Below are 69,835 nucleotides of genomic sequence, written 5' to 3'. Positions count from 1 at the left end.
GGCTGGGCCCTACCTCCCAGGTCTCCTCCTCCCCCTCCACCAGGGTGGTGGTTTGACGCCTGCGGCCTCTCAAACCTCAACGGCATCTACTACCCGGCCCAGCACCATGCGCGCAAGCTCAACGGCATCCGCTGGCACTACTTCCAGGGCCCCAGCTACTCACTGCGTGCCACCCGCATGCTGGTGCGGCCCGTGGGCGTCTGAGCAGCGGCTGCGGAGGCCGGGCCTGCAGGGGAGCCGAGACAGCCTGGACCTGCACGCTGGACACGGTGCAGGGCTCCCGGCCAGCCCTCCCAGCCCAGGAGCCCAGGAGAGTTGGCTGCTCCCCTAGTCCCCTCAAGTAGTGACGTAGAGGGTATCTGGGGGTTCCTGCCTCTGCGGGGTTCCTCTTCTGTCCAGTCTCCTGCAGGGAGTGCCTGCCAGCTTGAGGGCTGCAATATCCTGAGTGCGCTGAGAACAGACTTGTCTTGGCTCCTCGGAGGGATTCGTGACCGGCAGTAGAGTAGCTAGCAGGTGGCAAGGTATTTCCAAGCTGGCAACTGTTCAGATACTGACCCAGATTCTGGAACGGGGTGAGAGAGAGGGTTGTCTCCTGCTCCAAGTTTTCTCAACCTTGGTGTTCTTGAACATCCTGTTCAAGTCTGAAGAGGCTGCATCCACCCCACCAAGGGAATGATTATTTCCATTGCATACTGCCCACCCCTGTAGGAGTGCCATGTCTGGACCTCAGACCTGGAAGCTTGCAGGGTTCCAGATACCTGAAAGGATTCCTTCACCCCCAGCAGGCCCCAGGACTCCCCTTGAAAAGTACCTCTGGCCAAGTGAGAGAGGGGAAGAGCAGGTTAAATCCATAAGAGCAGGCACCTGGCTGCGGGACTTGTGCTCAGCTGCCTGGCGGCTGCCCATGAAGGGGCTGCAGCGGTGCAGTCTCCAAATGTACTTATTTGAAAATGGGTCTTGTTGGCCCCAGAGCATCTGTGGGGGCTGTGGATGCCCACGGAAAATGCTGGTGCACATATCTCATGAGGAGGTACCCCCAAGGCCCACCACCCCCCTGCCAGCTGCGCTCACATTTTTTGACTACAAGGGACCCAGTTATAGTCTCGACCTCTACAAACGACTGGAAGGAAACTTAGGTTGAAGCAGACACACATGCCTGAAGAAGGGCCTAGGACTCAGTTTCCCCTCTGTGTGAGTGGCTGTGTCCTCCAAGGTTCCTTTGGTCCTACGAAGCCAAGTCTCTGCCTGGGGCTGCCCTGGGTGACCCCAGCTCACCCAACCTCAAGTTCAGGGGCTTTTGGGGACTGTGTGCTCTGCCTTGGGCAGGACATCCATCCTGGTGTGGGTCCTCTCTGCCTCCTGCCGAGAGGAAACCCAATGGTGCCCTCGGCATCATCTAACAATGGTGCTGCAGCAGGGGGCGCAGTCAGTGGGGCCGCGGAGGCAACTGGCCTGTCTGGCTCCAGAGGGCAGAGGCTTCTCGTGAGCCTCTTGCCGAGGACGGGTCAGTGGTGGACCTCGGCCACTGTCACCCGCCTCAGTCCTGAGACCACCGCAGCCGGGTCATCATCAGCCAGCTCGCAAGCCTGGACCCACCTGCCCTGCCGCACAGATGAGCCCCGTCTTCAGGTCCGGCCCATCTGAGGCCGGAATGGTGGAAATGGACCTCTCCCTCCCACTTGACTTTGCCACAGCCCCTGACCCCCAGCCAAGGCCCTGACAGAAGCGGGGATTACTGCTGTCTCCAGGGAAGCAGAGGTGGTGGCTAATGGTGGCCTCCCAGCAGGGGGCGTCACGTGGGCAGGTCGGGTCTGGAGGGCTCCCAGCACCCTGCACCGCACTGCTCAGGCCTTTCTAGCAGCAACCGTGCACCCTGTGGTGCCGGGGCAGGGTCGGGGTGGGGCAGACACGCTCCATCTCGCACGCGAGGCCTCCGTTGTCCCGTCTGTGAAATGGAGTGATGACACCGCTCCTGGCTGCACGGAAGAGGGAATGCGAGTGTGTAGGTAAACAGCACAGCCCGGCAGCAAGCAGGGGCCTCGCCCAGAGAGGTGAGTGCGTGGGGAAATGCCCCAGGCTGCCACCCTTCCTCCTCCTGGGGAGGGAAGCGTCTTCCGTGGGCATCCACCGCTTTGATTTTGGCACCGCCCTGGTCCTCGCGGGATCTACTGGGGACCCAGGACACAGGAACTAGCTTCTGGAATATCTGCACCTGCGGGTCCCCCATGCAGAATCTCTGTCCTCTTCCTGCCTCAGATCAGCATTCTCCCCATTTCAGTGACAAAGAAATTAGAACTCAGAGAAGTAGGGGCTTCACCCAAGGCAGCGTTGCCAAACGCCACCTCCACTGCGCGTGCATTTATGGGCCTCCCAGGCCCAGAGCTCTCGGTAGCAAGCGTGTGCTGAGGACCGACCTGCCTGGGCCGGGGGGTGGGGCAGAAACAAGACAGACCCCAGAGCCCTGTGCTCAAAGAGTCCAGCAGGCCACAGGGAGAGGCTGGCCAAAGCAAGTTTTTAAAACAAATGTTGAGAAACTGAATTGGCATGTCAGTATATTACACAAGCGAAAACTTTGTATTACAGGAAGTAGAGATAAAGATAACGGAGGGCCGGAGCTGGGCACATAGAAAGCTCTCTGTGATGTGAGCTCCCACGATCTCGCTACTGGCGTCACAAAGAACATCCCCCAGAATGTCTGTGCAAGGCCCCGCAACAACCTGTGGAATGGGGACTGTTGTCCTCTCCTGTCCACTTCCTAAAACAGAAGTGAAGCCACTTGGCAGAAGGGACTGGGGCGGGGGTATGAAGGTGCATTTGGAGTTGAATCACCTGCTCCAGCCCATGTGTACCTGGATCTTCTATTTCCTGTCACCAAGGTTAAAGGGAAATAAATACATAGGTTGGCCCCGAGTTCCAGCTGGCCAGTGCTCGAGTCAGCCATGGAGATAAAGGCCCCCTGTCCCCGCAGGACCCTCCGGGGCAGGGCCGGAGCCTTCCTTCCTGTGTCTGACTTCCTGTCTCCCCTGCCCCGTGCAGAAGACTCAGTCACAGACCTGCCACCTCTGTTGTTTTGGAGAAGGACTGAGTTTCTGCCTAGTCAACTTCCTTGAGCTCCCCGCTGTGCCCCGGGGAGGGGAGGAGCTGGAACAGGCCACACTTTTTGGTTCCAGTCTGGGGAGAGAAGGGAAGGTTATGGGAGCTCAGAAGTCCCCTGCTGGCTAAGACCCCTTCCCTCACCTTCGCCTGCCGTGCAAAGGGGCCACTAACTGGGTTGACACTGCCCGAGCCCCCACGTCAGAGCAGCTCCCACACACAGGGACACAACCTCACCCCATGCTTCCGCCTCCTGACACTGGTCCCAGCTGCAGCTGGCCCATTCATCCCAGGACCCGCCCCCCGCCCCCCCGTAAGCCCATCTCCTGGCCATCGGCTGACTCAGGAGCAAACTGCAGCCAGCCAGCCAGCTCGTGACCCTGCCTGGCCGCAGCTATGGGGCTGGCCACTGGCTGATTAGCTCACTCATGCTAGGGTAAACTAAGCGCTTGGGCATACGGAAGGGTTTTCTCCTCAGCTAACAGAGGGTGGCCAAAACCACCAGGCAGCCACCCTTGGGACCACCCTGCCCAGTGGTGGACAGCCCAGAGGAGCCTGGGGCTGGAACGACACCCCTGAAGTGCCCAGTCGCCCCTCCCTGATTATCTGTAGTCAACAAGCCACTGGAGTCGGGGTTCTGGTGTGTGCCGCGTTGTGGGAGGCAATGCCCGCTTCCCTGTTACCTCCTCGAACTCCACCTTGCCCGGGGAGGTCACACAAGCAGTTAGGGAGGGGGACAGGACTCGAAGGAAACACAGCTCCAGCCTCCTTCATCTGAACATGATCCGCAAGAGCTGCTTGTCCGGACTTTTGCCCTTGAACGACCTCCGTCACATGTGCATCCCGTTCCACGACCCCAGCTCGACACAGGCCTCCCCACACGTGTGTATGTACGTCATGTGTGCGTGCCAGGCCCACGCAGGGACCCCGTGGGACACGCGTGCCCACGGAGGCTGTTTTCCACCCCTCTCCTTGCTTGCCTGCTGCTTCTGCTGTATGAACGGTGTGGGGTGTTTAATATGAAATTCTGTATTTCCTTCCTTTTGCCTAACATTCTGTGCCCCCAAAGAAGATCAGAGCAATATTTCCTGTCAAGTTGGCTCAAACAGACTCTAAACAGGTGAGCGGGGCCGACTTAAACAGGGATGCACTTGCCGTTCCAGCTTGAATAAAATCTGGAGGTCTGGCCTGGACTCATCTTGCCAGACTTTGGGCTTCGTTTTAAACACGCGTTTCATTTCAGGACAGTTTTACAGAATTACTGCAAAGATATGACATCCTGCACCCAGTTCTTCCCAGCTAAGCTCGAGGCTTAGCACAGGCATTTCTCACGGTCAGTGAGCTGGTATCGCCACATCACTGTGAGCCGGCGTGTCCACCCGCTCTCAGGCTTCTTCAGGTTTTCCCCAAATGTCCCTCTTCTCCTCTAGGACCCCACCCAGGGTCCCCACCCCATGTGATCTCCTTAGGGTCCTCTTGGCTGGACAGTTGCTCAGGTCATCTTGGCTCTGCACCACTGACAGCTTTAAGAGCATTTTGTAAAGTGCTCCTCATGGGGCTTGTCGGAGGATTTTCTTATGATTAGCCGCAGGTAACGTGTGGGGGAAGACCACCCAGACAACATCTGATCACAGGCAGGCAGAGCAACGTGGCTTACCAACGCGGCTGGGCCAGGACCGCAGGCAGCTCTTCCCCACTCAAGTTCCCCTCTTCTGCCTGTTCCACGCCGCACTCCTGGGGTAAAGCTCCAGCACAGCCACCCCCGCAGGCCACCCCCGCAGGCCACCCCCGCGCAGCGACAGTTGGCTTCCTGAAGCACGTGATAGCTACGTATGCTACTGGGAATTTTCCTGCCCAGATTTCTCCCTTCTTGCTATTTGTTTACTTAACCAGTTATTTTTATCAGTATGGATTCATGGATGTTTATTTTACTCTTTGGATCATCGTGCAGGACAACTTTATCTTGTTGCTCAATTGCTCCACCTTTGGCCACAGGGAGCTCTTTCAGTTGACTCCCCAGAACTCTTGACACAGAGAAAAACAAGCTGAGGTAGATTTTGCAACAACAGTCTCCAGTTTCTCCCTTTCCTGTTGGCTCAGCTCTTTGGATGCAACTTTGCAGCTCCTCTCATCAGATTCAGCCTCTTTCGTCATTCCTGGAGGCATGTGACTTGCTTTGGCCAATGGGAAAAGGCCCCAGGCTTGACAAGGGCTTCATGGGGCTCACCCCCAGGCCCCTGAGACCACCCAGTGAGCGCACACACACCCCCCCCAGCCTGCCTGGGGAGGAGAGGCCTGTGGCCCGGTGACCTCCCACCGCTGCTGCGCCCTGGGAGTGGGGTCACCAGCCAGGTGACCTCACACTTTTCCTGTAACCTGTAAAGTGTGCATTATGTCTAAAATATTTACATACTTTAATTAAATTCCTTATTGATAAAAACACTAGCCATCATGTGTGGGATCCTTTGGAAGAATGATGCCTGCAGGTCCACAGAGAGCAGGCGCCACAGTCTTCCGTGTGTACACAGAGTGCAGGACTGTGGAGCTCCATGAAGCAGGCTGCCTATGTCCCCGGAGCAGGGGCCACTAGGTCATCTCTGTGACTTGGAGATGCATGCTTGGTGCCAGGGGTCTTGGGCTGGTCTTGGCTCGTCACTCACGGAGCGCCTTGTCTGACAGCAGAGCATGTGTGCGGCAGGGTATCAGTTGCCTCCTGTGTCAGGCCAGTTCTGGCAACACCAGACCCAGCAGGTGACTCACCAGACCAGCCCCTGGATGGAGGGGCTGCTTTCCTCTTTGTCTGTTTAAGGCAACTGGGGGAGGCTGGGTAGAGCCCAGCGTGTCATCACTGTTTAAGGGTCCCTTCTCCCTTCATGTTGCGTCACCCTTACTGCACGGCTTCATAGCCAAGGTCACCTTTTTTCCCCCATTTTTGCACAGAAGAACTGGGGTATAGACCAGAGGTGCAATCCTGGCAGGTGGTGGAGGATTCACCAGAGACAGAGTGGGGAGCACAACAGGCAGATCGATAAAGTACACTGTTGAGGGGAGCAGCAAGCGAGACAGGTGAGGTCTGCCGCACCATGTAGGTCAGGTCCCTGGCCAGGGATCAAACTCAGGCCATAGTGGTGATGATAGCACTAAGACTTAACCCCTAGGCCGCGAGGAAGGCCCCAAGGTCATCTTGATCCAAGATGGCTACTGGGCCTCCAGCCATAATGTCTCGTCCCAAGTAGGAAGGAGAAGGAAGCGCAAGTTGGCTGACCTCCCACCTGCATCAGCACCCGCCAAGGATATGTCCCAGCATCCTCACCTACCAGCTTCTACTTGGCCGCCAGCAGCTGCAAGAGACAGAGTATGTCTTGTACCTGGGAACATTACCACAGGAGTACAATGAGGAATTAGTCGACAAAGTCAAAGGAGAGGAGGAAATCCTGCCCAGTGCTGATAGTCTTTCAGGCACTATCATAATTTCACTTTAGAGATAAGAAACTGATAAGAAACTGAGACTCGGAGAAGTCGAGTGACCTGCCAAGTCTAGGCCAAGGATTAGGGCTCAGGATTAGGCTCAGGAATCACGACCCCAGAGACCACGCCTACCCCCAGTGATGCTGCCATGGCATCCTATAACACCATTAAAGAAATTACGTGGGTGGAATTGCTGTGCTTAACCTGACCTGCCCCTGAAAGCGAGGATGCAGGACACCCGGCCACGCTCCTCCTGTGCCTCGCTGAGCTTCCGCTGGGCGCACCACATGCTCCACCCAATTCCATGGACGACTTGACTGTACGTCACCCATGGCGAAACTTCCCTCCTGCCCTCTCTTCCACGTCACATGGTGTTCCCGGAATTCAGTTTTACACATCAAGGTCATTCCTGCCCTTTTCTCATCACCCAGAGCTGGTTACAGTAGCGCGGAGGATCAGAAGGTCTGGCGTCAGCCTGAGTTCGAACCTTGGCTACATCTCTTCGCTGTTGATCTAGCTGCAAGTTCCTTTACCTCTCTGAGCTGCAACCCCCTGATCTGAGACATGGGGGTGGCATTAATACCTGTCACATGGGGTTGTTGTGAGAGTTACATGAGCAATACATGGCAAGTAGAAAGCACAGTGTCTGGCCACTAAATGTTACTCTTTGGCGCCAGTGTGATCCCAAGTCCAGATGTCACCTCACGTAAGATTCACCTGTGGTCACGCAAATGATTCATATGTTTGAATTACTTTCTTAAGTTTATCACCAAAATGAAAGCAAATAATTTCAAAGCACTTAGGGAGAACTTAATAACCACAAACATATCCCCAGATAACAACTTGAGAAACACTGACTTGGAGGAAACAGGCGTAGGCTTTTCAGACTCCATTTCTGCCGTGAGCTCGTGTGACCTAAGACATATATGTCCCGTCCCTCTAAGTCCAGCTGCTCAGTCCCCAAAGGGGTTGTTGATACTGTTGCTGGGGTCAAGTGTGACAAGTGGCTGGAAGGGATGTGTGATCTGTGAAGTGCTTGGGGACCGTGGTTCAACTGGGGTTATGACAAATGAGACAAGCTCCTGCTCCAGGGTCTGCTCCACAGGGCTGGGCAGCCCTCCAGGGTCCATCCTAACCCACCATGTGACTTTAAGGAAAGCTCCTCCTCTCTCTGGCCCTGGTCTCCCCATCTGCTCATTGAGGTCCAGCCCACTGGACCACACACAGAGAGGCAGAATGACTTGCCTGAGGTCACACAGCCAGGAAGTCATAAAGAGCCAGACTCTGGGTCCAGAGATCTTTCAGTGCAGAAGCACCCAGAGTAGCCTGCGGTCAGAGGGGGCCGCTCCTTCTCGGCCCACCTCTACCCGCAACAATGCTGTCCCTTCAATCACCACATTGACGAAGGGAATTCTGGTGGCTGACAGACACCAGAAAGTGACTAACCAAGTGTCCCTGTGGGGGACTTAGGGGAATTCTCAGGCTGAGGGAGAGCCAGCCCAGCATGAATACTCCTTGGGGGTCTCAGGGAGCTCGTGGCAAAGCCTCTGTCCTCTCAGGTGCTACTGGGGATGATGCTTCTACTCCCCTGTGTGTGCTCACCATTCAAGATTCAAATTCCCAAGGGAGGCTCTTTCCCACCCAGCCTGCAGTCAGGGGTCTGGGACCACTGGTCAGATGACAGCATGCATCACTGTGACATGGCCAGTGGGCATGGCAGTGACGGTCGCCCAGTCTGTGTCTGACACACATGACCGCCTCCAGACATCTGCACCAGCCATGCCAGCCCTTTAGAGAAAATCAGGACATGCCTTTAGAATTGGCAACAGAAACAAATGCATGCTTTATTTCCCAAAACCTCATGTGTGCTTTATAGGTACAGTCATTCTCAGGCCTGATTTTAGAGGGTTATGGGGTCTCAGGTGGGGGGTGGGGGGTGTGGGTGGAGAACTAGCTTTGCTATCCCAGAATGTATGCAGGCCCAGCCCAGCCCACAAACATTGGTCTCCAAGGAAACCAAACTTCCTTCCTCCTGTCCCAGGGAGGCGCTGCCCTATCACCCCTTCCAGCATGCATGACCCAGCTTTTACCCTCTGAATGATGACAGTGAGGAAGGCAATAAAAGGAGCTGACACTTTTGGAGACATGTGACAAGGGGTAAGGTATCTGACCTGCGTCTCTCACGTAATGGTAGGTATTGTTAACAGCTCCATTTTAGAGGTCAGAAAACTGGACTCAGAGCTTATGTGACCTATCCATGGTCACACAGCTAGTAAGCAGAGCCGGATTTTGAACCCTAAAATAATTGAGTGTTAGAGCTACAGGAACCCCAAAACACAACTAAGGCACATGATTATTTAGCAGGTGAGAAACTGCAGCTGATAAGAGGTTGGGGGCATGAATCTCTGCGCGTGTAGGGCTCCCTCATGAGCTTCGTGTACCCCAGTTCATTGACATCTGAGGGAAAATGGCCCTGGTCCTGTTCTGTAAATGTGGACACTCAACACCCAGCTGCCCAGGGTGGGGGCTGGGGGAGGCTGGTGAGTGGCAGAGCTGGGGCTCCAGCCAGGGTCCTACTGACCTAGCCTTGTACTTCATCTCTTTCCTGGGGTGGGGAAGGAGAGGGGGTGGCTCTCAGATTGGGCCTGGTCCCTGCGCCCTTAGGTCATGGAGGGCTCTCTGGTCACCTGGCTTGGCTCAGAGAGAAGCCTGCCTGAGCTTGCTGCCCTGAAGCTGAGGTGTTCAGTGGGTGGCCAGCACTCTGGGGGGTCATCGCCTTGAGGGTTTGGCAGAGGGGCTGCACTGCAGGCTCCCAGTGGGTGAGAGGCTGGACGGGCAGGGCGTCCAGAGCCAGGCCAGCTTCCGCCTGTGTGCCCAGAACCCGCATCCCCATGTGCACTGGGGGAGGCCCCCAGCGGTGCTGAGGACCCTTTTAGCTCTGATACTGCAGGATTCTGGGGTGTGTCCATTAGTCATCTATGTGCGCACCACAAACTTGGTGAGTAGAAAGAACAATCTAACAGTTTCTATAGGCCAGAGTCCCGGCGGAGCGGCTGGCCTCAGACAGACACCAAGCTGGCGGCCCGGCTGTGAGCCTCTGCGGACCCCAGGGGTCTCCAGCACACTCAGGTGCGCTGCTGAGTTCAGCTTGGTGGCTGCCAGACTGATAAAAATTTCCTTGCTGTCTATTACAGGCTAGAGACCACCTCAGGGTGATACACTGTTCAGGCCCCTGCACCCTTGGCCACCAGTAGCCATACTTGCCATCCACTCACCTTCAGAGAGACTCAGGAGCCTCACACCTCCCTCTCTCCCCCTCCAGGCCCACTGCAGCTGCCTCCTCACCGACTTGCTGCCACCTCTGCACTGCCCTGTAGCCCGTTTGCCACTCGGCAGCCTGGGGGGACCCCATCACCCTGGCCCACCTCTGCTCAGAACTCCCAGGAGTCCTTAAGAAAACTGCGTCCTTGCATGACGACAGGGCCCCACATCACCCAGCCCGCTGTACCCTCAAGCCCCCTCCCCTGCAGCACTCCAACCCCAGCGCACACGCCTCCAAGCTGTTCCTCAAACACACCAGGAACACCACCACCTTCCCGCTCCCTCCCACACCAACACTCTTCTCCGCAGACATCCACAAGCTCCCCCACCTCCTTCCAGCCTGCCCTGACCACGCAATCCCCCTGTTAACAGAGCTAAACACCCCTAGGCCCGTGATTCAGCCCTGAGGTATTTACCCAAGAGAATTGAAAATGTGTGTACGTGAAGGCTGTCCAGGCAGCCTTGTTTGCACAGGCCACAAGCAGGAACAACTCGGTGTCCATCAACAGGCCGGCTGGATGGACAGTCGCGGCGTGCCGCATGCAGCGCCTGGCAGCAGAAAGCTTGGCCAGACAGCTACGTGGGGGAATGGCAAAGTGTGGTGCTGACGAGACGCCGGTTCCATGTATATGAAGACAAACCCAGCCTAGGGCGAAAGAAAATGACCTGTACTTTCTCAGATGAGAATTGGGGGTGGGGTGGGCAAGGGCACTGGGTTGGCTGCAGAGAGGCATGTGGGAATCTTGGAGTGACGGAAATCTTCTGTGACTTGTCTGTAGTCACGGATACACAGATATATACGGATGTCTAAAGTCACCAAACTGTATGTAGTAAAACGGGGGACTGTACACCTTCCTTGTGTATCAATTGCACCTCACTAAAGAGACAAAAACTAGGTCCCCTGGGCCCCTTGCCTACTTCTTTATTCCTGCACTGTGGTACACTGGTGGGTGTGAGTCTCCAGTCTGAAATTTGGTTTCATTCTTTGCTGCAACTTTAGTGCCTAGAAGAGTTACTTGGCACTCAGAAGGTGCCAAACATTGGGTGAACGCATGGCTGCATGAAGGAGTGGGCAGATAATGGAAGGGTGCAAGGCCGGATGGCTGCACAGGTTAGTAGATAATGGATGGATGGGTGGGTGGGTGGCGGATAGGGAGATGAATTCAGTCCCAGAAGGCTCAGTGCTAGTTGGTGAGGATGGTTGTTTTGAAGTGTCTGAACACCCACCTGGAGAACGCAAGACAAACAGCAGGTCAGCAGGGCCTGTGAGGCTGTGGGAAGCGTCATTCCATCCGGGCACTGTGTCATCACTCAGGCATTTGGACGACGCCATTCCTGGGGCTGTGTCATGCCTACCACCAACTTGGCAGGTAGCCTGGTCTGGAACCTGATCCCCACTGGCTGGAGTTTCCCGTGGGCGTTGTGCATGTGGAAACCAAAATATCACCGCAGAAGGTGGGTGGAACCACAGAACCAGCCGGGCAGAGCCTGTGGCTCATGTCGCCGCCGGCGTAGGGAGCTCTGGGTCTGTCCCTTTGTCTGTCTATTTCAGGTTTGTTTGTTGTCTGTTATTTCACTTTATTTTAAATTTTTTCCTGCATAGATTCACATATAATAAACAAAATCAGGCCCTCTGTATGCGGGACTTTTACATCTAAGTAGTGACTTGCCCATACTTCCACAGTGAGAACATACTAAAGTTTGCTTGAGATCCTGAGTCTCGGGAAACCTTGGAAGCTTTGCCCCACCATGGCCACATTCCTGAGGGCATGATGTGGGCTGGGCTAGGACCCCCCTACACCTTGAGCTGGGCGGGTCCCCTCCATTCAGCACTGCTACACCCCATTTTGCACAGAGGAACATTACATGGAGACCCAGACAGGGAGCGGCAGAGCTGCCAGAATCACGGCCCCTGGGTCTCAAGGAACCCAGAGGGGTGAGTGCTGGGGCCCAGAAGTGGGCAGATGGGCGCTTAGGGCAGCTCACTGTGACCTGGGTCATGAGCTGCCCTTTCCGAGGCTCCACCCGAGGAGATGCTACTGCTCCAAGCTGCACCCTGGCCCCCGCTCCCAGGACCCAGTGCCCCGGGCACACTCTGCTCCATGCAGGGCACAGCCGCCAGTGCTTGGGCCTCATTGATGCCCATGAGTTGGTCGGCATGTGGGGTTCTCCCAAAGGTTTAAATGCTTAACTATTGGCAACTAAGCAAATTTGCTTTAACTTGGTCAATACATATAATGGGAGTGCTGATGGTGTCCAGTTTTAAGGGAGCTGGGAGTTGTTCCATTGGCAGACACTGAGATGGGGGTGAGGGGGGCAAGGGACAGTCCACCCGGTAAGGCGGGAGGGGCTTGAGCCCAGGCAGCCTGGTCCCAGGGACTGTAACCGTCCTTATCATCAGAGACCCAAGGGGCCAGGAGCGAAGGGAAGGCCAGCTCGTCATGTGACCCTACCTATGCACTCTCCTCACACGCACACGTCTGCACAAGCACCCACCTGTGGGCATGCACCCACTGGCAGGGCAGGGCGGGCCAGACCTCAGTTCCAACAGCAACTGTACTATGACTTAGCTGTGCAACCTCTAATGAGGGGACTGCCCTCTCCGAGCCTCAGTGTCCCCACCGGTAGCTATCAGGCAGAGTGAACTCAGATGGACCAGAAAGATCTTTGCGAGCTGCAAAAGCTGCAGGCATGTAGAGGATTAAGGGATTATCCTGCCAGCAGACAATGAGGGAGGAGGGATAGGTAGGGAGGGAGGTCAGGGATATCCAACAGACCGGTTTGCCCTTGCAAAGCTCCTGGGGCTGCCTGGCCCAGCTGTCGGGCGGCCTCCAGCCCAGCCCAGCCTAGCGCCAGCGGCAAGCTCCAGACAGAGTCCCCTGGCTCCAGCCAGATGCCACAGTGAGGGTAGGGGCCCAGCAAAGGGCCTGGCTGGGTTATTTTCATCCCTGGGAACATCCCTGCTCCCTTCTTCCCCAAAGCCCTGTCCCCGCCGCCGCCTGGAATCTTCCTTGCCAAACCCAGTAACTACCTAGAGACTATAAATGCTTCACAGCACAACCAGGGAAGCCAAGGCATATAGAAAGTGCACCAAACTGGGACTTGAACCCAGACCTCCTCATTTCCAGGAGTGATTTCTTTCCAGCACATCATTCAATCATTCATTTTCACTTATTCCTTCACCTGATAAACGTTTGTGAAATATCTACCGTTCCCAGGATGGGGCACAGCCCAGAGCAAGGCAAAGTTGCTGCTTCCTGGAACAGCATTCAAGTGAGAGGCAAGAAATAGATAATGTGGCTGCTGCTTGCTGTGGGTGAGGGGATGAGGTGGGTTTTTTCTGGCAAGGCAAATAAAATAGGGTGAGGAAATAGAGATCATTGGATGACAGCTGTTTAGCTGCAGAGAGCAGTGATAGGGTGGATCCGAAAGGCTTCTCTGAGAAGGTGACATGTGGACAAAGAGCTAAATGAAGGGAGAGAATGGGCCTCTGAGGCAAAATAGAGATCAGCAATGGAAACAGCAAATGCAAAGGCCCTGAGGTAGGAATACATCGGGACTACTCCAGGGAAAAAAGCAAGGTGGCAGCAACAGTAAGTAGAGAGGAGGTAAGAGGAGAAACATGAGGATCCAGGTCATGAGGCTTTCTAAACCCAACTAGACCTCTGGGTCTTGTTTTAGGCTGCCTGGCAAGATAATCCCTCACCTTGGTCAAAGGTTCCCATAACGCCACATGGTCTGGCCCTTGTGCAAAGGTCTAGCACTACCCACCTTCTCTCTGTATTCCTAGAATTTACTCCTCTCACCCAAGGGCCTTTGCACATGCCACTTCTCAACCCTTTTCCACTCACATTCCCTCTTCTTCCAGTTATTTCCTACCTGTCCCTCATATCTCAGTTCCAGGATCTCCAGATTCCAAGATACCTGGAGAGCTCCTTCCTCCCAAGGCCCCAGTGGTCACTTAGGTGCCAGAATGCCCACCTCTTCCCCTGACACACAGCAAACAGCAGCCTCATTATCTGTTTCTTGTCTCTCTCGCTCGCAATCTTAGTGGTCAGAAAATTATTAGAAAGGATCAGTGAATATCTGTGCAGCCTAGACCGGACTTTCCAAGGGTGACCGTTTTTCTTCATTTTGTTCAGCGCGATCAGTCTCAGGGTGTGCCCAGTGCTTCACACATGGCAACCCTACTGAATACGTTTTGCCTTAATGAACAAATGGACAGCATCCAGTACTTCATAAGGATCCTCTCATCTCATTCATTTTTATCCAGTTTCTGAAGCTCAGAGAGGTGAGGCAACTTGACTAAGGTCAGACAGCAAGTTCAGTCACTCGCTGTTTGATGGTATTTTAGCCAGCGATGGGCCACAGGGGTCCCCACGGGCTATGCTAATGCCCAGGTGTGGAGCGACAGGACCATCTAAGGCTTGTGAAGTGCCTCTGAGAAGTTCACAACCATGAAATCGCCTCCTGACACACTGCTCAGAACATATCCCATCATTAAGGGACAAGTGAGTGTCCGTGGTAGCACTGAGAAATCAGGTTTCGCTGATTCCAAAGCTGGGAACTTTCCCCAATACTTTATCTGGCACACAAGCCTACGGTAAATTAAAAACCAGTTGCAATAATTCCTCCATGCCAGTACTCATGCCAATGTAATTAAGAGATGGAGTCTAATTCCCCACCCCTTGAATCTGACTTGGCTGTGTCACTTCGTCTGGCTCATGGGACATTAGTCATCATGACACAAGCAGAGGCTTTAAAGAAGTACTTGTTCTTTGGAGCTGATGCCCTCTTACTGAACATGAGCCCTGAGGTTTCCATTGGAATGAACCTAAGCTGGACTCAGAGGTGAACTGAGGCACCCTGCGAACGCCTGCCAACTTCCAGACACGTGAGGGGGGACCTCCAGGACCACCCAGCTCCAGCTGACTGCACTATGAGAATGAGTCTGGATAAGACCAGAACTGTCCACTGAGCCCAAACAGATGACCAATTCATAGGTTCATAGGCCAATAAATTATTGTCTTAGGCCACTGGGTTTAGGGTGGTTTATTACCTCGCCAAGGCTGATAAGAATACCTGGTGAATATGCATGATGCACATAACACCTGCACACACAGGTATAATAAAGGTACTAAAATGGCCAGAGAAAATCTGTCTGCACCCACACGGCCTCCCGTGGCCCGTCCAGGGCACACTGGCACATACCTAGCCATCGTCACTCATCCCACACACATTTTCACGCAGGCCATTGCTGCTGCCCACGAGTCAGTGTAAAGAAAGCCCTCCTGGGAGGAGTGGACTGGCATGGCCCATGCTATTCATTCTGGCACTGTCCAGAGCAGTGTGGGCATGGAGAAGGACCCTGCAGGCTTTGTTTGGTAAGTGGATGAATAGGCAGAGCGCACGTGATGAGTTAGAGTTTGGCACCCGTGGCAGACGGTGCTGAAGGGCTCCAGTGGGCAAATGGAAAGGCCTGGCCGCAGGCACAGCCTGCATTTTCCTACATCTGAGAGACCATGTGGACAAAAGCATAGAATATCTCCTGATCTTAGAGTTTCCTCACGTGTCCCTGAGATTCGAGTTTTAGAATTGGCCCACTTGTTTCTAAGGGGTGAGGGGGACTGTCCAAAAGCACTTGAAGGGTTTCAAGAAGGAAACTGGAAACACTAAATTATCTTCTATGTGTAACTATGAAGAAATTGAAGCTATCAGAGAATGAAGGGTAGATTAAGAGGAAACGAAAGGAACTTAAAGCAAAGAAGTAGTTACTCCAGGAATAGGGAAGAGTTGCACAAGAAAGGAAGTACAACTGTAATATGAGATTTGGTTTGGCAGGAAATGATATTTATATAGCCACAAAATATTATTCATTTAATGGAAATTATGAGAAAATTTATGAGAAAAGTTCAGTGTCCTTTGATAATAATTATAAAAAGAAAGTCCTCACCTTCCTATATAACATGCATTATTCTAGGCACCCTCTACATTAAATTCTCATTAGCTAACACTTCAAGATTATTACTATTATTACTATCACCGTACAAACGAGAGGACTGAGGCAGAAGGAGCTCAAGGTCCATAAACCCAAGATCACATGGCCAGAAAGGGGGAAAGATGGGACTCACAGTCATACTGTGAAGACAGCAGGCCAGAAGGCTGCTCAGCATTTGCCCAAGACTCACCAAGAACACAGAAGGAAAAACATGTCACATAGAATGCGGAGGAAGGAACCAGAAGGCACAGTCAGGACGGTTGAATGTGGCTGCTTTGGGGAGGCAGGACTGGGAGTGTGACTGAAATGCTCTTCGTTAGTCATATTTAATGCGCATAGACTCACAGGTAGAGCCATGAGATGGGAACGATCTGGGGTGATGGCTTTGCTCTGTATCCTGACTAGAGTCTGGGTTCAGCAAGTACTTGTCTACACTCAGCAAATGGTGCAGTGTATTTTGCTGTATATAAATTTTACCTTACTTAACCCCTAAGAAGGAAGAACTATAAACAAATACTGAACTCCAGCTATGCCCCTGCTAGGCACCTTATCTATATTATATGTACATCTCACATGCTCTGTACACACTATTACACACACCATACAGTATGCACTGTGTGGGGTGCTGTAGGTGCTAAATGAGAAGTCAGCTTACTCTGAAAGCTTCCTAGACGGGTATATACCTGATGAAGCAAATCTAGCAAAATACTGAGAATAGCATATCTGATAGGGATAAAAGTGTTTACTATATAACTTTTCAAGTTTGAAATCTTTAATAAAGTATTGGGGGAAATATATGACTGTATTGTCTGAAAAGTAGTAGAATTTTAAAGCCTGAATGGAGTGCTCTGTCTTGGGCCTACAGGGCTCCCACAGCCCTATGCCCTCCAGTGTACGGCCCACCTGGGGTGCAGCTAACACCTTGCTCTCGCCTATGCACCCCCAACCCTACCCTGGAGTCCTGGAGTCAGGGACCTAATTCCTCAGCCAACCCCCACTCTCCCCAGACAGCGAATGTTAGCAGGTCCCTTGAATGCCTCCAGAGCAGAAAAACAGTGCACCAGGGACAGAAATCAGCCCTCTAGCTACTTCTACCTGCTTCCAAAAGGGTAAACTGAGTCCCACAGAGGGACGGGGACTTTTCCCAGGGCTCCGGCACAACTTCAAGGACAGCAGTGAGCAGCCAGGTTGCCTGGCTCCCAAGCCCACGTGTGTATATAATTAGCTGGTGGGAAATGGATCGGGGAGCAGATCTCAACTCACCTAATTAGAGCCTAGGCAGCTGGGGCCAGGCAGCCTCAGGGCTTGGGGCAGCAGCTGCAGACCCCGGAGGGGCACAGGGGCCCCTGCACTCCCAGTGGAGGCAGAACAATAGAGAGGGGCTGTTTCTGATTATCTGCAAGGCTGGGAGGCTGGGGTAAGGATAGAGGGGTTAGAGAGACTCCTAGCTGCTACCCACAGCCCCACGGATGCTCCCGTGGGAGGCTGGAGGCCCAGAATCCTAGCGAACCAGGCAGTTCCTGCTGGAAAAGTCAAATAAGCCTGGCACCTTCCCTACTACCAGGAATCCCTCCCTGGTCTCTTCCTAACGCACGTCTCAGCTTCTGACACAGCTTCTGGGACAGCACAGGTCTCGGGACAGAGCTTGCGGATCAGGCCTGCTCCACATTATGTAACTAACTATTGATGTGCTTGTCGCTTAGCCGCCCATTCCCTCCCCAGAGACTGGGGCAGGGCCAACATCTGTCTTGCCAGCTGCTGAATACCCAGTATTCAGTGACCAGGAGCAAAGGCTGCCAGGATGGAGAAAAGCGAGAAACATGTTAGGAGAAGCAGGGCGCCAGGCTGCTGATTGGGAGCCCAGCAGACCAGGGTGTGGCCCGAGGCTGTAGTGCACACCCGCCCGCCACTGCCCTCCCTGCATGCAGACAGAAAGCGACCCGTGAGAGGTCACCTCAAAGGTTCATTGAGAGGATGCATGCATGTCCGGGCCCAGCAGGTGAACCTCCTCTGGGGATCCTGGGTCTCGCACCCTCTCAGCCACCAGCCCTATGATCCGAATCTCAGTTTCTTCACATGTGAAAGGCACAAAGCCCACTCTGGGTTTCTGGAGAGCTGGCAGGCCCCACAAGGGCAGTGCTGGGCACAGAATCCTGGCCAGTCACACCCTGCAGGGCCTGCCAGACTGTCCCGGTGCCATCACTCCTGTAACAGGGGACCGTGACCAGCTCCTGCACTGTCAAACCTGTGGCAGGTCATCACCCCCCTTGGTACCTTATCTGGGTCATGGGGTGGGGAGGGTAGACTCCACTCCCAGAAGCTGAAAACCATCGTCTTCCATAACCCAATTTCCCCAACAACCCAGGCCCAGCCCAGTGCCCTGGAAACTGGTTGTGGACTATCACACAGCTGGACTGACCTGGAAGTTTGTCAACAGCCCAGTGGAAATTTTCTCTTTATGCTCAAAATAAAACCTCCATCAAACCTGTCACCAGAGCCTCCACGAGAGCTTCCTGTTTCAGAGAGCAGTAGCTAAGACAGCCTTTGGGAGAGGAAGCAGCTCCCAGCCCCTCCCACCCCTAGGGCAGGCAGAGGCCACCCAGGTTTTCAGCCTTTGTGGGCCCAGCCCAGCCCTAGCCGCAGGTACGCTACCAACCAAGGTGGGGGATCCCTAGCAGGTAACTAACCTGAGAGAAATTGGAAGGCGCGGGGCCCTCCCAGTGCCAGCCGCCTTTCCTCCCAACCCAGGCATTGGTGTCATCCAACTTTCCCGCTGAGGCTGAGGGCAGTGGAGACTGGCCTGTCGGGGGCTGCCCCACCTGGTGATGAGGCCGCGCGTTTTGGCCTGGCTACCCAGTATGTCCCTCTTCCTCCAATCTCCCACTTCCTCTGAACTTGAGGGTTCCAAGTTGGCCCGGAGCTTCCTTAGGAACTGGACAGACGCCCCCCGCCCCCACCAAGGCTGGGGAGGGCCCATGCACTTGTCAACTTTCCTCTACAGAGCTCCTTCCTGTTGTCAGGAAAAGACCCCCAGTCCTCCGCCCAGTTCTATTCTCACTCTGTGGCTGGACCCAGTTTCCTCCTCTTCGAAAGAGGGGCAGCTGCCTCCCTGAGGGGTGTCTCAAGCCACTCCGGCCACTCTGACCCCATGCCAGAACAGGTCCTCGGGTGGACAACTACTGGGTTTAAAAGGCGCTACCCCAAATTCCTCCCTCCCTATCCTCCTTAGGAACACAAAACAGTCTGATGGGCCAGTCCTTGAAAAACAAGCATGGGTGTTTATTAACCAAGAGGAGGGCAGTCAGCAGTGCAGGCTGCCAGCCAGTCCCTCCTACAGTCCCCGCTCCTTGGCCACGTTGCCAAAAACCAAGAAGTGGGGTGGGCAGGCCACCCCTCCTTCCCTCAACCCCAGGGTGAGTTCCAGGTAACCAGGGCCCACTGAGCAAGAAAAAAGAAGTCAGCAACTGACAGAGGCCCAGGAAGGAAGAAGGAAGCAGAGCCACAGGGTAGAGGCCCGGGGAGACGACTTGGTCCCTCAACCTCAGTGATAAGGGCTAAGTGCCCAAAATCCCAACCCAAGCAGGGGTACACTCATGTCAAAGCCCCTACGGATGAGGGGGAAGGCAGAGGGCGTCCGAGATCGAGGCAACTTCTCCAGGGTCAGTCTTTGCCAGATGGATGCTGGTCCGGCCTCTGAGCCTTTTCTTCCACACCAAGTTCATACAAGGCAGCAGGCACCCACCCGCCTCAAGCCAGGGGAAAGGCACAGGAGGGCCCAGGAACAGCCTCTCCAAGGTCTGTCTGGGGGTGAAGACCGAATCCAGAGTCGAGCTAGCCCTCAGCTGCTGGGGTCTCCCTTGCCTGCCGCAACCCATACAGCCATTTGATGACACGGGCATTGCGTTCTACCACCGACACACCGTAGGGGACCCGCTCCTGTGCCCGCTCCTCAACAGTGGCAGAGCTACGGTGCGAGCAACCCCCTTCAGAGCTGCCCGGCCCAGCACTGGGTCCAGCCAGGGACACGATGTCTGAGCTGGCCCTCGCCAGGTGGGTCACCCCCAGCCCCTGTGCCTCCTCTGGATCCAGGCCACAAAAGTTAAAAAATCGCTCAAGGTCAGCTGCTGCCCTTGAGAAGCGCTCACTCAGGTCCGACTTGGAGCGTTGCAAACCCGGGGTCCTGGCTGGGCTGGAGGCCGTGGTGGTCCCTGGAGACGGGCAGGGCTGGGCAGGTGAGGCAGGGAGGGGGAGGACATCGACGCGGCGGACTGCAGCAGTACTAGGTGGCGGGCGTGGGGAGGTGGCTGGGGGCGCCTGGTGGGCTCCCTCTGCCCGTCCAGGGGTGTGGCTGACCTCAGCAGGGGACACGGGACTATCACACAGGTTGATGAGGCTGCTAAGGATGTCCAGGTCCAGCTGGGGTCGGCGGCCGGGGCCAGGTAGAGCTCGACGGCTAGGAGTGAGCACCGTGCAGTGAGTCCCAGGGCTGAAGAGTGGCTGCTTGGACAGCAGGGGCTGTACAGGCTCTTGGCGAGTGTTGGCCACATGCAGGCTCTTGACGTACTTGGCTTTGTCAGCCTCCAGGCGCTCCACAGCACTAGGTTTCCGGGCCCCACCATCTGCCGGGCGCCTCAGCAGGTAACCAGGGACCTTAGTTCGCAGGCGAACCGCAGGGGGGTCTCGGGTTCCAGGAGTCAGGGTGTCCACAGGCATGACTGGTACATACCCTGAGGGCTTCGATGTAAGGAGACTGGAGAAAGGAGGAGACTGAGATCAGAAAGAAAGTTGGCAGCTGGACACCAGCAACGGCCGCTGGGAGAAGAAAGGCGAGGGGCAGAGCTTGCTCCCAGACAAAGGCTCCTGCAAAGACTGAAAGAGCCCAAAGGAGCCTCGCTGTTAAGAGGTAAAGGCCACGCCTCTTATTTGCAGGGGCCAGTCAGCAGGCAGAGGCGACCAAAGAAGTGCCTGTGGCTCCACCCACACCCCCACCCTCCTTAGAGGACGGGACCCGAAGAGGCTGAGAAAAAAGGTGCCAAAGACAAGAGCAAAAAAGACAGGACAGACATGCTTTTTAAAGGAAGCAAAGTGGACTCTCAGGCCGTATGCTAGACACCAGGGCTTAGCCTCCATAGTGCTCTCAGCAGCTCCAGTTTGCAGACAGGGAAACAAGCCCAGGAGCAACCACGTTAGGAAGTTAGCCCGCAAGGTGGAGACTGCCCCCGGCCTCCAAGCAGGGAGGTGCTGGTGCAGGGGTCTTGGGGCTAGGCGACCAGAAGCAATACCATGCCTCAACAGGACGGCCCACGGAGAGCCTAGTACCACCTCCACCTCTCATTTGACCTGGCAGGAAGCTGCCCTATGCCAACCACCCGCCCAGACATGCCAGGCCCCAGGCACAGCAGCAGAGCTTGTTGGGGAGGAGTGCAGAAAATCCCCATCCCCGCCCCAGCAGAGTTGAGACACCCGTCAGCTTCCAGTACGGGTCTCCAGCGCCAGGCCCACAGCGAGCCGCAAATGCCTGTCAAGCGGAAACCTCAGCCCTGAGCTATGTTGCCCCAAGTGGAGCTGGAAATGCCCAAGATCACACAGTCCTGCTTGGCAGCATCCAACAGACTTACTGACCTGCCAGCAGCTAGAGGAGGGACACCCACAGGCAGGATGGGTGCACACGTGATCACCTGTGCACCAGGGCCTGGTGTCCCAACATCATGCCACCCCATCGCATTTTCCAAGAAAGGGCTGGGCTCACAAACGCCACCCACCCCAGCCAGCCTGGAAATGGACCAAAAGAGAACCCATAAACCAAGTTCCGAACCTCCTCATCTATAAAACAGGGATAGAGGACTTTATCAAGAGGATCTCCAAAAGGCCTTGTAAATCAGTCCACCTAGATCTGTGTTGCCTTATTATTTTTAAAGATTAGGTTAACTTATTTATGCATACAAGAAACTGGGGTATAGGTCAGAGGTATGGGAAGTGACAGGACCCACCAGAGACAGAGCATAACGGGGGGATTGACTGAAATACACCCCTGAGGGGAGCAGTGGGCGAGACAGGAGAGGGCTGCTGCACCATGTGGGTCACTGGCCTGGCCGGGATTGAACTTGTGCTGCAGTGGCTGCTAAGAGCTTCATAGTGCTGCCTTTAAACCCTTATGCCATGAGGGAGGCCCCCCTCAGTCTTAACTTTAATGAAAATTAAACACTTATTCAGTTCCTGGTTCTCGCTAGCCACATTTCTAGTGCTCAGCAGCCACATGCAGCCAGCAAGGATTACAACATTTCCATGCAGAGTGGAAAAGTTAAATTTTAAGTCTTGCCTAGGCTTCCAGAATTCATGCAGGGAGACCTGGGTTGGGGAAAAAAGATAGCTGGGACATCTATTGTGCCAGACACTTGATACCATCCTCTGCTCTGAATCTCCAAACAGCCCATGAGATGGCTCACTGTCAGCTCATTTTCAGAGATGGAGAAACAAACTCAGAGAGGTGACCGGACTAGGTCCCAGAGCCAATTTACATTGAGACCCCATTTGTTCATCTATTAATTTCATGATAATTTTATTCTTTCCTATTACCACTCCTCTAAAAATACCAGCTCCATGAAAGGCAGGGGATTTTTGTTCACTGCATCTCAATTCAAAATATTGCTCTAGACACATAATCAATTCACTTATTGAATGGTGTACCCATGGGGTGGGGCAGTAAGAAATGGCAAATGGGAATAAACTAGAGAAGGCAGACCCAGGCTACCAAGACGAAATGTGTAGAAGTCCCAGGAGGCTGGAAATTCAAAAGTATGTGCAAAGTCTAGATTCCTACTCTTGGCGTGCCCACTGGTAGTTTTGAAAACATGACAAATGTGGAGCTAACATATCCACCCCCTCCCACACACACACCGGCCCCCAGCCAGGTCGGAGACCTCTATAGAGACCGCACGATGGCACGTTGAGAAGAGAAGCTTGGGCGGTTGGTCCAGAGAGCCAGAGCCACTCCGCGGCCAGGAGATGCAGTAGGTGGGAAAGGAAGGCGTCCTTCGCTCAAGCCGAGCCCCCAGGAGACCTCAGCCCGGAAGGCAGACAGGAAAGGCCGTCTGGCACTGCGCCCCACCCGGCCGCCGCCTCCCAAACCAGTCCGACCCGTCTGGGACCGACCACGGTCCCCTCCCGTCACCCTCCGGGGAGAGAGAGGGAAGGAGGTCAGATGGGCAGGGCCGGGCAGAAGCCCCGCGCTCCCAGCTCAGCCCGGCTGTGGACCCCAGGGCTCCTCCGGCGAGGCAGGGACAGATGCGGGCTGCCCAGCCGCTGCCCGGCGCTGGCACCCGCGCGGGGATCATCGCCAGCAGGCTGCGAGCCTTGCGCCAGCAGCTGCCGCCTCTCTCACAGACTTAATTTCCTTATCTATGAAAAGCAGTTAAAAATAGACCTTCCTGAGCCTGCAGGTCACTGAAAGGGTGGAAGATGAAACAGGCCGGGGACTGAGCACCTGGCCCCGAGCCTGCGCTATCCCCCCCCCCCCGCGGGTTATTTACTTTTTATTATGATTTTGAGGACCCAGCTCCGAAGGGCGCCCACCCCCCAGGGGTCTCTAAGCAAGCCCCATGGGTCTGACGCAGTCCAGAGCCGCGAACAAAGGAGCACAGGACAGAGGCTACCCGGTAAGCTGACCACAACAAACCCTGTCACTGACCGGCAAGAGGAGGCACGGGCTTCCGCAGGGTTCCTCGGTGGGCCTCAAGGTCCCCTGAGGCCTCCTCTCCACATTCAACGACCCACCTACGGGTTTCAAACACCACCCACAAATGGCCTTAAAGCACTGGCCCGGCCCAGGCCCTTCCTGTTGGCGGACCCCAGGCCTGCAGCCCCACCTGGCCCCTTCCACACCGGCTCGCTCGGTATCAACCTCAGGAGGTGGCGGCGGGGAGGAGTTTGTTCCTTGCCGTGCCCCTGCCCTTCCCGGCCTCAGGGTAATTTGGGGGGCGCCCAGTAGGGGAGGAGTCCGAGAGCCCAACAACCGACAGCGGTGTGGCATGCGCCCTAGATGGGCCCTGTCGGGGTCCAGTCGGCCTGACTTTGAAATAAGGGGGCTACCAGCACGATGCCGGTGTGTCACCCAGACAGGAACGCGAGCCCCTGCCAAGCCCCCGCTGTCCCAGGAAGGGCGAGGTGCCTGGGCTGCGCCCCGACCCGAACGGCCACCTCGCTCACACGTACCTGACAGGACCCGCGCCCCGCCGCACTGAGCTCCTCCCGCCAGGCCCACCTGGGGCTCAGGTAACTTGCGCTTGCGCAACTTCCGGCGGCCTGAGGGGAGCAGGTGAACCGCCGGCGCAGGTATTACCCGAAGAGGGAAAAGGAAAGCCTGGCAAGGAGCTGCCAGAACCTAGTCCAAGCGCGCCGCCGGCCGTCCGTCGGCTGGGGCGCGGGCGAGCTTCGCGACTGATTCGCCGACTGATTCGCCTGTTCTAACCGGGAAGCTCTTCCGGGGGCTGGCGCCCGCCCACTGAGCAACTGGACTGGCCACATCCACACCTCTGGCTCACCAAGTCCTCACAGCCCACTCCAGGCTAGGCACATCCAACCCAGAGATGGAAAACCCGAGACCCCCCTCCCTCAGTCACAAGGACTGCCCATTAAGATTCACGTGCCAGCACCAAAAAGTTGTTTTCCTGGTTGTTTAGTCCATTTTGAACTTCCCAAAACCCCCTTCCGACCAAAGGAAAAAGGAGGTTGGGATGGTGAGTTGGCTGCCTGACACTGGCCCAGGAGTCCGACTTGGACACCTTACCTCCAGAACTGGCCCTATCCCGCCTGGCGTCTGGGCAGGCTGCTGGACCTCTCTGGTTCTCTACTCTGCCGGTACAGGACCTAAGGGCCCAAGGGTGCCCACAGAATCTCTGTGCAGCTGTAAACATTAGTAGTCACAGTAACAATAACGATGAAGATTTCATGTGCCAGGCACAGCACTTATTTAAATCTCTCGATGCCCTCTGCACTGGTGAGGAGGCTGCAGCCCTTCCTGCAGGAAGGAATCCTAGGTGGGAGGTGATCCTCTCCGCTGCCAGCTGAAGCATATTAAGTCACTGCAGGTGTCATTTTGATTGGGCCAGTTTCCCTGGGGTCCTGAAGCCCAGAAAAGGAGATGCTCACCTGAGCCCTGGAAAGGCCAAGCAGGCCCAGTTCCAGTTCTATATCTGTGCCTGGTCGGTCTGACTACACACCAGGGCTGGGAGGGGAGATAGGAAGTGACTCAGGGAGCAGCTTTCCTTCCTCCCCTGGGAGTGAGTCAGCCCTGAGGCCTCCTCTAGTCCCTGGAGCCTGATTTTAGAGGGATCATCCCCCTACGGTGACCTGCTGGGTCCCTGCCTCGCCCTCCATTGAGGCAAAAGCTCTTTTATATACATGCACTCACTTAACCTAACCCTCACACCCACCCTGTGAAGTAGTGGTGTCCTTGTTTTACAGTTGAGGCACAGCAGGTGAGGCCACTTGCCTGAGGTCAGATGTTAAAGGGCAAAGCCAGGATTTGAACCAAGGGTCTGGAGTAAGGGAGGGAGTATAGAGTAGACAGTCTCAGGGCTGGGGTCACCAGAGAGCTCCTTAAGAATCTATAGCCTCCCTCTCGGGACCCCAAAGTGAAAAGCAAGTCAGCGTAAGAAGTACTCCCTTGCTATGCTTCTGGTCACCAGTTTTATCAGCCATCAGTGGGGATATGTTTTCCCAACAGAAATCAGACCTCATCACTGCTCTCCTTAAACCCCCTGCGGCATCCCATCACTCTAGAATAAAATCTAAACCCTCCACTCAGCCCGCGGGCCCTCCAGGACCCATCCCTGAACCTCCTCCCCCGTCTCCAACCTTTCCTGCTCCAGCCAGAGTCACTCCTGTCTCAGGGCCTTTGCACCATCTTTCCTTACCTGAAACCACCTCCCTTACCTCCTGCGGTCTGACTTCAAATGTCACCCCACAAAGAGGCCTTCCTGACCGCTGTGAGGCTTCCGCCACCTCTCTCACGGGTTTGCTTTCTTCCAAATATTCTTCACACTCTCATTTTAGACATCCACTTATCACTCACTTCCTATCTCTCCCTCTAGGCTGGAAGCTCCATCACACTCTTCTGTATGTTCTTCCTCCAGGGACCAGGGGCAAGGGAATACCATTGCCCAATGGCAGGGCTAGAGCCAGGCCACTTCAGTGGCCAAGAGCCCTTCAGCACCAAGCCTCCAACAAGCCTGACCCACTCCTTGGCCTCCCCTTACCTGTCCCCCACTTCTCCCATCTCAAGTCAACCCCCACCCCCCACCCAAGATGGGATCCCACCACATCCAGAGAAGCCCTGTTCTTTTCCCCAACACCACGCCCACACCTCTACACGCTGAGCCTGCTGCCTGCACTGCCCTCTTCTACTCCATTCTCCTGGTCACCTCTAGAACCAACTGTTGGGAGTGACCAAAGATTTACTGACAAGGACTGAATTAGGGCGGTAAAGAATTGAGCCTTGCATCCAAGCTTGATAAAATGGTAATAAACTGACCTTGCATCCGGGATGGGACTGAAGGTGATAACGAACTGGGCCCCCCATCCAAGTTTGATAATTAACTGGGCCTAGCATCCCAGGAGATACAGGTGGGAGGAACTGGGCCTAGCATCAGGGGGCACAGTGATGAGTCACCCCTTTGGAATGTGAACCTAGGATCTATATAAGAGACCCTTCCCCCTTATTGAGTTGGCAGTAGCTGCGGACCCCACTCTAGGGGTTCCGTCTCAGCTGATGTCCAGGAGCAATAAACTGCTTGCTCAGCTTTTCTGCCTCCCGCCTTCCTTTCTTGCAGCCGGTCACAGAAGTTGGGACAAAACACCAACCTGTTGGGTTCAAGTTTCTGCTCCACCAGTGATTAGCAAGATTTTTGACTTCTCTAAGTTTCTGCCTCCCCAGCTATGAAACAGGACTGTTAACAGGGCCTCCCTCCCAGCATGAGGCCTGTGCATGACAAATGCCACCAAAATGAAGTGACAGCTATTCAGCCCAACAGAAGCTCCAGGGCCCAGTCTTGATAGAGGCCATCAGCACCCCAGAACATGATCCACTTCAGAGGCCACAAATCTATGGGGTCAGCTAGGAGTACACTCCTGTCTGTTCACGTCCAGGGTGTTCACATGGCCACTCAGCACAGGGAAGAAGCCACACTTCATCCTGCATTAGCAAAATGTAAATCAAAAGCGGAGTGAGACACCCCCCCACGTCCATTAACATGACCACAACAAACAAAAAAATAAGTTTTGGTGAGGGTGTGGAGTACTCTTTTGCCCTGCTGATGGACAGGTAAAACAGTACAGCCACAGGAACAGTGTGGCCATTTGAGAGACTATCAACAGCACTACCAAGATGCAGCAACTCCGCTTCTGGGTATGTGTCCAAAAGAGCCGAAAGCAGGGACTTGAACAGCTATCTGTATGCCCAGTGTCCACTGCAGCATTATTTGCCATGATCAAAAGGTAGAACCAACCCAAGTATCCGCTGACAAGTAAACAAATGTATTTTATATATATATATATATATATATATATATACACACACACACCATGGAATACTTAAGTCTTAAAAAGTAAGGAAATTCGGACATGTGCTATAACATAGATGAGCCCTGAAGACATTCTGCTGTGAAATAGCAGCCCATCAAAATACTATTACACTCCATGAGGTATCTGGAGCAGTCTCAGTCAGACAAATAGACTGGAGGTTGCCTAGGCTGGAGGGAAGGGAGGGCATGGATATGGACAGTTAATGTTTAATAGGCACAGAATTCATTTGGGAAGAACAATACAATTCTGGAACTGGATGGTGATAACAGTTACATAATGCCATGCAACTGTCTGCTTAAAATGTTATTTCAGACATTTTATGGAGACAGGAGTCTGCATGGGTGTCCTCAGTTTGAATGAAGGTGACCCAGTGCAAGTCACTGTCCTCTCCTGTGCTCAGCTGCCTGAAAGGTGAACATAATAATAGCAGTAACAGATTTACTTCACAGAATTGAAGACAATTAAATGAGCTCATACTTGTCCAGTACTTAGCAGACTCAAAAGATGTCACGGGTCTTTATTCTTTGCTGAGGGAGCAGGAGATGTAATGTCTTGTTCATAATTTTCATGACATTCTGCACCACTACCCCACCCCTTCCTCCCACCTGCTTCTCTCTTTCTCTTCAGCAGAAGCCCAGCCCAGACTTGGGTGGAGACAAGGAGGCCCTCACCTGCCCTAGAACAGGATCAGAAAGGCTCCAGGCCGCAGGCAGGGGGTCAGGCAGTAGGGCAGCCCCAGATCAATTTCACCCAGCTGTCGGGGTCAGAGACACCCAGCTGGACAGCGTCCAGGGCCACGCCAGGTCCATGCTATTTCTGGAGTCTCCCCAGACACTCGTGTCCTGGCCTGCCTGAAGTCAGGCCTATACAAACCTCAGGGAGAGGTGAGCAGACTTCAGGAGCAGTATGGGTGCAGACACCTAAAACACCTATTCGGCCCAGCGAAGACCCACCTCCAGCGACTTAGTTTGTACCACATGTTGCAAAATGGGGACGGAAGTTTACAGTGAGACTGAATAAGATACCACATGTAAAGCCTTAGAGAAGGGCCTGGCGCTCAGGATAGGGGAGGAGAGGGTTGGACCAGACTCACAGGCAAGGCCATTCCTGTCTTGGATTGCCTTTAGCCCAGGTCTGAGCTCACTACCATGGTTTACCCTGGTCCGGAGGAGTAAAGAAACTGGCCCAAAGTCACACAGAAAGGCAGCGACAGATCAGGCAGGACAGGCAATGGTCTCATGATTAAATATATATTCTCTCTCTGCTGCCTGTCTCTATATGTAGACATATGTACATACATATGTGCACAGTTTTCCAACCAGGTCTTATAAGCAAATGACTCAAAATTCAAAAGCTGTAAAGGAGATAGAGTTAAAAAACAAACTCCTTCCCACTCCTGTCCTCAGCACCCTTAGTTCCCCTCCCTACAGGCTTCGCTGTGGCCTGGCAGTGGTATGTTCTTCCAGGGAGTTTTAGACTACATATGCCTTTCTATTTTACATATATAACATGCTGTATATACGGTTCATCCTACTCTTTATACTCAATAGGTTGTTCTTCATGTTATATTAATTATAACTGCATTAATGTACTTAATATTAGCATAACTATTGTTCAGTATCTGCTGCCACCTCAATACAAAAGGAGCCGACCAGGCCCTACTGATGGGCTTAGCGCTACCAGTCTCTGCCCATGACAAACCACACACCGTGCTCGCAGAATTTTGCAGAGAAGCCGGGCAGAGAGGGCGCATCTGGAGTTGACACAAAGTGGCTGAATGCGCTCCAGAAGGGGCCAAGCTAATCCGCACCCACATTGCTACTGACATAGCAGTCAATGTTAGCTTCATTATTTTGAATACTGCGATTTTTGGCACCCCTCAGTGCTGTGCTGGAGGCAAGTACCTCACTTGCCTCATCCTAGCCCTCCCTTGCATCACATTCCTGTCAGGGAAGATAATAAATTTGGTAATAAGTGAAATTATGGCACATGAGATGGGGTGAATGCTACTGAGGAAAACAAAATAGGCAAAGGGAATCAGGACATAGAAAGCCAGTGGATAGTTGTTTAAATGAAAGAGTAGAGACTGCATGAAAGATTGCTTACTTTCTGAGTTCCTCTCCCCAGAACCTAAGTAGCTTCTCTTAAAGAGACTCAAAACTCTCCTACGCTCCGATTCTGAGAGGTTAGGACCTAAGACTGAAGCCAAACCAACTGGGAGCCAACGCCAGAGTTGCCAAGTGTGTGTGACTTTGGTAAGGGTCTGAACTTGCTACAGCCTCAGTTTCCCCACCTACAAAGGGACACTACAGCAACCAGGGCGGAAGGACTGTTCCCAGTAGGAAGGACCAGGTCCGGTCCGATGCTCCATGAGGAGGGGTCGTGGCCCTACCCCAACTCCAGAGACATATGGCTTCGGCTGAGGGACTCTCTCGCTCTTTCCCTGGACCTGACTGAGGCAGATTCCCAAGAGTCCCACAGCGACTCCCCGGCCAGAGCCTCTGCTGCGCACCGCATCTAGAATCACAGAAAGATCTGTCCCACACCGTCCTCCCCAGAGGGCAGAGAGGGGCTGCGGGGTAATTCAGAACCCCGCAGGCAGGAGGACCCCAAATCAGCCCTGAGTTCCACCCAAAGCATTCCGGAGAAGGCAAGACAGGAGGGGTGTTGTGGGAACCCTGTCAGGGCTCCACGGGTCCTGTCCCCAGGGCTGAGGAAGTTGAGAAAATGACGACCAGTTGCCCGATCTGCTTCTCCCGGTTTACCTAGACGGGAAAGCGCGAGGGGAGCCGAAAGAGCGCGGCGGGGTTCTCTGCCCGAAGTCGCCCCCCGCCCCCCCCCCCGCGACCCTTGCCTCCCTGAGCCTCGGCAGTCTCATCGGCGACACGGGGCACGGCGCGGCGACGCCCCCAGGCAGACACGGGCTCCGGCCCCTGAGCACCCACACCCTCACCTGGATCCCGCGTTTAGCGAGTCCAGACCGCTCCGGCGCGGGTCTCTCCGGGAGAGGCTGACAGCTCGGACCCGGGCGGGGAACGGCCGCTCCCACCGCGGCTCTGGCGTCCAAGCCCCGCGGGGGCACCCGCCAGGACCTCTTCGGAGCTGCCCTCGCACCCGAGCGGAGTGGGGGGACCTCACGGTCCCAAGGCCCCCAGAGGAGCGACGGATCCCGGGCGCAAAGGAAGGGGAAGCGAGCACGCCGCTTCTACCCCCACCCTGCTTCAGGGATGGTTTGCCCCGGACGTCCTGATTGGCTCCTCGCTTCCGTTCGAACGCCGCGCCGGGGTTGCCTAGCGACCGCTAAGCTTCAGCCGGACGCTCGAACGCCGAGCTCGAGCTCCAGCCCAGCCCCGCCCCGCCCGCCTCACGTTCTTCCGGCGGCCGCTGGAGTCCGGGCGGCTACTACTGTCCCTGGCTCAGTCGGGACTTGCTCCTGGTGCCCAGCTAGACGAGCACCACTTAGGGTCCCCGGACTGGTTCTTAACCCCCACTTTGCAGCCAACTCGCTTTGTGAACCCAGGCCAAGCCTTTCTCTTTCTGCCCCCCTTACTGACGAGGGCGCAGTTTTAAAGTGGGTATACCCCGCAGTCCCGAGATCTACTGAGGAAATGACGAAAACAAATTAATACAGCCTAGCGTTATTTATCATAACAAAAATACTGGCAGTGACTTCAGTGCCCAGTGAAAGGGTTGGTTACATAAACCCATCCTGCGGAAGAGCTAAGTTTGAGCTTTTCACATGCCAGGTAGCTTTCTGGGGCATAATTCTTGTCAGTGCTCACAGCTTAACTCTTGAGATAAGTACCTTTAATTATCCCCACTTTCTGATGAGTAACATTATGCCGTCATTAAAAATGACGTAGTTAAAAGATTTAAATTATGGGAGAAAGGCTAAGAAAGTTTGTTTTCATGTATGTATGTTTCAGCATTATGTGCAGTAGAAATGTGTATTAAATACATAATCATAACATCACATGTATACATTTATATTTTGTGGATTTCCCAAGTGTTCAACAGTTAAACAAACAGTTTAAGAAAAAAATTTTTTAGCAGAGAATTAGAATAAACTAAGGGCCCTTCAAAATAAGAAAATTTACAGCAGTGAGCCATCGTTTGGGCCTGGAACATTGCTCACTTGGAGCCGGCCTCTATTTTGTATTCCAGCCAGTGTCTCATTCTTTGGCTGGATGCCAGAGCCTGAGCACTTACTGTCTGCATAGCCCGGGTAAAAAGGGGAAGGACTAATATGTCGATGGCTGGCATTCTGGCCGGGGTACACCATGAAGCTAGAACAGATACTATCATAAATAGGGAGGCTGGCAGTCTCTGGAGGACCAGCTAACCACCCTGTCCTCTGCTAGATTGTGCTGGAGGCTTTACACACATTCTCACTTGACTGCGTTACTATCTAAAGAGAGTCTATTATTCCCATTGATGAAAGAGAAAACTAAGGTTTGTCCACCAGGAGTCTGAAACATTGTTTATTCCCATGGAAAAGTGAAAGACTGGTTTGGCAGGAGCAGTGAGGAAATACAAGGAGGATCCTGTGATCCTGAAAAAGAAAACTGAGCAGGGTCAGATCCAGACTTTGCACTTCTGGGACTTACATAATTTAGGAAGACTTCTGTAAGAACAGAACTATAAGTTAGGCAATAAAGTCATTATATTGGTTAGAGAACTACAATACATGGCAAATTCTGCAAATATTAAAATCCAAAAAACCAGTTTTCATTAATAACCTGTGAAAGACTGTTTCTGACTATATAAACATTTCTAAGCTCTCCTCTACAACCATGAACTGCTGGTATTGGGCCCATGGGCCCATTCACAGGTTTGGAGAAAAGACTTCTGACTCCCTACACTTCCATGCTACAGCACCAGTTAAATCAGCTCAGTGTGCTAGGTAGGGGTATTTCTGGAAACCACTCCTATACCAGATCAGTTGCTAGTAATTTATTCCCATTATTGCCTGGAAGCAGCATAAGTGAAACCACTACCCCTGACTAAATGCAAAGGTCCTCTAAGCCAGAGGGGCAAACTGTCACATTCACGCCAACATCATCTGATACAAGGGAAAGCGGGAATGGAAGGAAATGGTTTGAACAGATTAAAATACCTTATTCTGGCAAATTTCACGCAAGCATTTGATCACGTGGCCGCACTGTCTGGGCTCCCTCCAGACCTTGGCTTCCCATCACTAAAACGGGAATGACAGCAATGGTGCTGAGGTGGATTCTTCTCAGAGCCCCACACCTTCAATCAGGGGCTGGGAGATAACCTGAGATGCCTGGATAAAGGCCCTGCTGACCCTTTCATCTTCAAAGCTTTGTTTTCAAAGTGGAAAACAACCCAACACAAAACCCTGAGCTGCATTCCCAGATTAAAAAAATTAAGAGAAACAGGGCCTGTAGGACTTCCCCAGGATTCCCAACCGGGCCACGCAAAAAGATCATTTGGGCACACGCATATCCTAGAACCCTGAGCATCTTCCATACACCAGTAGCACATTGGTGATGCTCCCTACTTTAAGTGTTTGTTAAGTATCCAGTGCCAATTCTGAAGGATTGAAAGCACCCCAATTCTTCTCCCTGCCCCACCGTGTGGAAATCAAAGGACAACCTTAAGAATAAGACACTGGACACACTGTTAGTGTGTGCGAGCTGGCCCCTCCTGTGGCCTTCTCCTGACCCAGCAGGTGAGCAGCAGTTAACACCTTGCCCCATGGGCAGGTCTGTGGCTGCTTCAGTGCACCCTGACTTGGCTGGCACAGCTTTCTCCACTCAGCTCGAAACCAAGATGAAATCAGCCTGTGCTAGCAGCAAACAGTGTGCTGTGCACCTGCTGGCTAGATTTGGCTTTGTTTCGTTTCATTTAGAGGCCACTTTCTCCAAGTGCTAGATGAGCTCGAAGAGGGTTGTGGAAGAATTCAGAGATGTAGAGGTTCCAAGTAAAGTGAAATTTATTGAAAGGGAGGAAAGGACAGGTGTCAAATTGACAACCTGCCCCAGGGCCAGAGTGCAGCTTGCTTTTATATCTCAGCGTCCCTTGCATTTCCAGCACTGGGTTAGCAAGTACTTTTGTCCTCAGGAAAAAAAAAAAAAGCAAAAAAAAGCTTGTAAAGGCTGTGGGATAGGAAATATTGCAGGTGGTGGAAATGTTGGTATGGACACCAGCTCACGGGCAACACCGCGAGCGATGAGGGCTGGTGGGGGCCATCAGTTTCCAGGGAACACTGCTGGTGGTTAGTGGGGTGCCAGCCTGGATGCAGTTTTATTTTTAAAGTTTAACTGAACTATCACTTGCATCTGAATTTTTCTGGTTCGTTTCGTTTCATTTATGGGGAATTTTCTCTATTGACTTGCATCTGAACTTCTCTAGAAGTGATGGCTACTAGGTTGACTGGGGGCCAGGGGAGGGAGGAAAACTTTATAGAAAATATCTATTGTCTTCCGTCCAAACCCTCGAAAGTCTCCCTGACAAGCTCTGAATACCACGATCGTTGTGATCTGAACCACCTTGTCAGCCTCATCTCTCTATTACCCAACCCCACTCAACCACTGGCCCTCAAGTATCTTCTCAAATATCCCTAAGCACTTTCAGGCCCCAGGACCTTTGAACATGCTCTCTCCTGTCTGGATGCTCTTCTCCAGTCACACAGATGCCCTCTCAACATCTTCACCTCTTTCGGGTCTGCTCAAATGCTGTTCCCTCTAAATCTCCCATCCTCCCCCTATCATTCACATCCACCTTTCTAGCCTCCAACCCTCCTGACATTTGGTATATTCCTATGTTTGTCTCTTGTCTGTCTCCCCAACAACTCCCTGAACTGCCTGGAGGCAGGATCCACACTTCTCTTGCCCATTTTTCCTGCAATTAGTTTCACAGTGCACACCACCACAGGAGAGATTCTAATCAATCTGGTCAAAAATACCTTTCTCTTTCCTTATTCCACTGTTCCCAAACAGATTCACCCCTCAAAACCTAATGTTTTACAACAGTTACTAAACAGCCCACAAAATTGGTGGAAACCCTTATCTGCAGATGGTGGGTCTCCAGAATATAACTGAGTTCACTTCCTCCTCTGCTCCAGAGTCCCCACTAGAGAACAACGACCAGCCAGCCCTGAGGCAGGAACTGTCCCCCTGCCTTTAGGTTCCACAGGGCATTCCTCTCAAGCCACCTAGAGCCTCCTAGGGTCACAGCCCAACCTGAGGACAGGCTCATTGACTCCGCCACACTGCTGGTCACCCCTCCCCCAGCCAGGCAGCAAGGCCCTGGGCAGGGCTCTTTTTCTGAGGTTCAATGCCTCTCTGGAAGGAATACTCAGGGAGGTGCCCCCAAAATATGACCCAAGGACAGGTTTTGGGTTTGACCTTAGAAAGGATGTGATTCTAAACCAAGCAGGATCAGAGCAATCACAAAGCCCAAGAAGCAATTTCCCACACCTGAAGATAGTAGGAACCCACTCCCCACCCCCGACCCCCAGGTAAAGCATGCAGCCAGGCATGTGTGGCTGAGAGATGCAGTGGGGAGCTCAGCTCAGAAGCGCCCAGAGAGCCCACCTTCGGCTCCCCACCCCAGCAGTATCCAGGTGCTTGGAGTTGTGGCCTATTCCCCCCACCACCCTCCAGTGCCCACCTGGAGTCCTCTTCCTGCATTTTCTCCTCCTGGCTCCCTCTGCAGCTGAGCTGAGGGCCCTTTTCCACATTTCCTCCCCTCCCAGTCTCTCCCATCACCTCCATCATCTGCATCTGTTCACTGACAGGGCCACGCTCCGCCTGCACAGAGTGCAGGGGGTAGGGGGACAGGCCTGCTCCCGCTTGCCTCCTCGCCCCGAGGCCCAGTCCCGGCTACTGCAGGCCTGCCCTAAGTGCTTGAGAACCTAACTGAGAAAGGGCCTGCTGACTCACTCCCCAAGCCCCGTGTCCCTCCTCCCCCAGGGGCTTTCAGAGGGCTGACTGGAGCCCCCCCGCCCCCCCCCAGGACTGGCATTCAAGTGCTCGTGCCACACCTTTCTGGCTGTGGATTCTGGAAAGAGGCGCCACCTTTCTGAGCCACATCTCTCCCACTGCCAACCTTGAGTGGTGACCCTGCTTCCTCTGGATGTTATGAACTACCAGTGTGCACGAGTTTGGCCCAGGTAAGTGGCCGACAAGTGTTATGGCTGCTGTCACTACTAGTTGTTGTGGTTCCCCTAAAGTTTCTGGTTTGACTCCTGGGCTGCCCCATCAGAGTAAAGATCCACCTATGGGCAGATCAGTCCTGACCTCTCTTCTGTTGAGTTTGGGGGGAGGGTTGTTTTCAACCTCCCATACCACTGAAGGGCAGCCCTGCCCCCCAAGAAGTTCAGAATAGGTCTCCCAAAGATGTGTCACGTCGGTATGTGGTTTATTTTGAGCTGCGTTCAGTCAAGCCCAGCGGATTCACAGGAAACTCTGACCACTCCTTCAACTACCTAGAAGAAGGGAAATTGGGGCTGTAACCCATTGTTAGGACTTTCCCCAGCTTTCACCTATCAGAAGAACTGATCTGCAAAAGAGCTAACATCCAGTTACAGAGCACCTGGCCTCCCCAGGGCCACCCCCCACCCCCCCCACCCCGCCTCTCACTCCAAGCCCCAGGTCCCTAGGCCACTCTTTAGCTCAGGATAACCACCCTCGGTTTGCCCCACTGGCATTAGAATTCACTCTCGTGGGTTCTGCACCTGTATGTAATTAAATTGATTCTTTTCTCTTATTACCCTGTGTGATGTTAATTTGATTGTGCCAATCCATAAGAAAGAAAAAAGCGGGGTGCAGGGAAATGTCCTCTGTTCAGATACCAGCAAGGGGCAAGTAAAACTAACCCCCCCCCATAGGCAACTGGGGCTCCCCCTCTACCACTGCAGAGCTCCAAGTCCCAGGCCAGTGTGCCCCTTGCAGGGTGCAGGGTTCTGTCAGGTGAATGGAGGCAGCTACGGCACCCAGGAGCCAGGGCACACGCTCTTGGGGAGCGTGAGACTGGAGCTCGAGGGGTCACTGTCAGCACTGAGCTGACACTAGCTAGCGCTAGCTTTCCTCTTGCTTTTGGGTCTTTGTTCTTCTGGGTGCTACATTTTCTGCCTCGACATTCAGGAGCTGACCGCAGAAAGGACTCGAGTGCCCCATTCCTGCCCCGCAGACCTCACTTTTCACCTTCTACTGGTGTGGTTTAATATTTACTTCCTCAAAAGATATTTTGGGCTTCTGGTCTGTGCCTATCAGGAAGAGATGGAAACGCAGAAGTACATTCTACTGAAGGAGAGAGAACACAGATGAGGTAGTGAAGCAAGAAGTGAAAGATGTTATAAATAGGAATCGAGCAGAGGAAAGACAGGACTGCTTTACATAGGCAGTGTTTTGCAGCCACCCAGGCTGGGTAAGTTTATCTTCAGTTCTTGCAAACAATTTTGGAGCCCGCAGTAAAATTTTTACAGGACTTTAATGCTGAACCTGGGGACAGGCCAACTTTGTCTCTCAATATTTCTCTGGATGGGGCCTTTCTGGTGGTGCAAGGGATTGAATCTCAGCACTCTGAAGTTACCCGCAGCCAACACAGCAAGAGTTCAAGCCTCAAGCCAGGACGCTGACCCACATGGCGCAGCAGACCTCTCCTGTCTCCCCCACTTCTCCCCCTCAGCAGAGTATTTCAGTCAATCGGCCTGTTCTGCTCCCCTCTCTACCTGCTGAATCTTCTCACCCACCCCCGCACCTCTGGCCTGCGCCCCAGGTTTTATATGCGTAAAGCTTTAAGAAAATACATCTCTCTCTTCTTCTCATCTGCCCTCTTTGTAGCATCCAACCCACACAGTGACTCTGCTCTTATATCCCCTCTCACTCGTGTCCTCATTTACATATGCGCATGCCCTGTGCTCCCTGGGCCCAGATGTCTATAATTACAGGTGCTTTCCAGACCACAGGTGCTGGTCATAGAGGCTAATGGCGGGAGGGCTGAAGCCTGGTAACTTCACGTGCTTAGGGAGGTTTCTCCTTGAGGGGTAAGCAAAGGCAGTTACGTAGGAATCTACTGGAAGGCATGTACAAAGGTCCTGAGGCAAAAATGAGGTGTGTGTAGAGCCAGCATGCACAGGGCAGGTTCACGGTCCATTCGGACAGATGGGTAGAGCCCTCAGGGGCCCTTGGGAGACCTCGGGGTGTTCTGGGCACTAATGCTCGTGGGGAACTGTGCAGTGCGCAGGCACACCAAGCAGGGAAGCTGGTGGCCTTGGAACAGGCTGGGCTGTCAGGGATGCTGGAGCCAGGCAGGCCACGGAGCCTCCCAGTCCCCCACGCTCTTTACACTCTTTCTCTGGGCTTCTGGAGTTCTCGCTCATGTCGTCTCCTGGCCTCGCCTCTTCCTCCCTGTCCCCCCGTCTGCTCGTCCTCTCCTCCCTGCCCCACCGCTGCTGCTTCTCGCCGCCTCTAGGCCCAGGTGTGCCCACTCACACACGCCCACACCCCGGCCCCACGTGTCTGTGCCCGCTTCTGCGTAAACACCATCGGGCCGCAGGTGATGGCCACAGAGGCCGGTGGCGTAAACAACCTGGTTAATTCACTTACCCGGCAGTGTATGTGAGCCAAAAAGCCAGTGACCTGACTAGAAGGACAGGAAGATATTGCTGTTAAATTGCTGAACATCTGGAGCCCACGTGGGGGGAGTTTAGATTTCAAAGATGAAAAGCTGCCCTTTGTAGTCTAGATCAACAATTCTGGGGTCAGCCTGACCAGAAAGTTCCTGAAACTCTGGACTTTCACTTCCCTCATATTTGACGGGAGAAACAATCTCACCTACATTGTCAGAGGCTGCATCAAGCCTACGAGACGATGCTAGTGAAGCCCGCAGCGCAGGCCGGGCCAGAGCGACACCCAGAGACTCCAGAGACACTGGCCAGACCACCTCGAGTCCTGGCAGGGAGTGACCTGCTCCTGGTGTCAGCCCAGAAGCAGAGCTTCCAGCCAGCTCCTGGCGTCAGGGACACCCCGGAGACAGAGGGAGGCAGGGGAGGGCCAGGCAGGCCTGAATATCCCCCCAGCAGAGTCCCGTCAGTTCTCCACCCACAAAGCCTCCGTCAGGCCCCAGCAGTGGGACGTCTGTCCTCCCCGTCCCCCCTCTGCTCTTGTGCCCTGTTATAGCCACTCTCTGCTCTTCACACCACTGAGCTGTTTTCTATTTCTGTAGCTTTGCCTTCCCTGGAATATCCTGTCAATGTGCCCAACTGCTTTCACATGTAGACTAGAATTTAACAATATTGTTTAGCTCCTAGTCCATTATCTTTTTTCTGAAAAGTGACACTGCATTTCTACTTACCGAGGTAGTGTGACATTTCTTCCTACATTAAATATGTTCAAGTAAAGGTGAGTAAATTCACATCAACAGTAGGTCACTAATAGACCAGGTGGGTCCAGGGTATGGCAACAACTAATAAAAGTGGGACACATGGTACTTGCCACCCAGCCCCACCTCTGCCTGTGACATATGGGGAAACCAAGGACCAGAAAGGGGAGGTGACCTGGCCTGGCTCACACAGAGCAGGTGGCAGAAGCGGACGCTGCCTGGGACAGATGGTGGAGGCTGGGAGGGGGCTGGGCTGCCTTAGGCTGGGGGACTCGCCCCTCCCCAAATCTGCTGCCTGAGCTGGCAGAGTTGTACAAGGTCAAAGGCTGGGCTTGACAGGTGGGAATTTGCAGGGAAAGAGGGTTCTGAGAGTAAGGAGTCTTTGTCCTCCAACCCCAGATGGTAGGGCCCAGGCCAGAGGGGGGAGAGGGTGTGGGAGCCCCAGCGAATAGAGAGGTCATAGCCGAGAGAAAGGACCTTTGTGGAAATGTAACACCCGAGACCCTCCATCCAAAAGGCTGCGCAGACCTTTCCAGCTTTCCACTGGGCCCCTCCACTCCACGTGCAAATCAGATGCAAATCAGATGCAAATCAGCCTGCTTGCCCAGTGGAGCCCCACTTGTCCACAACCCGAAAGAAGGCCAACCTGGCTGGAGCAGACCAGGAGAGGGGGGAGGGGAGGTCTGGTGTGATGGGAAGGTCCTGTGAGGACAGCTGAGCAGGCTGGAGGGCTCTGAGCAGAGAGGGGCAGGCTCTGACTGAGCCTTGGCAGCTTCCTGGGGCTGAACGTGGATGCGGGGAGGAAGGACTGAAGCAAGACAGCCAATGAAGAGACCACTGCAGCCGTCCAGGCAGGATGCGAAGGAGGCTGGACAAGGAGGGTGGCACTGCAGGGGGACAGAGTCTTTTCTGGATGGAGCAGCATCTGCTGAGGGATCACGTGGGCTTGTGGAGGGGAAAGGGTAGTAGCTCCATTTCAGGGGCCGTGCTCTGCTCTGTGTCCGCAGCACATGCAACAGAGTTTATCCCAGTCGGCAGCTTCTTCTCGAAGATCAAATAAAGGATGAAAGCATCCTTTTGCTAGCCACACTGGTTTGGGTTGTTTTATTTCCACATCTGTCAGAAGGCGACCTCTGGTGGCTTATTGTTGGAACTGCAACCCTCAGGTTGAGGACCTAGGTAGTAGGGGAAACTTGGGGGGGGGTAAAGTCAGAGACTGCACCCCACCCTCACCCTCTTTACAGATGAGGATACAGAGGGGCACCTGGTTTGAGGTCTGGTCTCCATCTCCCTGGGCACACCTTTTGGTCTCTCAACTACTGCTTTACAGAGGCAAAAAGATCTTTCCAGAATTTCCCACCCTCACTCTCCTTTAGGATACGGGGCTTCAACCATGGCACCCCTCCATTCCTATTGAAAAGAGCAGGCTCGGCCCTCCCTGGTGGTGCAGCGGGTTAGGACACAGCACTGTAAGTGAGCTGCAGCTACCTCGGTGCGGGTTCCATCCCCAGCCCCGGACCCTGGAGGTGATCCACAGGGTGCAGCAGACTTCTCCTGACCCGCTCACTGCTCCCTCAGCAATGTACTTCGTGTTAAAAAATAATAGTAATAATAAAGAAAAGAAAGAGCAGGCTCTAAATGGAGCCGTTTGTGCCAAGCACCACCAAGACTCACTGCAATTTGAGTCACTCCCAAAGGTGAAATTTTAAACCAAAAGTCCAGTTTCCCGGTCAATGCTAACATAATCTGCTAATAAGGAGACACCTCTGCCTTCCCCCTTCAGGCTTTGCCTGAAATTATCTCTTATCTTTTGCTCATAACCGTGAGCCACTCACTTTGCAACTATAAAGCCTTCTGCCACCTGATGCTAAGTCGCTGAGCAAAGTCAGCTGCAGCTTCAAATTCACTCAGAGGAATTCTGATTTTTTACACTATGCAGTGTTTGCTGGCCTGTCACCTCCCAGGTTTAGGCATTTCCAACTCTCCAGATTAGCCCACACCACCCACACTTAAGTTGGAAGGGAAATCTGACGGTGCTAAATCAGACACCCCAAGCTTCTCTGAGCTGGTCCCCAGCTCTAGCAGGCAGAGTGCATTGAGCTAAGAGCAATGAGATCCCCTGAGGCTGAGGAGAAGGCTCTGGTCCTGCCCGAGCCCCTCCCTGTCCTACCTGATGTCCTCGACTTCTGCCCTTTTTGTAATCAGAAGAGCAATCTCTGATCCTCCTTTTATGGCCTAGAAGAATGTTGTTTGGTGGGGTGGGGGCCTCTTCACTGAAAGTTATCAGACAGTATGTCCTCTCTACCTAAAAACCTCTTCTTGCTTGTCACCTAAAATCCCCTCCCTCCTTGACACCCCAGGTTCCTAAACACCGCACAAGCACCCCCAGTCCTCTCCACTGTTCTTTAGACTGTGCAACGATGTGACTTCTCAAAACGTAGGTTATTGAATTTTGACCTTTTCTCCTACTACTCTTTAATGTTTATTTGTTCCTGCATCCAGCCTTAGAAGAACTCAAATGGGGCGTGCTTCCCCTACACCCCAATACCTGTGCCATTCCCATCGTCTTTCACTCCTAGATCTTGTCCCAAGGCACCCTGCATGGGCCTGGCTGTGAGCCACCCCTCTCTCTCTCTTTCTCTCTCTTTTTGTCTCTCTCTCTCTCTCTCTCTCTCTCTCTCTCTCACACACACACACACACACACACACACACTCTCTCTCTCTCTCTCTCTCTCTCTCTCTCACTCCTGAAAAGCAACTCCCTACCCAGCCACCCCAGCTTAGGTAAAAACTTGAACTTTATCCCTACTTAGGGCAGGTCTTAGGTTTCTACCTTAATCTGTGTATCCTGAATAGCAATTCTTTGATTCCAAAGAAATGCTTTATCTTTTTAAAGGTCTGATTTTTTTTTTTTTACGTTCTTCCTGTCATAAGTGGGTCCAGCAGGAATCTCACCCTCATAGACCAGCATCCCCTGGAAATGGGGGATTCTGATTCAGAATACAGTAATCCAGGATGTTCTTAAAGAAAATTCTGAGATTCCTCAGACGTAGACTCTGTTAGAATTGCCTTCAGCTGTTTGTAAGTAACCTGAACCATGACCTTCCCCTTCTCCTTAAAATAACAAGGAAGGAACTAGGGAAGGAAAAAGTCTTCTACCCCTAGCTAGATCAATCTTACTAACCAACTAGCCTGGACATTTGATGATGCAATTAAAAGGAAATTAAAAACATGACTCTTTAATTGTGACCGTTGTTTGTGTCTTCCAGAAAGCCATGGCAATCTAAACTGGGACCAATACTAATCTAAGAATGTTTACCCCCCTAACTCAATCAATAAAAATACCCTCTATCACACACACACACACACACAATACCAAAGCTCCCCCCCCCCCCCAAAAAAAAAAAAAAAAAGAATGTTTGCCCTTCTTGCAGGAGGCCTGGCCCCTGGAAAAAAGATTGCCTTAAATGAAACAGCTGAGGAGACCCTTACACGCTAAGCCCTCGGTCCCTCCAGCAGGCAGCGGCGGGGCTTTTCCCCATTTTACCACCTAGAACACCTCGATAATGTTCTGAAAGGAGGTCAGAACTACTTTAATTGACCAGAGCGACTCTTTCCGTGCTCAGTCCCACCACACTCAAACGTTAGACCCCTTCCTCAGTCTGGAGAAGATCCTTATGGTAGTGTTCTCAAATAGCCCCCTTAAAGCCTTCAAATTCCCCCCCTTGCCTCTCAACAAGATTTTCTTTAGGGGGAGAGCCTGTCCTTAGTCCACTCAGCCTGTTTATTTGCTGGAAAGAGATTTCTTAGAGTATTGCCATGATGCCCCCCCCCTTTTCTCAAAAGGGAGAAATCATTCTTGAAGTTGATTCAAAGCCTAGTTCAACCAGTAGCACTGAATATCTTCAACACTTTGCTTCCTTTCCCCAATTAACAGAGTCAAACTGATCAATCACCTGAGAGCAAATCACCCACAGGTTCCACGCAGAAATCCACAGCAGACATCGGGCCGTTTCATTTGGAACCCTTCTTCAACTCCCTGATAAAAATTCAGGCTGATCCTAGCAAACCTCTCCCTAACCCTTCAAGTCCAAAGCCTTGCAAGGATTAAATTGGTTCTAGAAAAATGTAAGACACAAGGCCTTGTCGTTCTCTGTATGAGCCCTTGCAAAACACCTGTAAAAAGCTTCATGGGTGAGCAAGAGGTTCACCTCACCCAGGCCCCCAGGGCCATGAATGATAATGTCATTCTCCTGCCACCCCAACACCCACGCCATCCTGAGCTGAGGCTCTGAGCATGGCCAAGAGGGAGACGTGGGTGTGGTGTGTCACTACAGCGCCTGCCTGCCTGCCCGTGGCTGCCTCTCCACTGCCCACGGTCACGTCAGCCGAAGGCGTCTGCTCCCAGCACAGCCGAGGCTTCAGATGAGAGCAAAACTGCGAATATTTGCAGACAGTTGGTATGCCTTTGGGGCTGTTCGTGATTTGGGTGTGCTAAGCAAACAAAGGGGATTTCTAACTTCTGGAAGCTCGCAAATGAAAAACAGGGTGTGTGTTAATGAAACATTAAATTGACTACAACTCCCAATGCCTTCAGGGTTGTCAAGAGCCCTCTGGATTCTAAATTGGATTCAGATGAAATTAAAGGGAACAATTTGGCTGATCAGGCAGAAAAGACAGACCTTAGAGTTTTATCACATCTAAAAAAAGGTTACCGCAAACCTTGAGGGTTTGCCAGGTGAGGATCTCAGTCGGACTGTGCACGAAGTTCAGTCCAGGCCACCTCACAGAGAAAAGCTGCTTTGGACTGAAAACGGTTGCCTTTTCAGCCCACCGACAACTACTATGGGCCCAATGAGAACCTCGTCACGTCAGGGTCCGTGAAGAAACGCTGCCTCCTGGATGATTCACTGGGCGGGAGACAAGCTGCTATGTTTCATTCAGCAACGCCGCTGGGGTCTGTGGACGACAGCAGCCCGGGTAGCCGTGCTGGGCTGTGTGCTCACAATTCCCGCCCACAGGCCAAAAGGGTTTGTGTAGTGGTGGCCCGTCCAGGTTGTAGGGATGCTCTTGTGACAGTGTTCCCCACGGGCAGCAGCGCCCCCAGCTGGCACGCCATGCCATGGCCACGGCCATCGTGAAGATGCAATTAGAAAAGATGAGACCTTTATTTATCTAGTCTCCTGTCAGTGACTGACCGGAGTCAGCGCGGGAAGAGTGGACAGATTCAGATCTACCTTCAAGAGAAAACTTGTGATGGAGGGTCGCAATGCCCGGCCCTCTGGCACAGTGTGTCCGTGGAGGTAGCGGTCTCCCCAGACGGCTCCCAGCCAGTGACTGAGCGTGGCAGGGGTGTTCAAGCAGGGCTATTTCTCCTCTGGGCTCCCGGTCAGCCTGCTGGAGACTGTCACGGTCTGTAGTTTTCCCTCCAGGCTCTTCCATCCTCTTCCCTTTCTTGTTCATGTTCCCCACAGTCCTCTGCATTTGTCATTCTGTCTTGGCATCTGGTTCCAGAGGACCCAAACTAACACAAGGTGACTTCAAAGTTTTTACAAACATACTCCGATGAACATCCAGGAGCCTAAGGGCGGCATACGTATACAAGACTGAAATTGCTGTGTGGTCTACCATGATGCCTTCTCACCTGCAATGAGCATGTAAGAGATTGTTCTAGAACACCAGGGCACACGCCTGCCAGGCTTGCTGACCACCCGTCAGCTGATAGGAATGACTATCTCACTGTGGCCTTGCCTCGCACTTTGCTTTTGACTTGCTGTGAACACAAGGTAGCAGAGCTAAGAAAGTGTCCCTGTTAGTCCAGGTCACCAGGCATGGAGGTCACCTTGTACACAACTTCTTGGCCATAAAAACCTAGATAAGAATCGGGCTGATGACCAACTTTCATGTTTCCTGAAAGGTGTACTTTTAACAGAACTGCCTGGCTAAAGGTAAGGTTCAAAGACACCAGCAGGGGAAAGAAAGGTGGTCCTGGACTCCCCACCCCCTGGCCATTCCCTCCCTCTCTCCCACCCCTCCCCCCACCCCCAACGGCTCTGCAAACTCCACCTGTACTCACTGTCCCTCTCGAGGACACTTTCTTTGGAGATGCTGGTTTCACTGTCACCCTGTCACAAGGAGAGAAATGCCTGGCTGTGTGCTCTCCATCAAGGCAGAGACACCCAAGTGGATGGACCCACCGAGTCCAATCACATCACAGTCTTTTTATGTTTACTGCTCACAAGTTTACTTTTCTGTAAAACACTTCCAACTTCTGTCCAGCTTTCTTTATGGGCGCTATGTATAGCAAATAACTTCTCCCAGCTTGTATGTAATGATTTCATTTTCCTGAAGATGAAAGATCTGTTTCCTAAAAATCAGTTAAAATTTCCTTTCTATCTCTTTTTTTTAATGTGATAGTATTGAAACTCCTTTCCATAACACAAGACAAGACATATGTTCATCTATATTTTCTTCTGATTTTAAAGTCTTTTTTTTTGGTAAAGAAAAGTAAATAAGGCTATACCTAGCTGGAGGGTCCCTTCTGAATTCCATGGTGATCGAAGAATGCATGCACGTCATCACTCGTCTTGTGAAACAAGTAGGCAAAATATGGCCTGTTCGAGACTTTGTCCTTGCCCTCCGGATAGGGAGGCATAGCAGAAAATAAAATTAAAAAGTGGCAAAATGTACAAGAGCCTTAAAGCTAACGCAGCTGAAAGCACTTCCTCTGACCTCCTAAAGTGAAGATCCGCCTTCTGGTAAACAGCAGCTCTCGCCCTTTGAGATGATCATAGGCAGTCCCATGCATTTAACTTTATCTGCCACTGATACCCAGCTAATTAGAGAAGACACGCTGTTCCATTGTAAAGGATCAATTAACGCTATTGAAAAGAATCCCAGCCTAGTAGAACAATCTTTCCACAGCTGCCTGGAAAGATAACACCATTGTCCACATATTCCAATCCCTTACACAGAGGGATTTGACAACTGGCGGATCTGTCAGCGGAGGCCTCCCTCTGTGTAGGACTCCAGAGAGGCCCAAGTACATTTGGCTACCAATCTGTCCACCATTCCTCCCCTAACTCCTGGTGTTAATTGCACTGTTGAATCTTTATTCCATATAAGCCTTCCTAGGACTCCTGCTAGAACTCTTTGCTTAACTAATTGAACCTCCAGAGAACAAACAGAAAATGGAAACCTAAAACAATTGAACACCCTGGTTCCTGTAATTTCTGTATGCTGTCATTATATTACCTGCAGGTAACCTTCTTAATCACTCACAACCTTCAGATCCGTGGTTCAGTCTACTTGGTTATAATGATTTTATGACCCGTGCTGTTAAGATATATTTTCATTTGCACCTGGCAGGAAAATCTATCAGTGACACACTGTTCAAACCCCCATTTTGAGCCCCAATTTACCCAGTTGTGAAGTAGAGAATAAAAGTAGCACCCCTCCCCATGGGCCCTCCCTGGTGGTGTAGGGGTTAAAGTGCAGCACTAAGAAGCTGCCGGCAGTCACTGCAGCGCAAGTTCAATCCCCAGCCAGGGAGCTGACCCACATGGAGCAGCAGACCTCTCCTGACCAACCCGCTGCTCCCCTCAGCAGTGTATTTCAGTAGATCCACCTGTTCTGCTCCCCACTCTGTCTCTGCTGAATCCTCTCACCTCTGGCCTGCACCCCAGTTCTTGTATGCATAAAGGAAAATACATCTTTTTTTTTTTTAATGTAGCATCTGCCTACTGCCTAGGATTATTAAAAGATCTAGTCGGATATTAACTGTTACTAGTTGCCAGTGGGTATCAGACACTAGCGCTGCCAAAACCTTGACTCTGCTGGGCCTGTGAAGTGGGGACACTCCTGCCTCCCCAGGAGCCTGTCGTGAGCCTTTCCTCTTAGCTGTGTCAGTGTCTGTCAAGCTCAGAGCTGGCTCAGCAGACTGGCCGTTTCCATCTCCAACCTCCTTGGCATCTACTATCTATTCTCAACCCCCCTTTCCAAGTGACTCGCTTAAGCACCAGTATTCGCACCAAGAGTTCCTGCACAGGGAACCCTTTATCTATGTGAAAGGGATTATGCCCCCCTCAACCCCGCCCCCGGGCTGAGGCCTGAGCCAACCACTGGGCAGGTCTTTCCATATCGGGAGGCCGAAAGGCTCTGTCCTACTTAGGTGTTTCTTATCAGGAGTCTCCTCCCAGCTGGGCTGCTGGGCAGGTCCCAGACACACAGTAGGCTCTTGGTGACTCTGGGAACCCCGCCCACCCTCCTTCTGCCTTCCCACACCCCTCCGAGGGGGCGGGACAGATTAATACTAACAGAGCTGCCTCCTGCCCCTCCCATACAGAGCTCCCAGGAACTGGACCGGCAGGTAAGCCCCAGACTGGGTGGCTCAGAGCTGTGAGGGCAGGTACCAGGGACACAGGGCTGCTGGCAGGAAGCGCTGGACGTGGGGAGGGGCGTGCTTGTCGGCGACAGCAGGTGGCCTTTTCCCTAGTTTCAGGCTGCTATCAGGAGGCCACTGAGACAGGAAGGAGACGGGCCTTCTCCTCAGCCAGCCGGCTGGGCTCGACGGGTTGGAGTTGGGACACCCTGAGCCAACTGGTAGACTCCAGAGCCCTCCTGTACAGGCCACAGGACGAGGTCCCCACTGTCCTCTGCCCGAGGGCATCCCTATGCCATAGGGACATGTAGGCAGCCTCTCCCACCACGTGGAGGCCAGAACCTCACTATTTCCCGCTGAGAGTTTGGATGGGTGCTGACCCACAGCCAGGGTCAGCCCTGTGGGAAGCCTGAAGCTCTTCCAGGCTAGAAGAGAGAGAAGGAAGAGAACTCAGTCCCCCACAGGCTGATCTGGTTTCCGTTATCTCCTTGCTTCTTCCCTGGCAGTCCAAAGAAACAGAAGTCCAGAGAGGGTGAGCTGTTGGCCTGAGGACACGGCCTGTGAGCACAGGTCTGGATGCTCAGTGTGTGGGCAAGCACCACCTCTTCTCCGGGCCTCAGCTTCCCCACGCTGGCACCACGGGAATGCTGGCTGGGGGTGAGGCAGGAGAAGTGAAGCTCTCAAACCACGTGGATGTTAAGTGGGGGGCGCTGTGGCTGGGGCAGGGGGTGCTCTCAGCACATCCGGCTGCTCCTGTCTCCACCTCCATGCCCCTTTCTCTTTCTCGTTTCCTCTTTTAGCCCTTTTCTCTGTGTCTCTCGCTCCAGGGTTTTTATTTTTGACCCTCGCAGTTGCCCTTCCTGGTCTGTAGACTCACAGCTGAGCAGCTGCAGCCATCCAGAGAGGACATCCCCTCCTCTCCTAACTAGCTAGGGTGAGACCAGCCCCTACTTCAGGTGGGGCCTACAGGGCCCACCAAGGACACTGGGCCGAGTTCTCCAGGAGGCTGGAACCTGGACAGCATACCCAGGAGCAGGGTGTGGCTGGAGCCCAGGCTGCCAGTTGGCTCTGCCCGGGGCCACCAGCGCCACTCACCTGAAACCGCTGAGCAGGCTGGGTCAGGTGTCCCAGCCCTTGCAAGCCAGATGGCCGCATGGACACTGGGAGAGAGGACAAGGACCTGCTTGCATGGACACTGTGCCAGCTTTCAAAAGATAGATACGGCAAACCATGATGCAGCTGGCGCAGGAACCGAGCTGAGCCAGCAGGATGCAGAGCTGGGGGAGGAGGCCAGGACAGACACAGGGCCTTCCTTGCCAGGCGGAGGAGGACCCCACCGAGGGCACACTGACCTGGGCAAGCCACACCCCCCGCCTCCCTCACTCCCTTGGGCCTGGGACAAGCTTTTGATGAAAGAATGTTAGAAGAGAGACCTTTGCCTGGAGCTAAACTTCTGGCTTCTCTGTTGCTGCCCCACCTCTAGGGAGCCTCAAGTTTCTGGTCTTTCCATTGCAGAGGGGCCCAGGAAGCAGAGACATTTTGAGACTTGCTCAGAGTAAGTCGAGCCTGTACACCATTGCCCTCTTCCTAGTTCAAGAATCGAGCAGGCAGAGGGTGGATGAAAAGGGATCCTGCTCAACTTGTGCAAAGAGGCTCAGCAAGCCTCTTTGGGGCCCTCTCACCCCAGAACCTTGCCAGTCTGGTCAAGAGGGCCGAATCCACAGTTGCACCTGCCTGGGTTCAAATGTCAGCTCCCAGGTGACCAGAGGTGTGACTGTGGGTAAGTCACTCCCTCTCTGAGCCTCAGTTTTCTCCTTCTTACCTTGGGATTGGTGCGTGGATTTGGTGGATATGATCTGAAGCACTTTAGTACAAGACCCAGCATGGAAAGAGCGAATGGCGCCGCTGCTGATGCAGTTGTTCAAGTTACTATTGTCTTCTTTGTTTGGATTACCTCCCAGATGGCTAACCGGTTGCTGGATTTTATTCCTGCTTCCACCCTAACCCCGTGTTATTCTCGTAACAGCCAGCAAGGTTCAGTTAAAAACTAAATTAGAGCTACTCCCACCTCTGCTTGACAATGAGGATTTAGGTTCAGAGAACACACCCACACTGTTGCCTGCAGGGTCTATGTGACCTGGGTGTCTCCTCTGTTTGCACTGCTGTAGCCACACTGGCCTCCTGGTTATTCTTCCAGCATGAGGCTCTGTTTCTGGGACACAGCTAGTGAGGACCTACCCCAGGCCCTTTGCACTTGCTGTTCGCCTTGGACCGCTTTCCCCAGACAGGGCTCACTCCCCAATCCCTTCATGTCCCTCGGATCACCCCATTTATACCTGCAGCCGCCCTCCTGAGGCCTGTTCCTCCCAACTCTGCCTCCTGCACAGCCCTTCTCCCTTTATCACTGCTGGCTTGCTCTACCTTTTTGTTTTAAATTTTAGTCTGGTCACTGCCTGCCACCCTTTCCAGAGAGTTGAGATTGTTGCTCAGTGTACAGCAAGTGCCTGATAAGTATTGTCTAAATGAAAGAACAAGAACAGGAAGATCATTATAGGAAAAAGGAGAAAGTAGAGGCAGCCTTTTCACAAATATTCTTCACAACGCAGTGAGCACATTAGTTACTCTGAGCCACTCCTTAGTTCTCTGGAACAGCCAGACCTCTGCCCGTGCAGCTGCCTCCAACTCAGACATGCCCCACTCCTGTCACTGATGGGTGTCTTGCGCATCCTTCAGGCTCAGGGGCATGTAGCTATCTGGCTGGCTGGGCGTGGGCCAGGGCAGGGGAGCCATCAAGGAGTACCACAGGTCCTTTCTGGCTTCCAGAAAAGGAAACGTTTGGCTCTGGCTTTGCAGAACCAGATCATTTCCTTCAAATCACAGCCTTAGGAGCGCCTGGGTAGAACCCAGACAATTCAGTTCAATGCGTTGTAGGAATTTAGGCTGTTGAAGCAGGAGACCCGCCACACATAAATGACAAGTAGACTTGCCCTGTCTGCCCCCATGTACCCCTCAAGCCCACTGTTCTAGTCACACGGCCAGGTTCATTCCTGCCCCAGGGCCTTTGCACAAGATATCTCCTCTGCCTATGTGTTCTTTGGGTATTTTTATTACTGTTTCCATTTTTTAGATATTTGATCCAGCTGAAATTGATTTGGGTGAGGGCAGAATAGAAGGAAGGGAAGAGGGATGGGAGAAATCCAGCTTTGTTTTTCCCAATGACTAGCCAATAGCAAAGTCTTATTTTCTAATATGCAAGGAAACTGCATATTAGTAAATGTGTAACCTGCCAACTTGCTGAACTCTCTCATTAACTTAATAGCTTTTCAGATGATAAAGGTAACCATCTTCTGCAAATCTGCTTCCTCCCTTTAATTATTTACTTATTCCTCTTGATTAGCCAAGTCATTTATCTCCACCTCTATATCCTTGTTTATTTTTATACCACTGTCTTCTGTCAAGGGCTGGAAGAGTAAGTTAATATCCCACAATTGCTGACCTTCTGTTCATTGCTCCTGGCACATCTGAAGCTTTTGAGGAATGTTATTCAGGATAGAGAGATTCACTTTATTGTGCCTGTTGTGAATTCCAGTCTTTGTATTATATAAAATAATTTTGGGTGTCAATTTATATTTTTGTTATCAAGTTCCATATTGAGAGCACTTCGTTTCTCTCTCTTTCCTTCTGTCATTCCTTCCTCTCCCCACACCCTATCTTCTTTCCTTTGTCCTCTCTCCAATTTCTCTGTACACCTCTGCCCCAAGTTTGCTCCCAACCCTTTAGTGCCCTAGAAGCTATGTCTAAGTAACTGACTTGATTTGATTTTGGGTTTTGATCAAATCCTGATTGGGTCAGGACCCAAGTTGCTGAGTTGGTACATTAATAGTAAAGAGGGTAAATGTATACATTCATTTTAGGCTACTATACTCAGTCAGTTTACAACCTTGACCACATATCTCTACATATTTACCCAATATTTTGCAGTATGTAAGAGTGACTTAAACAGAAGATTATTATGTGTAAACAACGGTGGTAAACAAGATGGTTCAGATGCAGGCAGGCCAGGACTTGCGTGGTGGTTCTGTGCCACAAATTTTGAGGAGCTCTAGCCCCCACGCCACTCCCCACAGAGCAAAATGGCTGCTGGAGTTCTGGCCATCACATGTGCATTCCAAGAAGCAAGATAGGGGAAGAGCAGGAAAGGATACTTTTTTATATCCAAGGAAACTTCTCAAAGTCCCTCACAACTTCACTGACCTGTGCTTGGTAGGGTGGTAGTGCACAGCGGGGCCTGGGGTGTAGCCCTTCAGCGTGGTAGACATGCGGTCTCTGTAGGAAAGAGTGGCTGATGGAAAACAGCTAGCAACCTCTGCCTGCTTCTCGTTTCTGGTGGAGATGAGCAGCCATTGCCCTTTCTGGGTCTGGTTGGACAATTCTGTGGGAAACCAGAAAGCTACACTGAAGCTCCTGGCCTTTGAAGGAGGTCCTCTCCCTCCTGCACTCCACTAACCGCCCCCTCCCCCAACAAAGGGCGGCCTGCTTGGCAGCCCCTGGGTTATGTGCCTGGCCAAGGCATGCCTCCGCATGCCCCTCCTGCCTCCTGACCTGAGCACCCACTCTTCTTCACCCCCAGCTGCACTGCTGCCGTGACCGCTGGCCACACCTGGCCGGCAGCCCACACCTCTCTTCTTTCTGGGGCAGCCGCTGAGGCAGTGATGTCTTTGTTGTATCCCTCACAACACTAGCATAAAGTAGTCACTGAATTATCTGTTGCTGGAGGTGTTGCCAAGAGGAATTATTTATGCTGCAGTATCCAGAAATGTGTTCAGGGCAAGTGTGTGTCTTTAAATGCAGTTGGTATGTTTGCTGAAAGCAGTTGTGGCAGGTAACGTTCACTGACACTTACTCTGTCGGCCCTGTGCCAGCACCTTGCACACTCACGGTCACATAATCCTGATGCTGGTGCTGGGGGCCTCCTTCCCATTTTGCAGGAGAAAAGTCTGTTACCAGAGCTTAAGCCATTAGCCAGGGTGGAAGCCAGAATCCGAGCCCAGGCATCGGCTTCTGATGCCTGGCAGGAGAAAGCAAGAGGGCTGGGCCAGGGCCCAGAGTCTCAGTGGAGAGTGAGGCCAAGACCGCACTCCAGCGCACCCCCTTCACCCCCCCCCCACCCCGACCTGGGAAGGAATCCTGGGCAGCTGCATCTTCCTCTCAAAAATAAGGGCGGCCCCATCAGGGCTCACATTGCCTCCCAGCCGGGGGACCCAGCAACGCCGAGTAAAAGAGGGTGTTGCCGGGAGGATAGGCAGGTTCACTGTGGCCAGGTCTCCCCAAAACTCCTCAGAGACCAGAAACGCTGCGTACACCCGCCATGCCACCTCCTCCTGACTTCTGGGTTTTGGTAACTGGACAACCTGCAGCAAAATAACGTGCCTGCCGCCTGGTGGCCAGTGAGTGACCGATTTACAAAGCCCGAGCTAGGTCATCTCAGAAGCTACCACTTCTGCCTTCAGCATGCGATTCCAAAGCAGCCCACCACCCTCGGGGAGCTTCACTCTCCCAACATCCAGTTCCTTGCGCACAGTTGCACCATGAAAACACTCAAAGAAGGGCTCTTGGGGCCCAGATGAGGACACCTGTAAAGGGCCAGGCAGCCCGCAGGGGTTTTCTGGGGTGGGGCCCTTTAGGGTGTAGAAGAAGGGAGGGGACAGTTGCCAGGCCCAGAGCACAGCACAAAGTCCAGAGCAGCAGGACTCCCCCACACAGACACAACACAGACCCAGACTGAGGAGCCGGTCCCTCAGGTACCAGAGCCGGGCCAGCACAGTGGTTTACCTGTTGCATCTCTCACACACTGGCACAAAGCAGGAGCTGAATCACCCCTGGTGGACAGGCCAGCTTCAGATGGGAAAGCAGTGGCAGGGCCCTGCCCAGTCCGCAGTCCTCCCCAGGACTTGAAGGAGCAGGTTGGACTGCATTCTGCTGCAGTTTCCTAGCAGGAAGCCAAGGTGACGGGCAGTCAGCAGGGCTCCGGCTTCCTCCGCCAGGAAGGAGGAAGTGCGGTCAGTCGCGGTCAGTCAGTGGAGCCTGGAGAGTTGACCCTAGGGGGAGAAAGTGGAGAGGAGCTGCGGTGTGTTGTGGCCTGATGAGGCTGGTGAGTGTCCTGGGGAGGCACTGCCACGGGAAGGTGCCCACGTGTGTCAGCAGAGAGCCAGAGGGGTTGGGGGTCACCTTGGGCTGCGAGTGGGGAGCGAGGGCTGCAGCGGACCCACTCCCAGCCTCAGGGGAGCCCACACCCTCCTGGCCCCACCGGAATGCCCATCTGTAAAAGGGGGTGGTGGGCCCAGCTGGTCGCCACAGTGCCTATCTTTGCCCACTTCTTTATTGGGACTTTTTGTTCTTAATTTCTAAAAACTCTTTGTATATTAGGAAGATGAGCCCTCTGCGGTTTATACTGTATTTCCCTCAGTGTGTCATCTATCTTTTGACCTTGGTATTTTTTCTTTGCTTATTTGCTTGCTTTTGTGTTTTAATATCTTGGCCGATGAATGTATCAATCATTTCTTCTGTGATTAAGACACAAATCATGGCTAGGGAAGCTTTTCCCACTGGAAGGTTGGCTATAAAGGCATTTGTACATGCTAGAAAAAAGTCACCTTGTTCATGGGGAGGAAAATGATGAGAAATCTGGATCCAGAAGCATAGTCTTTTGCCAGATGGTGAACTTGACATTGCTCATCTGGTATTTTTTTCTCCATTGGTCCCACTGCAGGCTGATCTGGGGAGCTGGTGGCCTCCAGCCCTGGGCAGACCTCACCATGGCCCTCCTGATACATCTGCTGGTCTGCACCTTCGGGATGGGCTCCTGGGTGGCCATCAATGGGCTCTGGGTTGAGCTGCCCCTGCTGGTGACGGAGCTGCCCGAGGGCTGGTACCTGCCCTCCTACCTTACTGTGGTCATCCAGCTGGCCAACATTGGACCCCTCCTGGTCACCCTGCTCCATCACTTCCAACCAGGCTGCCTTTCTGAGGTGCCGATCATCTTCGCTGTGCTGGGTGTGGGCACCGTCGCCTGTGCCCTCTTCGCCTTCCTCTGGAATGTGACCTCACGGGTGCTGGGAAATGACCACAGCATCGCCTTCTTATTCCTCACCTTCTTCCTGGCCCTGGTGGACTGTACCTCCTCCGTCACCTTCCTGCCCTTCATGAGCCGGCTGTCCACCCATTACCTCACCACCTTCTTTGTGGGTGAAGGACTTAGTGGCTTCCTGCCTGCCCTGGTGGCTCTTGCCCAGGGCTCAGGTCTTACCACCTGTGTCAATGTCACTGAGCCATCAAACAGCACCTCAAGCCTTGAAACCACCAGGAAAACCAACAACATCCTACAGGTACTGGCATTACCCAGGGCCAAGTGATCTGTAGCTGGTCAGAGCAAGGGGCAAGTTTCACCTGTGTCTGGTCACAGCAAGAGCACGTGGAGGCCATGTTCCTGGTGCTGGGCAGACCTGGCTGCACATTAGGTCCCACGCATGGGCTACTAAGACGGTTGGGTCCCACACACCCTGGCCAATTAAATACAGCTCTCCAAGGTAGGGGGCTCCCCTGAAATCCTGGGGGTCAGAGGTGTTTGGAAATGGAGTTTCAGGGTGAGGAACATGGCAGTCTCACCCGCCCCTGGGGTCCACTGATCCAGCACAAGACCGCCGGCCACAGCCAGCTGGCACTTACGCCCGCTGGGCAGACCGGGGCTGGAGACAGCCTCCTGTCCATTCTAGTCTTGAAAAAGCCGAGTCATGAAAACATTCTGACTTTCGGAGGCCAGAATTGCAGGTCAGAGATCGTGAGCTCGTATTTTTTCAGAATTCCCCAGGTGATGCAGACAGGGCCGAGTCCCACGGCTTCCGGCACCGTCCAGCTCCTCCTGTTATGAGGCAGCAGCCCTGCCTTCCCTGGAAACGGGGCAGCTGACATGGGCTGGTGTCATCAAAACCACAGAGGTACAGCAGCGACTGCAAACCGGTGATTTGCACCACAGCCTCACCAGTCTTCTTTTTGAAGTGTTTCCATTCGTTGATGTTTACGTCTGCGGTTTCACATACATGTATCTAGACATGCGGCATCTCTTGAAAAAAGAGCTGAGATCACACACCACCAGCGTGACTTGGCTGCTCTGCTCTGAACACATCTGTGGCTGCAGGGCTGCAGGGCAGGGGAGCGCTTCTGAACCAGGAATAAACAAAAACAGGTGCTCCTGTGACCTCCAGGTTAGATGAACTGTGCTGACACCTCCATATCCTCTAAACCCAGGGGCAACCCACCTGACTGTCAGGCAGGCACACGTGGGCTGGCACAGGCCAGGCGCTGGTGCCCAGTGAGCAATTAGCATCATTACCCTAGTGGTTAAGTGCATGTTATACATGACTTATTATTAATAACCATGTCCTATTTACTTGGTTAATATTTACAGCATCTGGCCCTGGAGAACTGTTTGGGGGAACACTTCAGTGTAGAACCAGAATCCCCCTGGGGTCTGACTGTCCTGACCCTCTTTGTCTTTCCCCAGGGAGTGAACAGCACTCTCGAACCTGCCCTCCTGGGGGCGCTGCCCGCCATGGAAAGCCGCTACCTCCCCGCCAACTTCTCGCCCACCGTCTTCTTCCTGCTGCTGTCGGCCATGATGGTCTGTTGCTTCGTCGCCTTCTTTATCCTCCAGCGCCAGCCCAGACACTGGGAGACCTCCATAGAGGACCTGCTCACCTCCCAGGTCACCCTCCACTCCATCCGGCCGCGGGAAGAGAGCGACCTCCGCCTCCCCAGCATGGTCGACAGCAGCGAGAGCCAGGGACGCCTAGAGGAGAAGCCGGTGCCCCACCACCCAGCCCGCCTCACCTTCATCTACGCCCTGGTGGCCTTCGTGAACGCGCTCACCAATGGCGTGCTGCCGTCCGTGCAGACCTACTCCTGCCTGTCCTACGGGCCGGTGGCCTACCACCTGTCCGCCACCCTCAGCTCCATGACCAGCCCTCTCGTCTGTTTCCTCTCCATGTTCCTACCTAACAGGTCCACTCCAGTCTCTGGGCCTGGGGAACTCTTGCTTGGGGGTACACTTCAGTCTAGAACCCAGAATTCTCGTGTTGTAGTGATTAAGGATATGGTTTGTAGTGGTTAAGGATATGGTTCCTGGACTCAGCTGCCAGAGTTCAAAACCTGACTCTGCCATGCACTTGCTGTGTGATATTGGACAAGTCACTCCACCTCTCTGTGCCTCAGGGGGTAGTTAGCTGGAAAATGGGGCTACAGTTTAGCTCAAATTGCTGGGAGCTAATTTTGTAACGCTCACAGCTTAAGTGGTAGAACTGGGATCTGAACAAGGTCTACGTAGCCTTCTGATTTCAAAAGCCACTGGTTCTCCTGGTGGGATGCTGGGCCCTGAGGTAGCGCCCAGAGTGGCTTAGTCAGTCTTCCCTCAGGAGCGACCCTGGCCTGAGTCAAATAGCCTGCAGTTTCCACATGGATAACCCCTGCCTGGGAGGTGGTGGGGATGGGGGTGAGGGAAGGGTAGACGCCAGGTTTCTTACTCTTCTCTCTTCCCTCACTGTCCGTAGGTCTCTGACATTCCTGGGTGTCCTCACAGTACTGGGGACCGGCTTTGGGGCCTACAACATGGCCATGGCGGTGATGAGCCCCTGCCCACTCTTGCAGGGTCACTGGGGCGGAGAAGTCCTCATTGTAAGTATCTGCTGTGCCTCTGACTTGACCTAGCCAAGACCCAGGGAGACCAGGATAGAGTTTGTTCATTGACCAAAGTCTTTGTTGTTGCATTGTGGGAAAGCCCCAGGGTAGGGAGGGGAAGGAAAGATGGTTTCCCACCAGTCTCTCCCCTGACCTGAATGCCAGTTAGCTCACCATAAGTATGTCCCAGATGCCCTTGGCTTTATCGTGGGCCCATCTCTGGTGTTGGGAAGGTCAAACGCCATGCACCCTCTTAGCCTGGTCATTTCCCAACTCAGAGGTTATTACATGAGATTCCCTTAGCACTGTTAAATCACCCCCACGAGCTCCATTTGCTCCTGGGACTCGTCCCACAAGTCCCTTTCACTCTTCCTCTCTCGCCCCCACCCCCGCAGGTGACCTCTTGGGTACTGTTCACTGGTTGCATGAGCTACGTCAAGGTGATGCTGGGCATGATCCTGCGCGACCGGAGCCGTAGCGCCCTCTTGTGGTGCGGGGCGGCGGTGCAGTTGGGCTCCTTGCTAGGAGCGCTGCTCATGTTCCCGCTGGTCAACGTGTTGAGGCTCTTCTCCTCCGCTGACTTCTGCAACCTGCAGTGTGCTCCCTAAGCCAGCTGCAGGGGCAGGGTCCGTTAGAGGGACCTGCCCCGCCCCCTTACCAAAGCTGGGACCGAAGAAGCAAGGCCTGGCCTCAATATGCTGGGAACCTGGAGACAGGGCCTGAGTGCTTGAGCTGTCAACACAAACTCCCCTCAGCAACAATGGGGAAAGCACTGGCCCCCAGGGGACCTGCAAACGCAAAGCAAAGCCCTGAATGCCTGCACCCCGACCATTTCAGATGGCCCCTCCTTCAGCTCTTGAGAAGACACTGACTGAAGCGTCCAGGGGAGGAGGCCCTCGGGTATCAGAGGGGACTGTGTGAGCTTCCCCCTACAAGACCTGCGACCTTGGGAGAGTCACCTGATTTCTGTTTCCTTCTCCACCACATGGGGATTAGAATAAGCAGCACCCACTTCACAGGCTTGGCACAGTGGTGAAAGGGAGAAGCACCCGCAGGTAACAAGCCAGGGTCATTCCCTAATCTGACAGCCAGCAAAACAAGTGACCATCAAGGCGACCTGGAAGTGAGAGGGCTGGCAGATGACCCTGCCTCTGATGCTGTCCGCTGGCCTCAGGGGAGCTGCTAGAAGGCGGGTGGCTAATGGGGACTCTCAGAGCACCATGGAGGGCCGTGCCCCACGCCCCTTCCTGACATCCACCCGACCCAAGACCTGTTCCCTGGAGAGTGGGTGACTCTGGGAGGCAGAGAGAAACGACTGTAGCTCTGAAGTGAGCCCCGACCCCCACCACACACAAGCTGGGAGCACTGGACATCTGGGCTCCCTGGAGGCAGCTCCCCAACCACAGGGAGGGGCAGGGGTCGGGGGAGCACATCGCTGCCTGACTGCTGTTCTGTTTGGCTTTCTGGCTTTCCTTTTTTTAGTAACGATATTACTGTATCAGTATACAAGCATCGCTCCACCTTCTCAAAAGCCCATGATTTTAGCTACCCTAGTGCCTCTTTTCACTAACAGAAGAAACCCAGAGAGGTTTTCCCTTTTAGGTAAAAAGTGAAATTAGCATTCAGTTTGTTAAGAAACAACCTCTATAGAGGTGGCCCACAGCCAGAATGGCGCCAGCAGCGCCTCCTGGGAAAGCAGTGCTCCCACGGCTGCCGCTCCCACGGCTGCCGCTCCCACGGCTGACGCTCCCACGGCTGACGCTCCCACAGCATTCCTGCCTTACTGTATGCTAGTGTTAGGTCTTAGGTCTTGCGTATTATCTGGTATATTTGTTAACCGTGGGTTTCCATATAAATTAATGTTGACTAATTATAAATACATTAATTTCCTCATTTTAATTGATAATTATTTTTTCACTTTATACCATTTCTGCCTGGATGATTTCATGGGAACACTCCACTTTAGGATAGCAAGGAAGACCTGTGATCAATTTTCAGTTGGTTCCCACCAAGGCTGAGCTCAGAAATGAACAGAATCAATGTGCAGAGAGTGTCTAGCCCTGGGATATCTTCTCTTCTTTTGTCCGGTGCCTGCCATCACCCTTTCTTTTTAATTTATTTTGAATATGTGATATAGTCATTTTTTAAAAGGAGAACAGATAAAATTTCATCTCTCCCTTTTCTGCACAGTTCCTCTTTACACACTTCAGCATTTTTACTAGTTTTTTCTTTACTCTTCTAGAGATTATGCAAATATAAACAAATAAAATGTGGAGGGGTAGTAAAAAAGCAGTAAACTACCACTTACCTTGCATTTTCAACACTTAAGTGCAAAGAGTGGTCTCCTTGGTCATGATTACATAGTATTCCACCATGACATGCCTAACTCATGAAACCAAAACTCTGTAGAAAAGCATTTGAAGGTGACAGAGACAAAATTAAAAGCAATATCTGACATGGAAAACCTCTCCATAAAAGCAGAAGAAGGAGAAAGCAGCTTTTCTACTGATCAAGAAGGGATCCCCAGAGGGGAGCAACACTGAAAAGTTTGCTGAGGCAGAGAGGAGCCTTGTGTATAGTCCAGCAGGTCCAACTTATCACATCCAAGTTCTCAGTGACAATCAGTTCTCAGCTAAGAAGGTGAGACAGCACCATTTCTCAGAGGTCACCCTGAATACACCTAGTTATTGGGGTAGCTATTTGTGTTAGCTTCCTGTCCTTATCCACAGGGAAAACAAACTCGTATCTTTTTTTTTTTTTTTTAGAAATATTTTATTTATTTATGCATACAAGAACTGGGGTACAGGTCAGAGATGCAAGGTCTAAGAGGATTCACCAGAGACAAAGTGAGGAGCAGAACAGGCACTGAAATACACTGCTGAGAGGAGCAGCTGACGAGACAGGAGAGGTCTGTGGCACTCTGCGGGTCAGCTCCCTGGCTGGGGGTTGAACTTGTGCTGCAGTGGCTGCCGACAGCTTCATTGTGCTGCGCTTTAACCTGTTGCGCAACCAGGGGACCCTAAACTTTTAAAGAGAGGAAGTTATTTTGCACCTTGGAGTCAAACACAAGTTCTTTTCCTAACATTCCGCAGAAAGGCCGGCTACCCTGATTTAATATTACAAAGAGATAGCTCCCTGTCCTGGAGAAAGACAGTACTGGATCGTCACACTGGCAAGAGGCTTACTCAGTTTTGCTTACAGCCTCAAAGTCTTCATGCATCTGAAAGGAACAGAGAAAAATTATCCAGTTTTAAAATAAATGCTTTAAGGCAAAGGAGGAGGAGGATGTCTTTTCCCTCTTGCTGCACTAGTGAGAATTCTTTTATATAAACTGTAAGCCGCTCTCCCTGCTCAGACAAGGACCAGGGCAGAGGGTGACTGACTTGGGACTTGGCAGTGGCTCTCCATGCCTTTGCTTTCACCCACTAAGTCCTTGACACTCACAACCTGTGTGCTGTTGTCAGCCTTCGGGTGACTGCGTCTTGTCTGGACAATGGACTGACAAAAGCACCCCCTCCCTGGGCTGTGGTGAGGGTTAATTGAGCTAACTGGTGACATACCTGCCAACAGTGAGTGCTCAGGAAATGCCATGAAAAAACCCCTGCCCCTTTGGGAACTATCCACCACATACCCTGGACACCCCCACCCTACTGAGCTTAAATCCCGTTGCGAGGGATCCTGGGGGCATCTCTATGGCCTGAGCCATAGAGAGCAGGCTGAACCAGCCTGAGCGAGAGCAGGCCCCAGGCCCAGCCTGGGGTTGGCACAGGTGGACCCCAAAGGTCCCCTGAGGACGGCTCCCCAGGCTGGTGAGTCCAGATGGCCAGAGAGAGGGAGGTAAAGCCAGAAGAGAGGTGCCTTCCAAGGAAGCAGAAGCTGCATTTACAAAAGCCCTGAGCCAGAAAGGAGGCCCTGGTGGGGAGCAGCAGAGGGTTGTGTTGACATAAGAGATTTGTCGAGGGGAGGGCTGGGGGAGACCAGCAACGCAGGGGCCGCAGCAGATACCTGCAGGCAGAGAGGGTCCCACTCTGGGTGAGTGGGACATAGACTGGCACAGCACACAGACTGAAATATGCACTTGATCCTTCTTTTTGGTCTCTTACGAACATTTTTCTGGAGGTCGGTGACTAGTTGAACAAGGGGATTCTGCAGGAAAAGCACAGAATAACCTTCCTTCCTTCCGTGGATGAGAGTTGAAAGGAAATGAGGGAAAGGAGGTTTCAGCTACTGCCCCAAGAAACCAGAGCACGAAGGGCTGCTCTCGTTTAAATCTGGCACCCAAACTCCTGATAGAGACACTCCCTCCATCATTTCTTGGAGTCATGTGTTCTTAGGGACTTTTAGAACTATCTAGAAACCAAAGCCCACAAAGTGAGACTTGGGCTGGGAACTACGTGGATGCCTGGGGAATTTGATCAGGTCAGTCCTGTTCTGGTTCCAGGTAAGTCCAGCCCCTAGCCAGCATCCACCCTGGTCTGTCTCTCCCCTGGCCAGGGGACATTCTGTGTGTCCCGGGGCCCACAGAGAGCAGAGTGAGCATGGGTGCGGTTTATACTTTTCCAGTGCACTAAGTGCACAGTGACCACTGTGCATCCATGTTACAAGGCATCCCCAATGTGAAATGGACCAGGACAGGAGACAGGACCCAATCGGGCCCCAGACTACCCAGTGTCGGGGTGAACCACAGACACAAAGACATGCACACACGGCCCCCGTGGGTCTGTTCACGTGGGTAGCAAAGGAAGAATGTGAGTTCTGGGGCTTCTGGTGGCCTAGGGGTTGAGTCACTGGGACAGTCTGAGTTCGATCCCCAGCCAGGGAGCTGACTCACAAGGCGCAGCAGACTATCCTGTCTCGCCCGCTGCTCCCCTCAGCAGTGTGCTTCTGTCAGTCTGCCTGCTCTGCACCCCACTTTGTCTCTGGTGAATCCTTTCACCACCACGCCCCCAATACCTCTGGCCTATACCCCAGCTCTTCCTCACAAAAATAAATAAATATTTAAAAAACAAAAAAAAAGAAAGGAATGTGGGTTCTGGTCTCAGATTCCCTGGCTTCAAGTCTGGGTTCTACGGCTCACTGGCTGTGTAACCTGGACTAGTTACTTCAACTCTCAGCACCTCAGTTTCACCATCTGTCATCACTGTACCTGCTTCATGGCTTCATAGGCGGACTGCATGGATTAAGACGGTAAACGGCTCAGACAGTGCCAGTTGTGCACTTAATGTCCAGTAAATAGATGTTTATTTCCTGTAACTTCAGAAATGTAACTGTGTGTGCCCAGAGAGAGAGAGAGAAGGGAGAACATGCACTCGGTGTGGGCAATTCCGCCTGGACACGAGCCCAACTGCAGCAAGATGCAAGGGGGCGCATGCACCCACTGTTCACAACCCCACACTTTCAAGTGAGAACTGAGTCTAAAATTAGTGTGCAAACCTATGCAATCGCTGCCACACACTGTCCCCTTTTTGTTCAGTGTATCTGTTACTGCAAAGGACCATGTTCAGGAAAATAACCAGACTCTACTTTGGGGGTAATTTAAAGGATTTAGGGGAGCTTTTTTTTTAATTTTTGCTCATTTTTATAATAATCTCCTCCCAGTAGAACCCCACAATCAAGTTAAATACTCTCCCCATAGTAACTGTATCTCAACATTGGTAAGTGCTGGAATACGGGTGGCTGGTGGGAGGGAGAGCCAGCCGGGAGCCTCCCACTCCCATGCTCTTTCTTCTGCAGCCTGAGCCCCAGGGATAAGCCCAGCCGCAGCTCCTGCCTCCTCTTTAGGTTGACTGGAGGGTAGGTCCCCCCGGAACTTACTGGAAAAGGATGTTTGGAGTTAGGGGGAAAGGGGCTTGAATCCCAGCTTCACAGCTGAATCTGTGCGAACTTTTGAGGCTCGGTCTCAACTAAATAGGAGTTGACGCCTAGCTATCTGCGTGTGTGTCCTCACACAGCGGGTGCTCAAGGGCACGCCTGGCCCTCTGTCCTCCAGATGTACCTGTGCAGGCAGAGGGTCCTGGATGCGACGTGACTTTTCACCAGTAGGTGGTGCTGCAGCCCAAGAAGCAGGAAAAATGGCGGGGTGATGAGCTGGAGGGGTGCTGCTGGGGTGGAACTGGAGTAGTCAGAGGGGAGCCAGGAGTCCAAGCCAGCAGCGATCTCCTTGAGTCCTCACCGCTGCCCTCTGAGCACTCTGCCAACATGATCCCATTTCACAGGTGAGAAACTGGGCCAGAGAGGCCAAGTGACCTGCATTAGCTGTTGGACCCAGAGTCCATGTAGAGCTGGGGTCTAATCTGTACCCACAGTGATATTAACGGCCAACCTCAACATAATTCTTGCTAATACTGTCCTCGCCCTGCCACATCCATTAATCCATTAAGTTTTACATTAACTGACCTATGAGGCAGGTTTTAGTACTTTTAGTCTCATGTTATACAAGAGGAAATAGGCGCACGGAGCAGTCAGGCAACTTACCCAGCGGCCACACAGCCAAAGCGCAAGAGCTGATTTTTACTCCAGGTTCTGTGCCTTAGCCCACCGCTGCCTGGCCTGCCGGGAACAGGTGTGCAAAGACACACGCCCTCTCACGTCTGGGAGGAAGGATTCAGATTCTGGATATGTTCTGATAGATGGCTCAGAAAATTTGATGAATCTGATTCAGATCTGAGCGGAATTTTGTTATCACTCTTCATATAATGTATTACAGGCCCTCCCTGGCGGTGCAGCGGGTTGGCACACAGCACCATGAGCCCATCCACATACACTGCAACTCAGATTCGATCCCCTGCCAGGGAGCTGACCCACATGGCGCAGCATGTGGGTCACCCACTGCTCCCCTCAGCAGTGTAGCTCAGTAGATCTGTCTGCTCTGTTCCCTACTCTGTCTCTGGTGAATCCTTTCATACACACACACACCTTGCCTCTGGCCTGTACCCCAGTTCTTGTGTGCATAGGTGAATGAAAATTATTTTTAAATATCTAATATATTACATAAATTCAGGCATTAGCTGTCAAATACTGGGCAAATTAAGGCTTTGTGACTTCAGACAATAATGAGTATTTATATCTCAAACCATTTCTGTGTGTCAGCCACTTACAAGTGGCCTGCTGGGTGGCCCTGACTTGGAATACACCGAAGGCTTGATGGGGCTCGAGGACCCACCTCCGAGCCGCCCAAGTTGCTGCTTGTTCTGGAAGTGCCCTGAGCCCTCCGGGTCCTCTTGACACAGTGGCTGCCCCCACCCCACAGTGGCCCAGAGGTGGGCAAGGCGGAGCTGCAGCCCTTCACATGAGCTGGCCGCCAAGTCACATTCTCTCATCTCCACTCACTCTCGTTGGCTTTATGGACCCCAGGCAGCCTGGGCAGCCCTCTTTCCTGCAGAAGGGAGTCCCCTGGGGGCCTGGTGGATCTTTCCAAGCCGGGGCTACCACAGAAAGAGTGGCTTTTATTCAAAAGAGAACATTTTCTCCTTTTTTTTGGCCTCAATGTTTTACTTATAAATATATATAATATGAAAGTTACTGTTGTATTTTAACCATTTTCCATACAGTGTTTTGTGACTATTTCCCTTCACATAATGCCCCCAAATCAATCATCCCCACTGTAGGGCATTTGGGAACAGCCTTCCTTTTAGAGGCTGAAGGACGGTGATTGCCTGTATATAGCCATGTTGGAAAAGGGTTTTGTCAGTTTCCTAACGGATTGTACATGCACTTACAATATGATCCATAATTCCGCTCTGAGAGAAATGACAACCTCTGTCTACACAGAGACCTGGACAGTCACCTGCTCTCAGCAGCACTATTTGGATTGTCCAAATTACAAATGCCCCGAACGCCTTTCAGCGATGTCAGTCATGGCAGGCTCCAACTGGAATACAACTCAGCAAGGAAAAGGGAAGGGCCGCGGACCAGCAGAGCAGGGTGACCTGCAAAGGCACCTGCTGAGTGAAAGAAGCCAAACCCCGAGTCTTAGTACTTTAGGGTCCTTTACCTAATATCCTCGCAAAGGCAAAACTATGCAGATAGAAAGAGGTCCTGGATGCCAGGATATACCTCTCCTAGAGCAGTTCCTACTTGGGAACAAAGTAGCACAAACTGAGTGGTTTAAACAACAGAAATTCATTCTCTTCTAATTCCAAGGCCTGATGTGGGAAAGGACCGCCCCCCACCCCCTCGGGCTCCGGGAGAGAAGTTATTCCCCGTGCCTGCCAGCTTCTGGGGGTGCCAGGCATTCCTTGGCTTGTGGCCATGAGACTCCAGTCCCTGCCACATACGGACTCTTCTGCATGCTGACCCCTCAGTCCTAAGGACACCTGTCAGGTGTCCACTGGGACGAGCCGGAGTCATCACTCCCTTTCAAAATCCTTAATGTAATGACATCTGCAGAGATCCTTCCTCCAAATAAGGTGATTTTGATAAAATCCAGGGGTTAGAATGTGATATTACTGGGGGACCCTGATTCAGCCTACTACAGAGGGCCAGGAAGGAACTCCTGGTGTTATGGCCACTAGCAGTGGTGGTTACGGGTCTCCGCCAAGGTGCCCTGTTGTAAGTGGCAGATCTGGGCATGAATGAGGAACCCAGTGCTGAGCCTATAATCAGCACGCTATTGTTTAGGGAATAAAATGACATGGGAGTTTTGAGGTCCATTGCTAATAATTAAGCAAAAATGTTTGAAAATGACAAGAACCGGAGATGATCGACCTCACAGCAGTGACATTTCATGGTTCTGCAGCTCTTTGGCTTTTAGACTCACTGCTTCAGGATTCCTCGAGGCCCAAAATTCTGCCCATTTAGGAGCCAAGAGGGCAGTTGTCTGGGATGCTGTATCTAGATGGGGGAAGGGAGGGGTGGTGGAGAAGGATGAAAATAATGACAAGGGGGAGGGCTCTGACCCCTCTCCCCACAGAGCACTCACACCCTGTCCCCAGGGCCAAGGCCTCTGTCCCTTCCATTCACTCTCCCCAGCTGATGCCACACACCCCCACCAGAGACCTCCCCACCTCCCCTCTTTGTCTGAAGAGCTCAGATGGAGGGGCAGCCCATTAACCCCTTCCTGGCCTCATTGCTTCACTCTGCAGCTGTCACACCCGCGGCCTCAGGCCAAGCGGGGAAGAGGACCCTGCAGTTAATCACAATTACATCGCAGAGTGTCAGCTGTGAGGCTGGCCTCTGCATCGGCTGCCAGCCGGCCCAGGCCAGGGGCGACCGCATTAGCCCTGCAGCAGGTTCTAAGACTCACAGAGGCAAACAGAAGACAGTCCCTTCCTCACTTATGTCTGGGGACGAACCCAAAGACCCCAGGAAGGTGTCCCCCTTGTCACGGCTGCATCCATAGCTATCAAAAGCCTACCCGCTTGCCCCAGCACCTCTGCCACACCCTTCTACGGTGGGCTCTCCATCCTGCAGAAAACACCACCTCCTCCAAGAGGCCCTCCTTGATCACCCTGACCAGCGGATGTGACACTGCTCCAGTCATTCTCAAATGCCCCACTCACATGTTTTGCTGTTCCAAAGTAGTTCTCATTCCCAGAAGTTGTCTTAGGTGTCCACTGGGTTAGTGTGTATATTCATTTCCTAGGACAGCAGTCAAAAATGACCACATGCTGGGTGGTTTAAGGTAACAGGAGTGTGTTCTCGCACAGTCTGGAGGTCAGGAGCTACAGAGCGAGGTGCCCAGGGCCAGGCCTTGAGGGCTGCCAGCAACCCTTGGCTCTCTTGTGGGGACACATCACTCCAATCTCAGCTGTCACACAGCCTGTCCCTTCCTGTGTCTGTATCCAAATCGCCCTCCTCTCATAAGGAGTGGACTAGCCGCCCCCCATCACACTCAACCACACCTGCAAGGACCCTATTTCCAAAGCAGGTTACAGACACAAGCACCAGGGGTTAGGACTTGAGCATATATTTTTGTGGGGACACAACTCCACAGCAACATATTTTCTCTGTGTTTCCCCAGAGGATGGGCCCCCCTCGTCTTGTCATGGGGCACATTCCCTGTGCAGCCATCACAAAGCCTAAAAACAACCTATTTAATCGGCACCTCCAACGCATGCCCCAGCTGGGCCCCGGGAGGGGATTCGTATGGGCACTGGGCAGAGAAGCTGCTGTTGAGCGAACACAGGGAAGCAGGCTCAACCCCGAAGATGGCTGCCATCCACGTCTGGGCACCCTGGGGTTCAGCTCGTGGCCAGTGCCATAAAGGCGCCTGGTCTGGACAGATGAGGACAAGGAGGGGGCAGGAGGAGCAGGGCCAGTGTCTGGGGGCCGAGGAGATGGGGAGCTGGCTTCAGCGAGGAGCGGCCCCTGGCAGCATCCGGTTCCAGATCCTATGGCCTTGTGATCTGGGAAAGTCACCCCACACACAACTTTGCTTGTAGAAAGGTCATTCTGCAGGACAGGGAACAGTATAAGATTCAGCTCCTGGGCGACTTGGTGATGGGAAACCCACGGGGATTACAATTGAGATGGGGGGGGGGGAATGTACAAAATGATGTAAAAATAAACTGTTATTAAAAAAAAAAAAAAAGATTCAGCTCCTGGAAGCAACAGAGACAGAAAGGGCTAAGAGAGCCGGAATGCTGGGCTGCTGCAGACAGGCAGCAGGAGCTGGCAAGGATGCTGCTTGGGGCTCGGGGGAGGTGGGGGTGCTCTGTGTCTGAACGCAGCCCTGACGGTGATGGGGAGCCACCAAAGGCTTTAAAGTAGGGTGTGTCTGGATCAAGTTTGCATCTAACTGACCTCTCCCGTGGCTTAGCTAGGTGTACAGGCACCTACTTCTCTAAGAATCCACAGGTATAACAGGGCATGACAGAGTCTCCCTCTTCCCTCAGCCCCCAGGTCCTCCCCTGTAAGCAAGCTCTCTTCCAGATGGCCTGTGCAGATCCCGTCTTTCCTCTCCGGACACAAAGGAGAGCACAGGGGCGCGCGCGTCTGCACCTCGCTTTTGAAAAATATCAAGGTGTCATTCACGTACAGTGAACTGCGCCTGCGTGACCAACACCCAGTCACCATACAAGCACTTCCAGCACCCCAAGTTGTCCTTGCCTCTTCCTAATCGATTCCCAGCCCCCAGGAAAAGCTACCTAACATAAACAGATTCTTCCCGCAGGTCCAAAGCGCGTCCTAGTGGCATCACTACAGCATGTGCTTTCCGGTGCCTGCTGTTTCTGCCGGCTGGCTGAGTCCTCCAGGCTGTGCGGTGTCACGCCCTCCTCGCACTGGGGCGGTTACTCCACAATATGGACTCACCGCCGTGTTGTCCGTTCACTGGTTGGCGGGCATGGAGCTGTTCCCAGATGTTTATTCCCAGTGTAACTGCTGTGCTATGAACATTTGTGTACGAGTCCTTGCAGGGACGGTGTTTCATGCCTTTGGGGGAAAACCTAGAGGTGGCATTGCTAGGTATGTGTGTAGCTTAATAAGAAACAGCCAAACATTTTCCAAAGTGGAAGATCTGAAATGCAAACTGACCTTCCCTACTTGTGACTGCACAGTGCCTCGTGGCTGGGTGGCCCATCATTTGTCTAACCAGCCCCTATTGTGAGGCTGTTTCTGGTCTTATTGGTCAGTGAGGAACCTGATGAGTGCACCTCCTAGACGTTGAATTCCCAAGCGTGACAGAGACTGATGGCTGTCCTCCAGTATCCAGGTTCCCCTCTTCCTATGAAAGAGAACTTCCAGTCTTTATCTGGACACTGGTACCTAGGACACAAACTGTATTTTTCAGCTGATTTTGTCATCTAAAATGGCCATGCAATCAAGTTCTTGCTGGTGGACTCAGTGAACTATAAGTAAAAGGATCATCTGTGACATCTAGAAAGGTTCTTTAATGGGACTTCCTTCCCTTCTTGACCCCCTTCTCCTTTTTCATGATGACTGTGTTCTCCCTCTGGGATGCAGATGTGCTGACTACTTTTGAGCAGCCACATTGGGCTATGGAGTGAAAGTCACGTACTGAGAGTGGCAGAGCAGTAAGATAGGTGTCTCCACCCCTGAACTATTGAGCACCATGCCAGCCCTAGACCACTTGCTTCCATACTTTATGGTCGGATGGGGGTTGCGGGGGGGGGGAGGTTGGGGGGGTTGTCACATGCAGCCCCCTGGTTAAGGATCCCATGCTTCTGTAATTCTGAAGGGTAGTGTCACATAGCTTTGCTATGCAGGGTCCTGTGGAGGGTAGTATGTAAGCTTCTTAAAGGGCAAAATAATGAAAGAGAGCAACAATGGGATATTGGTCAAGGAGCGAGAATAGTAAGGCCTGGACTTATATAGAGCAGTTTAGGTGGGTTGAGGGCAGCCAAATTCTCTCCAAACAGAGCAGAGAATGATGAACTGGAACAATGTGACAGGGGTTGTCCCCCCTCTCCCCCAACAGTCCAAACTTGCAGGTGGCCGCCTCGTGCCATCTGACCCCCAGCCCACTTCTCCACCTCACTGCACAGTTCCACCATCCCCTCCCACTGCACAGTAAGCTTCTGACCCCTCGACCTTCTAGAAGCTCCTCTTCCTGGAGCGCTTGGGGCTTGTCTTACTGGAGTCCCTCTGCACCAGCTGAACCTCTGGCAGCAAAGTTCTCATCAGCCATGCCCCCTCCGCCTGGGTAATTTGCACTTGTCTCCGAGGTCCTATCTCAGTTTGGGCCTCCTTCAGGAAGCGCTCCCAACTCCCTCCTCTCCTCAAGGTTCAACCGTGGACACACTCACACTCACACACCACTGCATGTTCACGCTCACGCCAGGGGCATTGTCATCATCTGTTCACGCCTTGGCCACTATGTAGCTCTCCGTGGAGAGCCCTGCACTAGTGCAGATGGGACCCCGCCCAGGAGGAGGCACTGCAAAAGGGTGACCCCCTTGCCAGGCCCTGTTGTCAGCACTTAAATGAACCCGGGATACGGCCACCCCTTTGAG

At 52.9% G+C, this 69,835-nt stretch overlaps 3 protein-coding genes across 7 annotated transcripts in view; 2 read left to right on the top strand and 1 right to left on the bottom strand.

Annotated features, from left to right (window-relative positions):
- ANGPT4 (angiopoietin 4) overlaps nucleotides 1-4,318 on the top strand; it is a 35,987-nt gene extending 31,669 nt beyond the window's left edge. For both annotated transcript variants that reach the window (XM_012728277.1, XM_004686988.2), the window contains one exon: nucleotides 44-4,318. In XM_012728277.1, the coding sequence (XP_012583731.1) occupies nucleotides 44-204 (161 nt within the window). In that variant the 3' untranslated portion in view covers nucleotides 205-4,318. The remainder of the gene's footprint in view (nucleotides 1-43) is intronic.
- Nucleotides 4,319-19,144: 14,826 nt separating this feature from the next.
- Nucleotides 19,145-53,071, bottom strand: FAM110A (family with sequence similarity 110, member A). Of its 4 annotated transcripts, none has more exons than XM_012728278.1 (3): nucleotides 53,025-53,071; nucleotides 51,447-51,624; nucleotides 19,145-20,630 (listed from the first exon to the last, which is right to left on the bottom strand). In XM_012728278.1, exons 2-3 carry the CDS (start codon nucleotides 51,509-51,511, stop codon nucleotides 19,712-19,714), a joined length of 984 nt encoding a protein of 327 aa, XP_012583732.1. In that variant the 5' UTR covers nucleotides 51,512-51,624; nucleotides 53,025-53,071; the 3' UTR covers nucleotides 19,145-19,711. The 4 variants fall into 4 exon arrangements, with proteins under 4 accessions (XP_012583732.1, XP_012583735.1, XP_012583734.1 ...); XM_012728281.1 differs by lacking the exons at nucleotides 51,447-51,624; nucleotides 53,025-53,071 and adding exons at nucleotides 21,503-21,512; nucleotides 30,414-30,627; XM_012728280.1 differs by lacking the exons at nucleotides 51,447-51,624; nucleotides 53,025-53,071 and adding an exon at nucleotides 30,414-30,627.
- A 936-nt stretch (nucleotides 53,072-54,007) lies between these two features.
- On the top strand, nucleotides 54,008-57,529 carry SLC52A3 (solute carrier family 52 (riboflavin transporter), member 3). Its single transcript, XM_004686987.1, has 4 exons — nucleotides 54,008-54,577; nucleotides 55,753-56,249; nucleotides 56,795-56,918; nucleotides 57,317-57,529. Exons 1-4 carry the CDS (start codon nucleotides 54,008-54,010, stop codon nucleotides 57,527-57,529), a joined length of 1,404 nt encoding a protein of 467 aa, XP_004687044.1.
- Nucleotides 57,530-69,835: the final 12,306 nt, after the last annotated feature.

The sequence above is a fragment of the Condylura cristata genome, unplaced genomic scaffold, assembly GCF_000260355.1.
Source record: "Condylura cristata isolate star-nosed mole 26May11 unplaced genomic scaffold, ConCri1.0 scaffold00022, whole genome shotgun sequence".
Taxonomy (NCBI): Eukaryota; Metazoa; Chordata; class Mammalia; order Eulipotyphla; family Talpidae; genus Condylura; species Condylura cristata.
Note: the sequence above shows the minus strand (reverse complement) of the source record. Positions and strands in the feature narration are given on the sequence as shown.

Coding starts and splice junctions, on each gene's coding strand:
- FAM110A (XM_004687328.2), bottom strand. CDS start 21,600: ATGGGGTGGCATGATGTTGGGACACCAGGCCCTGGTGCACAGGTGATC. Junction 20,631..21,502: donor CCTCCTCTAGCTGCTGGCAG/GTCAGTAAGTCT, acceptor TCCTTTCTCCAG/TCTCCTTACATCGAAGCCCT.
- SLC52A3 (XM_004686987.1), top strand. CDS start 54,008: ATGGCCCTCCTGATACATCTGCTGGTCTGCACCTTCGGGATGGGCTCC. Junction 54,578..55,752: donor AAACCAACAACATCCTACAG/GTACTGGCATTA, acceptor GTCTTTCCCCAG/GGAGTGAACAGCACTCTCGA. Junction 56,250..56,794: donor TCCATGTTCCTACCTAACAG/GTCCACTCCAGT, acceptor CACTGTCCGTAG/GTCTCTGACATTCCTGGGTG.